At 34.3% G+C, this 62237-nt stretch overlaps 8 protein-coding genes across 18 annotated transcripts in view; 4 read left to right on the top strand and 4 right to left on the bottom strand.

The window, feature by feature from the left end:
• LOC101215970 (BEACH domain-containing protein C2) overlaps positions 1-23243 on the top strand; it is a 24725-nt gene extending 1482 nt beyond the window's left edge. Inside the window, exons 2-32 of the mRNA XM_011652478.2 lie at positions 1-1824; positions 2651-3438; positions 4275-4991; positions 5715-5849; positions 7453-7557; positions 7740-7853; positions 8000-8076; positions 10503-10584; positions 10964-11293; positions 11834-12396; positions 12800-12884; positions 13086-13280; positions 13942-14487; positions 14571-14714; positions 14856-15332; positions 16030-16166; positions 16714-16783; positions 16908-16991; positions 17401-17457; positions 17588-17656; positions 17729-17815; positions 17903-18019; positions 18584-18733; positions 18884-18968; positions 19056-19176; positions 19375-19471; positions 19555-19668; positions 20218-20587; positions 20718-21499; positions 21870-21992; positions 22494-23243. The exon at positions 1-1824 is cut by the window's left edge and continues 258 nt beyond it. Coding sequence (XP_011650780.1) covers positions 1-1824; positions 2651-3438; positions 4275-4991; positions 5715-5849; positions 7453-7557; positions 7740-7853; positions 8000-8076; positions 10503-10584; positions 10964-11293; positions 11834-12396; positions 12800-12884; positions 13086-13280; positions 13942-14487; positions 14571-14714; positions 14856-15332; positions 16030-16166; positions 16714-16783; positions 16908-16991; positions 17401-17457; positions 17588-17656; positions 17729-17815; positions 17903-18019; positions 18584-18733; positions 18884-18968; positions 19056-19176; positions 19375-19471; positions 19555-19668; positions 20218-20587; positions 20718-21499; positions 21870-21992; positions 22494-22571 — 8723 coding nt within the window. The 3' untranslated portion in view covers positions 22572-23243. The remainder of the gene's footprint in view (positions 1825-2650; positions 3439-4274; positions 4992-5714; positions 5850-7452; positions 7558-7739; positions 7854-7999; positions 8077-10502; positions 10585-10963; positions 11294-11833; positions 12397-12799; positions 12885-13085; positions 13281-13941; positions 14488-14570; positions 14715-14855; positions 15333-16029; positions 16167-16713; positions 16784-16907; positions 16992-17400; positions 17458-17587; positions 17657-17728; positions 17816-17902; positions 18020-18583; positions 18734-18883; positions 18969-19055; positions 19177-19374; positions 19472-19554; positions 19669-20217; positions 20588-20717; positions 21500-21869; positions 21993-22493) is intronic.
• A 783-nt stretch (positions 23244-24026) lies between these two features.
• Positions 24027-40735, bottom strand: LOC101210237 (cytochrome P450 704C1). Of its 5 annotated transcripts, XM_031881789.1 has the most exons (9): positions 40489-40735; positions 39497-39627; positions 39212-39381; positions 26902-27120; positions 26188-26403; positions 25800-26102; positions 25407-25727; positions 24670-24873; positions 24027-24541 (listed from the first exon to the last, which is right to left on the bottom strand). In XM_031881789.1, exons 4-9 carry the CDS (start codon positions 27025-27027, stop codon positions 24350-24352), a joined length of 1362 nt encoding a protein of 453 aa, XP_031737649.1. In that variant the 5' UTR covers positions 27028-27120; positions 39212-39381; positions 39497-39627; positions 40489-40735; the 3' UTR covers positions 24027-24349. The 5 variants fall into 5 exon arrangements, with proteins under 5 accessions (XP_031737649.1, XP_031737650.1, XP_031737651.1 ...); XM_031881790.1 differs by lacking the exon at positions 40489-40735 and having other exon boundaries at positions 39497-39638; XM_031881791.1 differs by lacking the exons at positions 39212-39381; positions 39497-39627; positions 40489-40735 and adding an exon at positions 27250-27334.
• Positions 33059-34982, top strand: LOC101215727 (glyoxylate/hydroxypyruvate reductase HPR3). Its single transcript, XM_004134293.3, has 2 exons — positions 33059-33658; positions 33972-34982. Exons 1-2 carry the CDS (start codon positions 33197-33199, stop codon positions 34491-34493), a joined length of 984 nt encoding a protein of 327 aa, XP_004134341.2. The 5' UTR covers positions 33059-33196; the 3' UTR covers positions 34494-34982.
• Positions 36669-38926, top strand: LOC101209989 (glyoxylate/hydroxypyruvate reductase HPR3). 2 transcript variants are annotated; one of them, XR_968890.2, is made up of 3 exons: positions 36669-37266; positions 37882-38489; positions 38636-38926. XR_968890.2 is itself a non-coding variant. In XM_004133849.3 (2 exons), exons 1-2 carry the CDS (start codon positions 36805-36807, stop codon positions 38401-38403), a joined length of 984 nt encoding a protein of 327 aa, XP_004133897.3. In that variant the 5' UTR covers positions 36669-36804; the 3' UTR covers positions 38404-38926. The 2 variants fall into 2 exon arrangements, 1 of the variants encoding a protein (XP_004133897.3); XM_004133849.3 differs by having other exon boundaries at positions 37882-38926.
• Positions 40736-41790: 1055 nt separating the features above from the next.
• LOC101215497 (glyoxylate/hydroxypyruvate reductase HPR3) lies at positions 41791-43812 on the top strand. The gene is made up of 2 exons (XM_004134292.3): positions 41791-42427; positions 43124-43812. The coding sequence occupies exons 1-2, from the start codon at positions 41972-41974 to the stop codon at positions 43643-43645; spliced, it is 978 nt and encodes a 325-aa protein (XP_004134340.1). The 5' UTR covers positions 41791-41971; the 3' UTR covers positions 43646-43812.
• LOC101215256 (polygalacturonate 4-alpha-galacturonosyltransferase) lies at positions 42259-49218 on the bottom strand. Of its 4 annotated transcripts, none has more exons than XM_031883474.1 (9): positions 48925-49218; positions 47635-47669; positions 47289-47417; positions 47010-47213; positions 46507-46847; positions 45983-46340; positions 45250-45837; positions 44832-45133; positions 42259-42395 (listed from the first exon to the last, which is right to left on the bottom strand). In XM_031883474.1, the coding sequence occupies exons 1-8, from the start codon at positions 49085-49087 to the stop codon at positions 44858-44860; spliced, it is 2094 nt and encodes a 697-aa protein (XP_031739334.1). In that variant the 5' UTR covers positions 49088-49218; the 3' UTR covers positions 42259-42395; positions 44832-44857. The 4 variants fall into 4 exon arrangements, with proteins under 4 accessions (XP_031739334.1, XP_031739335.1, XP_031739337.1 ...); XM_031883475.1 differs by lacking the exon at positions 42259-42395 and having other exon boundaries at positions 44503-45133; positions 47010-47020; positions 47147-47213; XM_031883477.1 differs by lacking the exon at positions 42259-42395 and having other exon boundaries at positions 44503-45133; positions 47010-47017; positions 47147-47213.
• A 1635-nt stretch (positions 49219-50853) lies between these two features.
• LOC101209745 (histone deacetylase complex subunit SAP18) lies at positions 50854-53303 on the bottom strand. 2 transcript variants are annotated; one of them, XM_031881855.1, is made up of 6 exons: positions 53146-53303; positions 52827-52859; positions 52367-52477; positions 52089-52184; positions 51307-51399; positions 50854-51227 (listed from the first exon to the last, which is right to left on the bottom strand). In XM_031881855.1, the coding sequence occupies exons 1-6, from the start codon at positions 53245-53247 to the stop codon at positions 51195-51197; spliced, it is 468 nt and encodes a 155-aa protein (XP_031737715.1). In that variant the 5' UTR covers positions 53248-53303; the 3' UTR covers positions 50854-51194. The 2 variants fall into 2 exon arrangements, with proteins under 2 accessions (XP_031737715.1, XP_004133896.1); XM_004133848.3 differs by having other exon boundaries at positions 51307-51378.
• A 1279-nt stretch (positions 53304-54582) lies between these two features.
• LOC101209501 (MADS-box protein SOC1) lies at positions 54583-59478 on the bottom strand. Of its 2 annotated transcripts, XM_004133847.3 has the most exons (7): positions 58845-59477; positions 57063-57165; positions 56544-56596; positions 56294-56393; positions 55795-55836; positions 55581-55622; positions 54583-54814 (listed from the first exon to the last, which is right to left on the bottom strand). In XM_004133847.3, the coding sequence occupies exons 1-7, from the start codon at positions 59024-59026 to the stop codon at positions 54674-54676; spliced, it is 663 nt and encodes a 220-aa protein (XP_004133895.1). In that variant the 5' UTR covers positions 59027-59477; the 3' UTR covers positions 54583-54673. The 2 variants fall into 2 exon arrangements, with proteins under 2 accessions (XP_004133895.1, XP_031737728.1); XM_031881868.1 differs by lacking the exon at positions 55581-55622 and having other exon boundaries at positions 58845-59478.
• Between the last annotated feature and the right edge of the window lie 2759 nt (positions 59479-62237).

Below are 62237 nucleotides of genomic sequence, written 5' to 3'. Positions count from 1 at the left end.
AGTTTGAGCAGGTATGTTTGAAAGACCAGGGGAAGACTGTCGATGAATTATCTGGGGGTCTTTTAGATTCAGAGCGATCTTCAAATTCTGAAGATGCAAGGCTTTCTTCTGGTGCATTCCAAGAATCTTCCCAATATACCACTAGAACATCTGGTGCGGAATCTGACGACTCTACAGTTGGTCAACTACAATATGACAGCCATTCTCTTAGTCCAGGGGCTGATAAGAGGCTGGGCCATTCTATTAAACCGTCAACCTCATCAGCTAGTTTCGACTCTGGATATTCTCCTCTTGGTTCACCACAAAAATTTAAACCAAAATCTGTAATGCCGAATGTGTCTCCGGAGTTGTTGCATTTGGTAGATTCTGCAATCATGGGGAAGCCTGAGAGTTTAGATAAATTGAAGAATGTTGTGAGTGGTAAGGAAACTTTTGGCAGCAGTGAGGAAATGGAGGGTGTTGCCTTTTCGGTAGTCGACTCTCTTCTTGCGACAATGGGTGGTGTTGAAAGCTTTGAAGAAGATGAAGAGAACAATCCTCCTAGCGTAATGCTAAATTCTCGTGCTGCCATAGTTGCTGGGGAGCTTATTCCTTGGCTTCCTTGTCTGGGTGATAATGAGATGATCATGTCCCCAAGGACTAGAATGGTCAGGGGACTGCTTGCTATTTTGCAGGCTTGTACCAGAAACAGAGCAATGTGTTCTATGGCTGGTCTGTTGGGAGTACTTTTGAGGTCAGCTGAAACAGTTTTTGTGCAGGATGTAGGTTCCTCGGACAAATTGAGTTGGGATGGAGCTCCTTTATGCTATTGCATTCAGTATTTGTCAGGGCATTCACTAAATGTTTCAGACTTGCGTGCATGGTTTCAAGTTATTACAAGTACACTGACCACCAAATGGGCAGCTAAGTTATTGCTTGCATTGGAGAAGGCATTGTGTGGAAAAGAGTCAAAGGGACCTGCAAGTACATTTGAGTTTGATGGTGAAAGCTCTGGTTTGCTAGGTCCAGGGGAAAGTCGTTGGCCCTTTTCAAATGGTTATGCATTTGCCACATGGATTTATATTGAGTCATTTGCAGACACATTAAATACAGCTACTGCTGCCGCAGCAATTGCTGCTGCAGCAGCAGCCAAGTCTGGAAAATCATCTGCCATGTCGGCTGCAGCAGCTGCAAGTGCACTTGCTGGTGAAGGAACAGCACACATGCCCCGTCTTTTTAGTTTTTTATCTGCTGATAATCAAGGAATTGAGGCATATTTTCATGCACAGTTTTTGGTTGTTGAATGTGGCAGTGGAAAAGGAAGGAAGGCCTCATTACATTTTACTCATGCATTCAAGCCACAATGCTGGTACTTTATTGGCCTGGAGCATACTTGCAAGCAAGGGCTTATTGGAAAAATTGAGAGTGAGTTAAGGTTGTATATTGATGGGGTATTGTATGAAAGTCGGCCTTTTGAGTTCCCTCGAATCTCCAAACCACTTGCATTTTGCTGCATTGGAACAAACCCACCTCCTACAATGGCTGGTTTACAGCGCCGTCGTCGCCAGTGCCCTTTGTTTGCTGAGATGGGGCCCATTTATATCTTCAAAGAATCAGTTGGTGCAGAAAGGATGACGCGCCTAGCATCTAGAGGAGGAGATGCACTACCTTCTTTTGGTAATGGGGCTGGACTACCATGGCTTGCAACGAATGATTATGTGCATCACATGGCAGGAGAGAGTTCTCTTTTAGATGCAGATATTGCAGGATGCCTTCACCTTCTTTATCACCCTAGTTTGCTTAATGGTCGTTTTTGTCCAGATGCTTCACCCTTAGGTGCTGCAGGTTAGTGAATTTTAATGCCTTTGAGTGTTTTATTTAAGAAATGACAGGCTACATATGGATCAGGAGGGCTATGAAATGTAGTTATCTTGGTTACTTAATGATTGTTTGGAGCATGGGTTAGGCTTAGGGTGAGTTTGACTTCCTAAGTATAACCATGTTTGGGATGGGGTTTTCTAAGTCAAAATTTGACTTGGCAAATCCACAGGCTTGAATTGCAAGTCAAAATGTCCTACTTTATAGTTTCTTAAACCGACACCCGAAGTTCAGTTTCCTAAATCCTCTAGGTTTAAGATGTTGAATCCATGTCCCAAACAGCCAGTTGGTACCTAAATGTATTGATGTGTACATGCATGTTTTCCCAAATTCCATCTTTGATCTTTTGACTACTCTGCTTGTCGGTCATCCTTTTGGTGGCTCCAAATGTATTATTTGGTTGGCTTTGATGCATGCTTTTTCTGAGCTCTTTGGGGCAAATGAAACGGTCAGTCTTTTTAGGAATTCTGCCTCTACTTTTATGTGTTGTCTGGGTACAGTTCTTACTTCTGTCTATAACTGGTGTAAATTTGAGTCTTCTTTTACTTCTTATTCTTTATCTTTTTTGCTTTCCAACTGGAAAGATTTCTTGTACTCACCTTTAGGTATTGGGTTTTCCCTTTTCAATGATGTGTTTCTTTCTCCAAGAAAATGTGTACATGCATGTTAGTCAGATTTGATAGTTCTTCACTCAGCTGGCTTTCTTGAAACCAGGGACTTCTAAACTTCTTTATGGAATGTTACACGATATCCCTTTTCATGCTGTTTAACTTACATTTCTTTCATGATTCAGGTACACTAAGAAGACCTGCTGAGGTTCTTGGGCAAGTCCATGTTGCTACAAGAATGCGACCGGTGGAGGCTCTGTGGGCCTTGGCTTATGGAGGTTCTATGTCTTTACTTCCTCTGGTAGTAAGCAATGTGGATGAAGCTAGCCTGCAACCCCAAGAAGGGAGCAATCCTCTTTCTTTTGCCACGGCTAATCTTGCTGCCTCAATATTTCGAATAATCTCCATGGCTGTTCAACACCCAAAGAATAATGAAGAATTCTCTCGTGTTAGAGGACCTGAGATTCTTTCAAGAATTTTAAACTATCTTCTGCGGACTTTGTCCTCGCTTGATCCTGGAAAGCACGATGGAGTTGAAGATGAGGAACTCGTTGCTGCCATTGTCTCTCTGTGTCAGTCCCAAAAGAGCAATCACATACTTAAAGTGCAGCTCTTTAGCACCTTGTTATTGGATTTGAAAATATGGTGTTTATGCAACTATGGACTACAAAAAAAGCTTTTGTCATCACTTGCTGACATGGTTTTCACAGAGTCATCTGTAATGAGGGAGGCCAATGCTATTCAAATGCTTCTTGATGGCTGTAGAAGATGTTACTGGACAATTTATGAAAAGGACTCTGTCAATACCTTTTCTTTAAATGAAGATCAACGTCCAGTAGGGGAAGTGAATGCGTTAGTTGATGAACTGTTAGTGGTAATTGAACTTCTAATAGTAGCAGCTCCTCCCTCATTGGCTTCGGATGATGTTCGCTGTTTGCTTGGTTTCATGGTTGATTGTCCACAACCAAATCAGGTATACATACCTTATGAATTCACAATTGGCACTTGAGAATGGGACAGATAACTTTTTTCATTCTGAATTTTCTCCTTAGGGATTGGTATAGAATCCTCAAGCTTTAACCTGTTATCAATCTTAAACACTGCAATATCAGCAATTTGTTGCCTATATATATATATAGATAGATAGAAACAACTTTCATTGAGAAAATCATGAAAGAATACACAAGCATACAAAAAAAAAAAGCGTACAAAATGAGAGCTCCTTTACAAGAAGGGACTCCTGCTATGCAAAATAATCGGTCACATTTGACCATTAAAAAAACTCTGACTACAAAATTCCTGGTCACATTTGCAGCCCACAATTTATATCGACTTTCATCTAACTCACCTTTGGCATCTGGTAGTTGTATGCTTGAAATGCATCATTCCATTCCTCAGGGATGTGCTTCTTATTGGGTGGCTTGTAAAGACGTAGACACTGGACACAACTGTTTATATTCTTGGCAAATTTGGGGAAAATTATTTGACACGTTCATAAATCAGGAGGTGGTTTTTGGCATAAATTTTAAGTAAAACAAATCTAAAATCTAGGATTAGGGATGGGTGTTGATTTTTAACTTTAGTTGTTTGTTACCATCGATAACTTTCATTGTTATTGATATTAGCCAATATGAAGAGCTCTTTTGATATCTTTTGTTCTCTGGATGAGGGAGGAGATCTTATTCATCTTTTATCGCAGACCTATTGTTTGTTGTTGAAAGAAGTGCCCTCCATTTCTTGTGCTTGGTTCTTATACAATGAAAAATGATTTGAAAATTTCTAACTTCTTTCTAACTTGGCTCTTGCTAGGTTGCGAGAGTATTACATTTAGTGTACAGGTTGGTGGTGCAGCCGAATACTTCTAGAGCTCAGACTTTTGCGGAGGCTTTCATAGCATGTGGTGGAATAGAAACACTTCTTGTTCTCTTACAGCGGGAAGTCAAAGCTGGTGATGTCAGTGATCCGGAAGTTATCACAACTCCTGAAACTTCATTTTTCCACGAGTCTGGTGTAGACAGTGGGGATGGAGTCCCCGAGAGAATCCTTGATGGTGATATTGGAGCTGTGGAAGAAGAGAAACTGAATGTACCTGAGAAAGATTGGCAATTTGAATCAACTGAAATTGGTGGTGTGAGACACTTTGGTGCTGCCTCTCCTGGTGTGAGAATTGAGAGGATGCTATCTATTTCTGAGAGTTCTTTTGTCAAGAATTTAGGTGGTATAAGTCTTTCAATTACTGCTGACAATGCGAGAAATAACGTTTACAATGTGGACAAAAGGGATGGAATTGTTGTTGGGATCATTGGACTTGTAGGAGCTCTAGTAGCATCTGGGCATTTGAAATTTGATTCTTTTTCTCCTTCAGATGCAACAACTAACATTTTGGGTAGTGGGCTTCCTGATGGAGGTAGTAGTATGTTTGATGATAAAGTTTCACTGCTACTGTATGCTCTTCAAAAGGCTTTCCAAGCAGCACCTAATAAGCTTATGACGAACAATGTGTACACAGCTTTGATGGGGGCATCGGTATATCATCTTGTTCTGTGTCTAAATAATTCATACCTTCCTAATAAGCTCCAAAAAGAGTACTCAACGAATGTGTGCTTACTTTTTTAGAAATAGATACAAAACTTTTCATTAAGGGAATGAAACGAGACTAAGGCTCTGAGATACAAAATCAATGAATGTGTGCTTTCATGTGCAAGTCTGAGAAAACGATTCAACTGGATTGGGGGAGTTTAATCTTTCCTGTTTCTTTTAGGATAGGTTTGTTTAGATCACCTATTTGTTTTAGTATATACTTTTTCTATGTCATGCATATATTTGTACATATTATCTCTTGCCCGCTCATGGAGATTAATTCAATGTCTATTGAGGGTTGGAATTCTTGTCCTAAAATTGTATTTTTTCATGTGTTTCACTTTTACCTTTGATGAAAGCGTTTTTTCAATCTCTAGGAAAGAAAAAGTCATTTAGAAATGAATTATAAAACATCTGCATTTTCTGGTGGGTAGAATTACCGGGAAATCATATAAAGATAACTTATAGATATTTTGTGAAACAAGATACCAAGTAGACGCAAAGAAATAAAAGACATATGTTCTCATGCCTCTTTGCCTTTTGCAGTACTTGTGTCCATGAGTTTTCCTTCTCGAATGTGCATCTTCAAATATTTTATGATTTTTTTGTTTAATGATGTAACTTCTGAAAATGACATTCATAATTGCGTTATTCCTTTTCTTTTTCCAGATTAATGCTTCTTCGACTGAAGATGGGCTAAACTTTTATGATTCTGGTCATCGCTTTGAACACCTACAACTACTGCTGGTTCTTTTACGCTCACTTCCCTATGCATCAAGGGCTTTCCAATCCCGAGCACTGCAGGTATGCCCAATGATAACTAGGCATTGTTTCTTGTTACATGCTGCAATCTCTGTTTTTTAGGAACTGTAATGAATATGGTTTATTATCTTTCTATTTTTCATCCTTCTAGAACTGGAAACACATTTTGTAATTGGATTTGGTCCTTCGGTGGACCATAGCCTTTTCCATCAGTTTGTTCTCTGCCGTTATTCATCAATCATCATACTACTTAGTCTCTCATCCACAAAAAGGAAAAGGTATCATGTAAGGAAATTTATGAGTTGCATGGAAATTTCCTTGCATAGGTTTGGTACTGCACTGGAATCTATCCATGCATATTTTTTCTTGAAAAGGAAACATAACTTTTCATTGTTAAAATGCTAAGGAACTAATGCTCAAAGAGGCTAATCTATCCATGCATGTTAAAAGCTTTTTTTTTTTCCTTCTTGGTTGTCTACAATGATTATATTGTCGTTAATGTCATGAAAAGTATCATAAATTGTGTTATTTTGAATGAAATAGATACAACTATACCAGCTGTTTGTTCACAATTAGTTAGGTTGAAAAACAATTGGCCGATTATTTAGTTACAGCAGTCAGTCGATTAACAAAACTAACAACCAACCCAACCTCTTGATAACCAAGTAACTTACCATTTTCAGAAGATGGGAACTTAAGTTTACAACTAAGAGGGGACCACGTCAGTCATTGTGCACCTTACTCAGTAGTTGTGGACTGTGGTAGTTGTTGTTTTCTTCTTTAAATTATTTTTTATGTTTAAAAAAAGGGATTAGCACAAAATTTATGGAGGGAAAAATCAAAGAATACACGAGAACAAAGAAAATGGATGCAGCAACCCAGGCCAACAAAAAGGATGGGTTACACAAGGTGACAAGGGAAACCCAAAAAGGAGCCAAACTAAGCTAAATAGACAAAAAAACTATTTGTTGCTTCTTGAGAGATGTGTGATAGAATGCATACGACTTTAAATAGTTTCAGGCATGTTCAACTTGATGAGAATTTCAAGAGTTTCCTATCACTCCGTATTCTAGACCTTCTATTACAGCCAAGAAAATTCCCATCTACTCAAGATCTTCCTATTGACTCTGATACATCTCTCCCCCCCACCCCACCCATCAGTCATTGACTAGTGACTAGCCCCAGTGACCCACTGAATGCATGTGATTTAAAAGAGTTTCATGTGTGTACAGCTTGATGAAAATTTCAAGAGTTTCCTACTACTCCTTAAAATCTCCTTATTCTAGACCTTCTAATACATCCAAAAAAACTTCCATTTACTCAATTTACTCTCATAATACATCTTGGATACGTCTCCCCCCATCAGCCACTGATTAGCCCACGGCCTTCACTCAATGCATCAAATTATCTATAAAGCAAGTTATTCCCTGACCCATCCACCCACACACGTTTCGTACCGTACACATCAATAATGAGATCCATCGATGTGCTTATGTGGAATCAGTTAAACACTGTTAGATTTCTGATTTTCATTCACTGTTGCTGTTGTTTTTAGTCATTCATCTCTCCATATTTAATTGATTATTGTTACTGTTTTTATTGATTACCTGTTTTAGTTTCTAAACTTTTTGGTATATGATTCCAGGATCTTCTGTTTTTGGCTTGCAGTCATCCAGAAAACAGGAACAGTTTAACCAAAATGGAAGAATGGCCTGAGTGGATTCTTGAGATTTTGATTTCCAACCATGAGGTATGTTATCTGGTGTAAGTTTAGAATTTATGAACTTGACTGTGGTAGATGAATGGCCGAGTAGTACACATATCCAATTATAAATTGTATTTATGGGAATCTTGTACTACCGGTTCGTTGGGAAGGCTTTGAACATTCCTTTTACCATATTTCATTTTCCATTTCTGGCTCATTCTTTGCAGTTGGGAGAGAGCAAAAATTCTCAGACTACAAGTGTCGGAGATGTGGAAGATCTTATACATAATTTTCTGATCATCATGTTAGAGCATTCAATGCGCCAGAAGGATGGATGGAAGGTGAAATTTTATTTTCCTGTTCTTTCGCATAAAACTGGTTAAATCTTATTTTATTTTGTGACTATCATGTTGATCGTATTACCTCCTTATATCTAGTTTCAATCAGTCATATTTATTTTTGTTCTGTCACCACTTCCATTTTTCAGGATATTGAAGCTACAATTCATTGTGCAGAATGGCTCTCTATTGTGGGTGGTTCAAGTACAGGGGATCAACGAGTGAGGTACCACATTTATCACAAACCCTTTTTCTTTTCTAACATTGAAAAAACCATTTCTATTTCATTGTAGTCACTGAATCCACTTCATTCAAAAACCTCTTTCCTAAAGAAAAGTGAGGGGTTCAGAATTCAGATTGACTGTTTTCTAGATTTGTTTTTCAGTATTTCATTCAGTTATTGATAGTCACATCTTAAATGCTCTTTTGCGTCTGCGATTAGTAATTGACGATGCATTATAGACAGTAGGAAGATCACTCGATATACTCTTCTACTTAGAGTTGATGCAAAAGCTGAGCCCTAATTATTAATTATACCACTGAAAATCTGTGAACCACTTCAACATGGTACTATCTCACTTTGATATCTCTTTAGAGCTGCAAATTGAAGTGCGATCACCTCTTGTCCTCGTTCTCACCCAGCATATTAAAGAACTTGGTTGTCTTTTAAAAGGAGACAACCTCATTTATTAATAAACAATTAGACAAAAGCTCATGGTACAAGAGAATTATACACTGAGCAAACAAAACAAAACCAAAAAGGATCAGGAGGTGCACCTAGGAATCTCAACTAGGATGACACCCCCTTAGTACCCATATCATAACCAAACAAAGAAGGGGACTAAACAATAAGTACTGTCCAAGTGAATGCTAACACAACTAACACATCTCAAAAGGAAACATAGAAACAAATTCTAATATGAAGGTGGAAAGACGAAGGCCTGCCAATTAGTAGGATATCTGTAAATGGAAGAAGGATAAGAGGACGTGGTCGAAACTGAATCAATAATCAAGGTGGAAAGCTGAAGCCCTGCCAATTAGTAGGATATCTTGCAAAGAGAAGTCTTTAGACTGTCTACATAGAGAGCACCACAAAGAGGCATTCAGCAAAGCGATCTCGTATCTATCGGACCGAAAAGAGACTTTATTGTAAAGGCCCAATGCTTTCTCTCAAACTATAGTTCTGCCATAAGGGCCTCGACTGCAATGCAACATTGAAGGTCTGAAAGAGTTTATTTCGACATTTGATAGCTTAAACTCATTCGATCAAAATGTGCTGAAGAACCTCGTGAAATTTGTCGAGTTGGTCGTGTGTTTGCAAAAGCCTTGTCCTAGTCAAAAGAAACGAAAAAATCTGTCAAGCAATGATCTTGAAACTACTCTTCCTTCTTTTGACCATGTAAACTTCCCATTTAAGAAAGGAACTTGAATGAGTTTTGGTTCTTCAATGAAACTATTGAATTTCCTCATGCAGTGTGACATTCTACCTTTTGGGAAGCGCTCTCCTCCTGATTTGGTCATATTAAAAACTCCTCCCAAACACCAAACTTCTGCACTAAATCAAATGAGGGAAAGAAACTTCAGCCAAATGACTTTCTTCTCTCTGTAGTCGGTTGGACCGTAAATAATGGTTACCCAACACAATGATCTGCATTTGACTGATATCAAGTAGCCCTTTTTCAAAACTTCAATAGCAGAAAGTTAACTTTCATCCCACATGGTCAACATTCCTCCTCATTTTCCATGAGCTTCAAAGGAGATCCAGCCAATTCCTTTCGAGCTCCACAGTGCTTTGAAAAGATTAAGTCAACCTCCACTTGTTTGGTTTCCTTGCTTCACTGATTCTCTGACGTTCAAATCAAGCTAATCAAATTAAAACACAGGCTTCAATAGACTGAAACAAAGTTCCTTATTTTCTACTTCTCTGACATCTCAATTCAATTTAATATCACTTGCTTCAATGAACGGAACCATATGGAGGGAGTGCTGTTAGCCTCTGCCTTGCTGGACTCCTTTTTTTTTCTAGTGAAAGAAATAAATTAGCAAACTCAGTTCCAAAGGAATCTATGTCCTCTGCCTCTCCACTTTGCACCCCTGCTTCCTCTATACAAAACTCATCTTCTGGTATTAGTTCTTCATGACTGACTTTGGACACTCGGTCTTTATCCTCGGACCCTTCCTCTACCGCCCTTGAATTTGTTGAGGATGGACATGGAACACCTCTCACAAAATCACAATTTGAGCCTGGGATTTTGAAGGGAGAATGATGAAATTGAGTGTTTGAAGAGGAAGGGGATGGACTAGTTGAGCTTTATAAGTTATAAGCTTTCTTTTAGATGTCATTGTATTAGATTGATGACAGAGTGCTAGAAACCAAGGAGGTTTTATTCAATTAGGATCATGTTGTTTTTTCTACTTCACGTGTTTGCTTTACACAAGTACTTTAATTTTCAGTGATGAAATTCCAGTTGTGTGAAAATTTTCCCTTCCCCCACTTCGATTTAATATTATTGTTGCTTTGACATTAGACGATTCTGCTTGCTGTTTGGTTTTTAGTACATTTAATGTCTAGTAATAATCTTGGATTATTTCTGGAAAATTATTTATTGAAACTTTCATTTTCTTTTGTACAAATTTTGTTCTTGTTTAAAGACGTGAAGAATCATTGCCGATATTTAAAAGAAGACTATTGGGTGGTTTGCTGGACTTTTCTGGGAGGGAATTGCAGGCTCAGGTAGCTCTCTTTCTTGGAGATTTCCTCAGTTTGAAACATGCAATAATAATTCTGTTGTGGTATCAAGACATTCATTCTTGTTCCTGTTTCTTTTTGAGTATGATATGTATCTTCTGTGTCTTCATTATGGTATTAACTGAAGTTCTGTGAAGCTGCATTATTTGAATTATTTTAAATCAGAAGGAAAATGTAATACTTCTGTTTATGCTTCATTTTATCTTCACTTAGAGTTATTCCTTTGCATATTAGCATCCTTCTAATCTCTCACATCTGCTGAATGTCTCAACTTGTTCAATAAGAGTATGGATAATTTAGGCTGTCTCTTGCTTTTCTCTGTTCTTTTATACAATGGAACTTAATATTTGTTCATTATTGGCAGACTCAAGTCATTGCTGCAGCAGCTGCTGGTGTGGCAGCTGAGGGGTTATCACCAACAGATGCCAAGGCTGAAGCAGAGAATGCTGCACAGCTTTCAGTATCTTTGGTTGAGAATGCAATTGTGATATTGATGCTTGTTGAGGATCATTTGCGGTTACAGAGCAAGTTATCATGTGCATCAAGTGTTGCAGATGGTTATACATCTCCTCTTTCGCTTGTGTCTCCACTGAATAACCGCTCAAATTCTTTGAGCAGTATTGGCGGTCGAGAGCCACAAGAAATTACAAGTGTCCGTGGATCAATATCTGAGCCCAGTGGACTACCTCTTGATGTATGTCTAAATTTCTTTATTAACTTTAAAGACAGAAGTCAGCATTGTATTTACTGTCCTATTGTTTTGCCACTTGAGCCCTTTTTTTTTCTTTTTCTTTTTTCCTTACTTTTCCTCCTCCTCTTTCCTTGTGGTCGGTAAACTGCATGCACACACAACACTAGAAAATTTTTAATTCTAGAGTTGGATTTAAGGGTTAAGACAGTTTTCAACTTCAATGCCAATGGTTAAAAATGACCTTACTGGAATAGGATTAGTTCTATAGGTTGTACAAAATGTGTCTTTGAGTTCTAAGCTCAATGGTTCAAAAACTCTGTGGAACCATCTCTCACATTATTATTTAACAAGTTTTTTTCACCAAAGTAGTGAACTGCAGAAAGAGGGATCTCTCGGTACAAAAGTGTATTTTCTTGTGCACTATTGACATATCTTTGGATAAGCTGGCTAATTTATGAAATAAATGATCAAATTTCTTTTTTTCACTGTTTCTTCCTTGTAGACTATGATTTTTTGAACTGACGTTGATATTGTTTGAGTCAGGTTCTTGCTTCAATGGCTGATGCAAATGGGCAAATTTCTTCTGTGGTAATGGAGCGCCTCACTGCAGCAGCAGCAGCTGAGCCTTATGAATCTGTTTCATGTGCTTTTGTATCTTATGGTAGCTATGCGACAGACTTAGCAGACGGTTGGAAGTATAGGAGTCGATTATGGTATGGTGTTGGTCTCCCTTCAAATAAAGCCCTCTTTGGTGGTGGAGGCAGTGGATGGGAATCTTGGAGGTTTTTGGAAAAAGATAATAGTGGGAATTGGATCGAACTTCCTCTGGTAAAGAAATCTGTGGCCATGCTTCAAGCTTTACTCTTAGATGAATCAGGACTCGGTGGTGGTCTTGGAATAGGTGGAGGATCAGGTACTGGAATGGGTGGAATGTCTGCGCTCTACCAGTTGTTAGATAGTGACCAACCATTCTTATGCATGCTTCGAATGGTGCTTCTGTCAATGAGGGAGGATGATAATGGTGAAGATGGTATACTCATGAGAAATATAAGTATAGATGATGGAATTCCAGAAGGAAGAAAACCACGGTCAGCTTTACTTTGGAGGTATAAATACTGAATATTTTCTTAGGATGATGTAGCTATATTTCAGCATATGCAATTTAAATGTGAAACTTGAGATAGATTTTAGAAGTTAGTTTTGGATCAATATTTGGCATAAATAACTCAACGTTAGTTCTTTTACAATTCTCAACCCACTATTGTATGTCATTTAAAGCAAGGGCAATCGTTCTCTCTTCTCTGATTGTTTTCAATTAGTTGTGATTTCTGTAGAGTAAAATGGTTGGTATGAAGTTCTTACGTTTCCTGTATTCTAAATATTTTCTCTTATCCAGAAACACATGTCAGCATTACACTTACCTCATCATTGCAATTCAATTTTATTTTATTTTTATCTAGTTCTTTTTCCTTCAGAATAATGGATCTAATAGTCATTATTTGTTGCCAGTGTGCTTTCCCCTGTTCTTAACATGCCAATATCTGATTCCAAGAGGCAGAGAGTGTTGGTTGCTTCTTGTGTTCTCTATTCGGAGGTTAGTGATTAGAATAACTATTCCATGAGGTTCAGTTCCTACTTGCTTTATCTGTAACTTTTGCAATATGCGGTTATCATTGTTTGAGCTTGACCAAGTATCTGTCACAGCAATATTTGATTGCTTGGTTCTGTATTATTCTTCTTTGCAAATAGGTGTTCATGTTCTATTACATTGCCTTGTTCAAACTTTTTCATACAGGTTTGGCATTCAGTTGGCAAGGATAGAAACCCTCTTCGAAAGCAGTACCTTGAGTCTATTTTACCACCGTTTGTTGCCATTTTGAGGAGGTGGCGGCCTTTATTGGCTGGAATTCATGAACTTGCCACTGCAGATGGTTTGAATCCTCTAACTGTTGATGACCGGGCATTAGCTGCTGATACCCTGCCAATAGAGGTATTCAGAACATTATTAGCAATAACAATCTTAAAATGTGCTTAAATCTTATTTTCCTTGTTTCTTTCAGACCAAAGAGAAATTATTTCAAGGCAATGCTTACCAATTTCCTATCAAATGTAAAAACAGGGGAAAGAATAGAGGACACAAGAAGCAATGCTTCCAATTTTGAGTGTGAAATACATTAAACTTATTTTGTTAATAAATCTTCCAAGCAAATGGGAAATACATTAAACTGATATTCCAAAAGAGAATGACATTTATGACAATGATAATAAATCTTGAGTGTGAAGTATGTAAGCTAATTTTGTTAGCATATAAAATGCATCAACCCATTTACTTCGGAATTTCTTCTGGTATAAAAATGATATATATGTTTTAATACGTATATTTTTATAAACATGTCCTTGCTGTGTTTGTGTTCTAGATTTTTAAAAATGACGTGTCACTTTGTCATGTCGTAATCATATTTGTGTTTCTCAGGTTGTTTGTCTTTAATCTTTTATCATTCTTTTGAGTGACATCATTATTTGCTATCCTTGACTCGCGTAAGAGAGTATCTTCCCCTTTTCATATATCAACATGTTCCATTATTTTCATTCTTATCACTACTTTTCTTTTCCCACTTAGGGTTTACTAAATGAGATTTTGTCTTTGTCAGGCTGCTCTTGGCATGATAGCTCCAGCATGGGCTGCTGCATTTGCATCGCCACCAGCGGCCATGGCATTAGCAATGATTGCTGCTGGTGCCTCTGGTGGGGAAACTACAGCTCCTGCCACAACATCACAACTAAGGCGAGACAGTTCCTTGCTTGAGAGGAAAACAACTAGGCTCCACACATTTTCCAGCTTTCAAAAACCTTTGGAGGTGCCTAACAGACCACCATCTTTACCAAAGGACAAGGCTGCTGCAAAAGCAGCTGCCTTGGCAGCTGCACGTGATTTGGAGCGTAATGCAAAGATTGGTTCAGGAAGGGGTCTTAGTGCAGTGGCCATGGCCACATCAGCACAGAGGAGAAATACTGGTGACACGGAACGTGTAAAGCGATGGAATAATTCAGAAGCTATGGCAGTTGCCTGGATGGAATGTTTGCAACCATTTGACACAAAATCAGTCTATGGGAAGGATTTTAATGCTTTATCTTATAAATTCATTGCTGTTCTTGTTGCAAGTTTTGCCTTAGCAAGGAACATCCAGCGATCTGAGGTCAATATCATCTTCTTCTTCTCTCTTCCTCTCTCTGGTTTTGCCTGTGTGTAATGGCTTTGTTTATGTTTCTGACTCTTCAGGTTGATAGGCGAACCCAAGTTGATGTTATTGATCATCATCGCATGTGCAAAGGAATTCGTGCGTGGAGAAAATTAGTGCATTACTTGATAGAAATGAAATGTCTCTTTGGTCCGATTGGGGAACATTTTTCCAAACCTTCACGTGTATGTTATGAAATGTTGTCCCAAGTGAAGATTAATATTTTACATTTTGCTGCATTCATACTGATTTAAGGGACTGGAGCTTTTTTTAGCTACATTTGTCTGGGCTGCATTTGTCACTGATGCATGAATATCAATTTTTAGGTTTTCTGGAAGCTAGATTTGATGGAAAGTTCTTCCAGGATGAGACGATGCTTGAGGAGGAATTACAGAGGATCTGATCATTGCGGTGCTGCTGCAAATTATGAGGATCAAGTTGACTTGAAGAATGGGGAAGAGGCATTGAGCTCATCAAATGCCTCTATATTAGCAGCAGATGCAATAGCTATAGAGGCAGTGAACGATGATGATGAACAAATGGAAATTGATAGTTTAGATGGCAGGACTGATGATGTAGAACAAAGTGCTGTGGATAGCTCAAAGTTGACTGAAACATCTGAACAGAACCTCCAGGCATCTGCAGAGTCTAGTAGTACACAAATTGTGAATGACCAAGAGTTAATTCAAGGTTCATCACCAGTGGCACCAGGTTATGTTCCTAGCGAGCTTGATGAGAGGATTATTCTTGAGCTTCCTTCAACAATGGTCAGGCCACTAAGGGTTATACAAGGAACTTTTCAAGTGAGTTCTTGTTTCAAACTTGAATTCTTATGGCCTCATTTCTTTCGTAGTTTATGGGAAGTTGTTACCATTATCTTGGGCATCTAAACACTGTGTTTGAGCTTGGGTAATACTTATCTATGATTAGAAAAATAGTGCTTTAATTTTTCTACTAGGGAGTGAGTTTTTAGTTAGGAGATGATTAGTAGTAGTAAACAGGAGAGGGAGGGGGGATTTAATTTTAATTATTACTTCATATTAATTTTTATTAGTTAGCTACATTATTTACTAGCAATTAACTTAAGATGAATAAAATTTCACCAAGAACTTTAAAGCTGCAGTTCAGCTCATAATCAGAAATTCTCATACGAGGTTGAAGGTTTGTTTACTCGATAGAGCATGAGATCCTATCCTGGGATTTAAATAGGCCACTAAAAATTGTTATTAGTTTCGGTGGTTGCACCAATGAGTCAAATTGACATCCCTATCCGACACATTCCTAACCTAATTTCTTGAAACTTTCTACAAAATGATCTCTCTTTCAGTTTGTTCTACTTGCACATCCTTTTTCTTATTTGATGAGAAACATCAATTCTTCATTTCATAACTTGTATGGATAGTGAACTTAAAAGTGATCGTTGTATAAGTTATCATTATTCTATATTGTAACTTACAAGTTCTCCATTCCTGTTTAAGCATAACGTTTTATGTTTCCCAGGTCACAACAAGGAGAATCAATTTTATAGTTGATAGCAGTGATCTCAATGCAACAACGGATTCCAGCTGTAAACCAAAAGACCAGGAAAAGGACAGGACCTGGATGATGTCTTCTCTCCATCAGATTCACAGTCGAAGGTGATGTCAGGACAGTCTTATCATACTGTATATTTAATTTCCCTCTCGTTTGATATGAATTTAATTAGGCAATTCTTTGTTATAGAACTCTTGAGTTCTAGGTAAAAATTACAAGTTTTGTCCTTCAATTCTTAATTTGATCAATTTGTCATATAATCTGTACATTAAATTTCAATCTTTATTCCCAAACCATTAAACAATTACACCGATGGCCATATCTCATCTCTATATTACAAAATGCCCTTGGTAATTGTTATTGGTGGTTAAAACTAACTACCTGAACTATGGCTTCAAAAGTAATAAACTAGTAGCCGTAGGAATGACAGTTAACTGATAGCTATCATACCAAAGAACCAATTATTATTTCACAGCAAGGACTGAGCTTGTAAGAACGAGCTCTAAGAAAGAATCTTTAGATTACATAGGGTGTACCGGTACTTCATATGTTCCTTGTACCATTATAACAAATAGAGGATCGAGAGGAAACTACTCTCTAACCAATGTGGGACTTTTTTTGTACTAACGGTATTCTACTTTCCCATTGCAGGTATCTCCTAAGAAGGAGTGCTCTTGAACTGTTTATGGTTGATAGATCAAACTACTTTTTTGATTTCGGGGTAGACTTTACATGCCTCTAGTTACTTTTTTCCTCCTTTTTTTATGTTTGCTCCTCCATCCCCATAATTTTTCAGTAGAACCTGACTGACCATTTTTTCCCGTATGTCCTTTTCTGCTATTAAGAGTACCGAGGGACGGAAAAATGCGTATAGAGCAATTGTTCAAGTTCGACCTCCTCATTTGAATGATGTATATCTAGCAACTCAGGTTAATAGCTTGTTCCTTATGACTCTGGTTAAGTTGCTGCATCTGTGTGTTACATTGACTATTGTACAATTAATCATCCTCTCCTTTTAATTATTATTCAATATCTGTTGCTTGCAGCTTATGCCAAATTCATCTGATATTTGATTTTTTTTTCACATTTTTCCTGAATACAACATTCTAAGCATTATCATGTCTGGAGACCTGATTTCTAATAAAAGAACTGGTTCATGATATCAATCATTGTGATCTCAGTGAGCTTAACTGACATGTGAAGAATCTGATCAGATGATTGGTAGTTGGCCTTGTAGCATGCTTTATATGTGTGTTTGCCGATAAAATAAAGATAAAGAACTTTTTTTCTGCTTTACTTTCTGTATTACAGTAGTAATGATTCATTTAAATTTTATAGAGGCCTGAACAACTTCTTAAGAGGACTCAGCTTATGGAGCGCTGGGCTAGGTGGGAGGTATGTCCTAAGTTGGAATGACCTTCATTATATCATGGATTTTTTGTGTACTTTTTAAAGTTACAGCTTTAATTCTTGGATCCGAGTATGCATGTTAATAATGGCTAACATGATCAAGAATCTTTTGCAGATTAGTAATTTTGAGTATCTAATGCATCTCAATACCCTGGCTGGGCGTAGTTATAATGACATTACTCAGGTAGGTCATTTCGACAATTTTCATGTTTTGATGAGAAATATATATTTTGCACTAAAAATTGCTTTCTTTCAGTACCCAGTTTTCCCATGGATTCTTTCTGATTATACTTCAGAGAGTTTGGATCTTTCTGATCCTTCCTCATTCAGAGATCTTTCCAAGGTTTTCCCTTCAAGCTCTTCTGTTCATTCTTTTTAAACTTTTAGGAAGGCTGTCAATTTAACCATGAAACCTGAAATTCTTTTGCAGCCTGTTGGTGCACTGAATGCTGATCGTCTTAAAAAGTTCCAAGAGAGGTATTCAAGCTTTGAGGATCCAGTCATCCCCAAATTTCATTATGGTTCTCATTACTCAAGTGCTGGAACTGTACGTTCTCCATTTCTTCACCATTGGGTGCTTTATTTTACTTGTTGCTTCTAAGGAGTTTAATTGGCCAGACAAACCATTACTTATCTTTTCCTTTTTGAACTCAAAAAGGAGTTTTAAAAACATGTAAGACGAAAACCTTTGGCACGAAGAATAACATCTAGAAAGTCCCAATCAGCAGTTTCAAAAGCAATTTCAATATCTAATGTAATCACCTCACCTAGTTTCTTAGATTGAGTTGGAGTTGTGTGGGATCCAGAAAAAATTACCGCTGGAAATTTTGAACATGTAATTCAATTATGGCTTTATCTTTCCGTTCCTTTTGTAGTTGTAATTTATATTTTATGCCTAACCTTGTTTATGTCGAGAACCCAACCTATTGTATGGTATTCTGCTCTGTTCTTATTTTGTTATTCTGTATGGTAATGCACAAGTCTTTCACCTCAGCTTTGCTATACTCCGAAGCCAATCACTTTGTCCTTTCTGAATTTGAAATTTGTACATCTCTATCAATTCAAGTGGATCATACTATATATCTCTGAAATTTTCTTATTACTTCTGCAGGTGCTGTATTATCTTTTTAGAGTTGAACCATTTACAACTCTCTCAATTCAGTTGCAAGGTGGTAAATTTGATCACGCTGATCGGATGTTTTTGGATATTTCTGGTACTTGGAATGGGGTTCTGGAAGATATGAGTGATGTGAAGGAATTAGTGAGTTCGTTGATTATGAGCGTTTTATCTTATTGTATATTACGTTGTTATTAATTTGTTTTAAGAACTCATCTACTTTCATCATTTACAAGGACGACTTGATGTAATGATGTCATTATCCAATAAAATGGTACCCTTTATTTCTTGCAGGTTCCAGAGCTTTTTTACCTTCCTGAGATCTTAACGAATGAAAACTCGATTGATTTTGGCACCACCCAATTAGGGCAGAACCTTGGTAATCCTAAAGGAATATACTTACCAATTACCATTGATTATTCGTATGCCAGTAAGTTTCTCATTTAGATGTTTTTTAACATTCCAGATTTCGTCAAACTTCCTCCGTGGGCTAAAAATCCAATTGACTTTATTCACAAACATCGGATGGCTCTTGAGAGCGAGCATGTATCAGCACATCTGCATGAGTGGATTGATCTCATATTTGGGTAGGCTGTTTACTTCATTGAGGGTTTTCCTTAATCTCGTTTACTGGACTTTCAGTGTTTATAAGTTGGTATTATTGGATTTTCAGTGTTTGTAAGTTAGTATAATTTCTTAATCTTTTTTTTTTTCGATCTCTCTTCTCTCTTCAACTTTGAGCTGTTTCTGTTTGATCTGACATCTATGGGGATTTAATGAATCAGGTATAAACAACGAGGCAAAGAGGCAATATCGGCTAATAATGTCTTCTTTTACATTACTTATGAGGGCACTGTTGATATTGACAAAATATCTGACCCAGTATGTTCAACTTCGTTACAATTGGTTCCTTCAAATTTCAGGGTCTCTGTTTAACTGTTTTTTCCCCTAATTTCTGGAAACAGGCACAACAACGTGCCACACAAGATCAAATTGCCTACTTTGGTCAAACTCCATCTCAACTCCTGACTGTGCCTCATTTGAAGAAGAAGCCATTAGCTGATGTCCTCCATCTGCAGGTATATGGGAATGTCATGTTTGTACTTCTGAAAATGTACATGCAACATATACTCAATAACGATTAGGTTGTGTCTTTCTCACTTGATGTAATCCTTGTTTGTATTCAGAAAAAGGTATTCTATTCCAATGTTTGGTTGACTAAGAAACTCAGTTTGGTTGAAACCTATGCTGTTGCTAGGGAATTTACAATAAAAGAAGAAAGAGATGTCCAGAAAACCAAGAACACCCTAGAAATCCACATGTGAAACTTTAATATGGCCAAAAGAGCAACATCATTTTCCTTAGAATAGCTAGACCACCCATGGTTAGATCAAAATGTGAATATGTTGCCATATGTGTCAAGTGGAGGTTTCTTTTCCTTAAATCTTTATTTGGATATGTTGTGGCATATAGACATCTAACTTGTGAAAATTGGATTAGCAATACCCTTACTAGGGAGTCAGCTTTTTAAAGTTGAATAAAGTTTGTTATAGCTCAAATTGCAGAATAGTAGTTTAATTTTTCTTGTGTTGTGTACTGATTAGTTTGCCATTATATTTTCATATTAGACAATCTTTCGGAACCCGAAGAGTGTCAGATCGTACCCGGTTCCCACCCCAGAACGCTGCAACCTACCTGCAGCTGCGATTCATGCAACTTCAGATACTGTTGTTATTGTTGACATAAATGCACCTGCGGCACATGTAGCTCAGCACAAATGGCAACCCAACACACCTGATGGCCAGGGTGCACCATTCCTCTTTCAACATGGAAAGTCCTCATTAAACTCCACTAGTGGAACATTCATGCGCATGTTCAAGGGGCAGGCTGGTTCCACGGCTGATGAGTGGCAATTTCCCCAGGCACCGGCATTTGCTGCATCTGGAATCAGGAGCTCGTCTATTGTTTCCATTACTTGGGACAAAGACATAATCACTGGTAATTAGTTTTCATATGATGATTCAAGAATTCAAGAGGCATACGTATAAAATTATTTGCAGTTTTATGCTCATCTACGTATTCTCTAAAATAATATTTATCTAGCTCCTATTTTTTGCTTTGGAAATAGGTGGACACGTTGACAATAGTATCAAGCTAATATCCTCGGATGGAGGAAGAACACTGGAAACTGCCTATGGGCACTGTGCTCCGGTAACTTGTCTCAGTGTTTCTCATGATAGCAATTATCTAGTTACTGGATCCCGTGACACCACTTTGCTAGTTTGGAGAATACATAGGTTGTCAACCCCTCGTTCAAGTAGCGTGTCGGAAACTTCCATGGGGACGGGCATGTCCACATCAGGCAGTGGTAGTAATTTATCCTCTATATTAGCAGACAAAAGTCGGAAGCATCGAATTGAGGGTCCAATACATGTTCTTCGAGGTCACCACCGGGAAATTGTTTGCTGCTGTGTGAATTCAGATCTTGGTATTGTTGTTTCATGCTCTCAATCGTCAGATATTTTGATACATTCCATTAGGAGAGGTCGCTTGATCAGAAGGTTGGCTGGTATAGAAGCCCATGCTGTATGTCTTTCTTCTGAGGGAGTTATATTGACTTGGAACGAATCACAATGTACTCTTTCAACCTTTACACTCAATGGAAATCTAATTGCTAGAGCACCGTTTCCGTTCTCTTCCAGCATCAGTTGTATGGAAATATCTGTTGATGGGGAGAGTGCCTTAATTGGGATAAATTCATCAAGGCAAACCAATAAAACCCGCAGTAATAGCTGGGATTTTAAGTTGAAGAAGCCTGAACTTGATCTCACACCCGATGAAACCCTGGAAGACGACAGATTGGATGTTCCGGTTCCTTCTGTTTGCTTTTTGGATCTGCATACTTTGAAGGTATTAAATTGAATCAATGATTAGATAAAGCCCACTATCTCCATCCTTTTTGTTCTTTGAACGGGAATGTAAACGACAAAACTAATGACTGCTAATATGATAACTTGGATAATCTTGAGTGATACACATTCCGTGTATTTAGATAAGAAAACAATGTTGAGATTTGTCTATATCCATATCCTTGAGTGTTAAAGATACAAAAGCAACTTTCAGGTATAAGAGCGACTCTACCACGTCCTTGCCAAAAATAAAAAAAAGCCATGGAACTCGTATATGCTTATATCATTGTTATTTAGCTTTTGGACTTTATATGAATGCCATTACACTTTTCCAACACGATTGATACACATTATGTTTCTTTATCCTACAGGTTTTCCATACGCTGCGACTCAAAGAAGGGCAGGATATCACTGCGCTGGCATTAAATAAAGACAACACAAATCTTCTGGTGTCAACTGCAGATAGGCAGTTAATTGTTTTCACTGATCCCGCTGTAAGTATATAACCTTTCCATACTTCCATGGATATTTTTAGTAGTTCTAAATGATTCTGTTTCTTAATTGATTTCATGGGCCCATTTCTTTTTTTGTCTGAAATTTAGGCTTGAAAACCCATGAGTTTCTCGGTTTGTCTCAAGTTTTGTAAACTAAAAAAAATAAATTAAAAAATTTATTCTTATTTTTGGAATTTGGTTCATAATTCAAATGTTTTTAAAGGGTTGAAAATTACAGTAAAGAAATTCGAAGAAAACTAAATAGAAAAACAATATTGTTATTAATGGGATTAACTGACCTGCCTAATTTAAAACAATGTCTCGTTTTGCCTTGAAATTGTTATCCAAACAAACCCTTCACGCATAAAGAGGAAAAATCTTTGCTTTAACAATGTTAAAAACCTGTAAAAGTGAAAACAAGGTCAGGAGCTGAATTGTGTAGAATTACTATCTTTCGAAATTGTCTTGTTTTGATACTTCCTATATCATTATTCTGTTCAGTTGAGCTTGAAAGTCGTCGATCAAATGCTGAAGATTGGCTGGGAAGGTGAAGGGCTGAGCCCCCTTATAAAGTCGTAGTAGCCTTAGAGGCAACAAAGAATTCAGTACTTGTATAGTTGGACAAATTGTGCATCCTATATATTTGGCTACCACTGATACATCAATGGAAATATCTGGTTGTGGTTATTCTTTTCTCTCAAGCTCAAAGTGGAACGAGATCCAAGCCGAGGCCAGCCCTACGTTTGCTAGGTTCGCCTCTTAATTTGATGCTATATTGCACTCCTTCACGTCGTCATCACTATTGAGATGTAACTCCAGTCCTCCCTCACACTTGCTGTGCAAAATCTGGACCGTTTTGGGTCACACGTTGTAAAATATGTAATAGAAGAGAAGACTAGCCCCAAATCATATATATATATATACACGCACATATATATATATATATATATTAGCTTTTTAGATATTAGAATATTACTTACTTACTTGAGGGGTCATTCTTTATGGGATTCAGTTGTATGTATGTCATGTCACGTCACGTCACTATTAGTTGAAATTGTGAGGCTTTAGGCACTGTGCTTGAGGTTGAGCTTTCAAGTTTTGTCCATTTTTCATTTGAGAATCATACAGCAAAGAACAAAATTACCTCAAGTGCTCTTCCATTGTTGTGTATATTATATATTGATGATGTTATGTTATTAATTCTTACAGGCCACGCATATTATTAAAGACCCAAATCATGGGTATGGTAAAGACACGATGATACTTCTTCTAAACCTATATGCAATATTATATATGTGTGTGTGTGTATGTGCATGTATGTATATATTCTTTGAATTGTCGATATTGCTTTATGGCTATATCGAGAATGGATTATGCATGTGTTTTGATATGCGGTATTCAATTTATTAATTTTGTATAGAAAAACTAAAATTAAATAATTACTTAATTGAATGTTAGAGACACTTCACATTATTTAATTTATTGTTATATTTAATTAATTAATAAGAAATAAAATTAATGTAAAAATTGATAATTAATAGTAATAATTTATATTGAATAGCTTTGTTTTTTGAAACCTTATATTAAATAGGCTACATAATGCAAAATACTAATTGAAGTCTTAATAATACATTTATATTTAACAATTAATAATTGATAATACTTGATTAATTAATTATGGTATCGAAGCATAAAAACCTACTACTATGCGGGGAGTTGAACATTCATGTCCAATTGGCTTTAAATTTCTCTAGGTAGATTTTAAGAAGTGAACTTATATAAAACAATTAAATGATTATCTGATATGGAATAGGAAAATATGTAAAACAAATAAAATTTAGAAATCAACAAAATTGAGAGAGAATAATAGAGATCTAAATAATAATAATAAAAAGCTCTATATTGAAAATAAAGGAAGAAATAAAAGGAATTACAAAACAGATGATAAGGAGAGAAAAATGAAAAGAAAAAGAAGACAAGAAAGTAGTTGAAGAAAAAAAAAAAGTTCGGGAACAAAGAAGTCGAAATCTCTTATACCTTTAAACAGAGATGCATTTCGATTTCAATTAAATATGAGCATTAACCTCTAATATTCATCGAAGATTAAGATATTATTGAAAAAAAAACCTATTACACATTAATAAACTTCTATTAATATATATCAATTATAGATATTAATAGATATATGCATCTATTCTATATGAAAGTTAGAAAATTTTGCTATAACGAATAAATAGTTTGTTCTTTTTTTTAATATCTAAAAAGTCCTTTTGAACTTTAACGATATATCAATCTATTCATCCTTGTTGATATTAGTGAGAAAACACGAGTTATTATTTTGGAGTGAATTGAGGCAGTTAAGTAAGAGGACGCCTAGGAATGGCACAAACTTGAAGGCCTCCTTTGATGAGAAGATTGATCATTGGTTGATACTCCACAATTTTCTTCTCATCACTCATTTTGAACTTAAAAAACATCAATAATAGAGCTGAGAAGATTTTTATCTGCCTGTAAGCAAACTCTTTTCCTAAACAAATGCGAGGCCCCGCCTGTAAAATCACGACACCTCTCAATTTAGAACTCGATAATCAAATTTGAAGGCACATACGAGAGTGATTTTGAAAGGGTTTAACGTTTTCATTTAAAAAAGGATGTGCTTTTCATGGATCTAACATACCTGAAAGGCTGTAAATTTGAAAGGGCTCTGAGGCTGGAACTTTCCATCTCCATCAAGCCATCTCTCTGGTAGGAATTCCTCGGCATCGTCACCCCATATGAATTTCATCCTACCCATTGCATATGGCTGGTACGACACCATATCTCCTTTCCTCACACTGAATCCATCCGGCAGTGTATCGTCCGAAAAGCAAATCTTTGCATCCTGCATTTCAGTCTCGATTAGTTCAACAGAGAACTTATGGAACCTGACCAAAGCTTAGGAGCTACATGAGCATGTTTAGCATGTTTAAATTTACCTCAAACCATCAAATTAAACTTAATGATGATTTAATATAATATTAGAGCAAAAGAGCTTGTGTTTGAACTCTTTGTCATGCAGTTTTTCTCCCCTAAGTAAATATTGGTTTTGTGCCAATTTCCATGCTAACAAGTGAAAATTTTAGGAAGCCATCAAATTTTGAGTTCAATAGTGATCCAACAGTCTTTTCTATTAAATGTGGGTTTACAACCTTTCCTAGCATTTTAACAAACAAGTAAAAAGGACTGTGAGAATTAGTTAAAAAAATTAGGTGCTTCTGCAACTCTCACAAGTTATTATCAGCGTAGTTGAGAAAATAATTGCTACGACCTAGACCTAATTTGAAAAAGTAAGCTGTTACGTCGACGCAACTACTTTTGAGTTATTTGAAGCATTAAGCAATGACTATATTCAAATTTGAAGAGAAAATGACATACCACTGGGACGGCAGGATAGAGTCTAAGAGTTTCATTAATAGTTGCAATGAGAAATTGCATCTTCTCTAGTGCTTCTTCGGTCAATCTTGCAGCAAATTCGGAAAAATCGGTTACATCTCCAACATTTGTCACTTCTTCGATCTCTCTAGCAACCCTTTCCTGCACTGAAGGATGCTTGCAAAGCATGCAAATGAACCAAGCAAGAGTAACTGCTGTTGTGTCCTTTCCAGCTATAACAAAATTAAGAATAATATCTCTTAGATACTTTGGATCGGTCGTTTCCGCTTGCAGAAACCTCGACACTATGTTTTCTCTTCTCATCTAAATTCACATAAACAATAGAATCAATGTCAGGCTCTAAATATAATGATTTTAAAGACAAAATAAACATACAAATTCATCTACCAAAGCGTTGTCGCCTAACTTTTGTCTCTGTTCAAGTGCACTATGAATGAGCTTATAAATGTACTCATCAACAATTTTCATGTTTTCTTTTAAGACAGCTTCTGAGCCAATATTGAGAGCCTTCTTGATTGGCCAGGATACATCGACGTATCGCCAGAGTGTATTTGTACTTGATGCTTCAAAAGCAGAGCAAAACTTGCTAATTTCTTCATTTGATCCATGCAAGCTCTCTAGATCAATTCCAAATGAAACATGAAATATTGAATCTAGAGTTGATTTCATAAATAGATCCTGCAAACAAGTATAGAATCAGTTTGTTTTGTGTCTGTTCTAAAGCTGACCCTTGCTCGACATTGTTAGCGGATTGTTAACCTACTTGAATATCAATTACTCGATTCGAAATAGCAGCTTCGGACACGATGTTAGCGAGTTTAACTGCAGTTTTCCGGAAGATGACAGTGCTGTAATCCCTCAGAACTTTTGTAGAGAACTCATAGCTTGAAATCTTTCTCTGCTCACGCCACTTCTCTCCATCAACTGTGAAAATTCCATCGCCAAGAAGATCTCTGAGAATTCTGTAGTTATGTGATCCCTAAAGAACATTGTACAGAACTCAATCAAAACCATGGTCCAAAAACATCATGTTTGAAGCATCAATCAATAAAATAAAATGCCATAAAAACTCTAATTAATCAAGTGTTAAATCAAACTTAAAGGAACCCTCAACATGTAGAAATCAATTATATTGGAGAGAAAATGATTCAAATACAAAATCTCCCGGCTCTAATACTATGTTAAATCATCACCAAATTCTTAAAATGATATCACAAGGTTCAACACATAGGACCTTCGCTCTCTGGCTTATGACAACATTGAATCCGAAAGTTTAAGCTCATCAATTACGATAAAATTAATTAATCAATATTTTTAACAACAAACTCAATTTCATGGTGAATACACCCTCCATTATTTGCAATTTTACCTTTCTAGCAAGGAAGAATAGTTTAATTTCTAGGTAAACGCAATGACCAATCAGAGATTTCAACTCACAACCCAAAAAGGAAGGGGAAAAAGGAAAAAGACAAGATACCTTGCCAAAATTCTCGAAGTTGGTTCTGAGCATATACTCAACATTTGGTGGGTCAGAAGTATAAACCTCATCCCTGAAGGGCCCAAGAAGCTTGTATGTTTTATGCTTTCGAGCAAGGTCAGTCATGTAGTCATGTAATCGGTGAAAATTGAGGAGCTGGTGAAATACAGTGCCTGCAATTGGATGATACTTCTTCTTTCTCAGTTTTCGAGTTAGAATCTGCATTACAACAATGGAAATCAGTAGCAATACAGCTGCAACTAAAATGGGGTTTGACAGAAATTCCATTGTAGCCAGTGAACAAAGAATTGAGAGGTGGAAATGGATGTAGTCGAATTTAAATATTACAATTTTATCGATTTCGGTCTACTTCACCTACACCAAAATTTCAAATATTACAATTTTATTGATGTTTATTCGGTCAAAATTAACTTAGATCTTATATAACTTTTTCTTTCTAATTTTGTTTGTTGCAAAACAAGGAGATTAGTTTGACTTGTCCTTTCGTCCCACGTTGATGTGATTCGATAAGTTTTTCTTTATTTCGGCAAATAAGTTTTTCTTTAATAAAAATATTCTTGCCCTCATTCTTAATGAGTTTCTTAGGGTGTAATTGGCTTTTTGTTGCTCTTAACTTATTGTCTACAAATAAAAATAAAATAGTAATATGTCTATATGTGTCTAACATCCATAAACTTTAAAATTTAACTATTTATAAAAAAATTCATGATAAAGCAATTTCTAAAAAATAAACTAACTTTATATACGGAAAAAAATTCAAACTAAAAACAATTCTAGGGAGAAGAAGGCTTATTGTTGCATTAACAAACTTATAAATAAATGAACTTGACTTTAAGAACTAAAAACACTACTTTGTTCTAACTCACACCAAAATGTTTATAAGTATGTATTAAAGCAATTTGGCCAACAATATATTAACAAATTTGAGCATCCAAATAGTCATACGGATCTGCCTCAACAATAAATAGTAAAAAGTAAAGTAGGTGGCATTAAAGCAATAAACCAACGAACCGGCATGGTAACAAACTGCCTAGGGCAGACCACCATTAACGAGAAGTTGATAAATGAATTTTGGTAATGGTTATAAACTTTAAAAACTAAAAATATCTTTAAGTAGGATAATGTTATTGTCTATTAATCATATCCATTAGTGAATAGAATGTATCACACTATTACAATTATCTATTATTAACAAAAGATAACATTTTGCTATATTTATCCAGTTTATTTTTCTATATTCGAAAGCAATCCAATAATTTTTTAGTTAAAATATTGGTTTACATATTTTAACTTTTTTTAAAATAAAAATCTCATTCTATCTTAATTTGAAATGTTTTTAAATATTTAACTTTTTGTAATGTAGTTTAGGGATGATTTTTTTCATATTTTTTATGAGAAATTTACCTAAATACAAGAAAATGAAAAATATTTACATTCTATAGCAAAAAAAGATGGATAGTTTGGGCTTAAGTTAAAATTTTAGTTATTCAATTTGGACTTAGATTAAAATTTTGCTATGAAATGTAAATAATCTCCCTATTAATCTTTGGATTGTAAATTTTTTTAAAGTTATATCATCTAAAATAATTTCTCTTCAATTTATGATGTAAAAATGAATATGTTTTTATAAATAGATGGACATTATAATTAAAAATGAGTATATTGTAGTGTATATATCAAAACCCGTCTCAAACAAGCTTTAAATTTTTAAAGGAGATAGTTGCAAATATAACTACTAGATTCAAAATATTAGTATAAATATTAATACTTTAAAAACTATTAGTACTCTAAAAAAAATTTAGAGGCCGTAAATATTAGTTTATCTTTACTGTTTTGTAATTTTTTTAAAAAAAATGTTATTATACATTTCCAGCCCACAAGCTATTGACTAATCTTTTTAATCAGAATTTATTGATATCACTTATTCTAGAAGATTACGGAACTCAAATCAAATAAATGACCAACTAATCCAAATAATTTGTCCTCATGCATGCCAACTCTATAACCTGCTTCTGATTTATTGTTGAAATCAAATCCATTCAATTGTTGACCAAATTTTGGATATGATATCTATATCAGATATTTTAAGTTTTAAAATAACACTACTCCTCAAGTATGGAAAATAATTAGAGATATTTAGATGGTAGTTGACTTAACTAATTGGATGGTTGGGGCGTCATCCTCTTAATTATATTTTACTCTCTAGCATAACTTATTAGCGGATGATATGAGAAAATGGGTGTAAGAAAAAATTGTTCAAAAGGATGTTTATCAAAAGTATTTGGATAAAAAAGGGTGGATTTTTTGGTTTATTAAAATGAGTCTTTGGAACACTCATTCTAAGTTATTTTTTTTAAAAAAATCTCTCTCTAGTCAGCCAAAAGAAGAAAAAGAAAGGGTCAGTCGACTCCATCTGATTTAATTATTATTATCATCATCATCATTATTATTAAAAAAATAATTTATAGAAATCAGGCCCACCACACAAAATGACAAAAGATCTACCCTTTTACCCAAATAATTTTGAGAACACCTATTTTTTCTAATTTCTTTTTTAAAAAACACCCTCTTTTTCCAAATCACCCATTAGCCATCACCACTCATTGTTGTCATCCTACGTTACCATTGTCTTCAAGTTAGTTTGTGAAGCGTTAGAACATCCATCTCTGCTGTCTAATTAGGTAGATTTGATTTGACACATCACCTTTAAAGTTTTAAATCAATTTAAGGAGTATTAGTTTGGAATTAGAAAATTTGAATTGCCATCAAGAGAGCATTAGAAATGGAATTAAGGAGTATTAGTTTGGAATTAGAAAATTAAAATTGGAATTGGAAAGTTTTAAATAATTTACATGGTGGGTTGTGTTCTTAGTTTGGAATTAGAAAATTTGTTTTTGAATGTAAAATTGTTTAGTTGAAGTTAGAGAGGTAAAATTGTTTAGTTGAAGTTAGAGAGGAAGGAAGAGCAGAAGAAGATGAAGTTTATCAACAATATGCACTATTGAAGTTTGTGGACGTACCATCAAAAGCTTAGTTGTATGTAACGACTAAAAAGTCTGAGTTGAAATCATATGGCTTTGTTTGTAATTAAAAAACATTTTTTGTCAAAAAAAAAGTTTGTGGAATTAGTTATTTAACACCCTGCTTTTGAAGCTAGTAAACCAAACGCCCAACTTTTGAAGCTAGTAAACCAAACACCCATTTAAGAGACTACTTAAATCATTTTTCAAAATTATTAGGGATAAACATGGTAAGTAGGTGTGTTGATGATTTGGTTCAATAGTCAAACCGAACCCAATTCTGTTTGGTTTTTTTTTTACTTTATACATATTTTTTAGTTTTCAGACCCAAATTTACAAAGAACGCAAAAGTTCAATTTCAACTTTAAACCGAACCTAACCAAATCCTTAAGTAAAACTCAAATTATCGGTTTGGTTTGGGTTTGTCTTCGTTTGGATTTGGTCAATTTATTTTTGGTCGGTTTAGTGAACCTCATGATTCTATGTTCTAAAAGGGGTTGGGGGAATCTATTAAGAAAGTACGGAGACGTTCATGGTTCTTCCCAGTGTTTCCACTGTGTCAAACGGCCACAAAACCGAAACGGTGGTGCAAGCTACTGTTTTATAATGGCATGACACTCAACACTAATTCTCAGCCCACCACCAAAACCATTCACTTTCTTCTCCGTCTCCAATGACGGAATCCCTCTTTGCAACTTCAACAACCTCCATTATTGATCCTTTCGAGTGTCTCAACATCAAGCTAAACTCAGATGGTTGAATCACCAGACCCAACCTATTTTCCACGGTACCTCCAACAGAAATATCCATATTCCCAACACCAATAATATCCCTACAATTTCAAAGGACATTCCCCTAAACCCTTCCAACAAAATCTTCATTCGCCTCGACAAATATTCCTCAAAATCCCACCAACAAACTTCCTATTTTGATCTATGCCCATGGTGGGGGCTTCATTTTCTTCAGCGCAGCCACACAGCAATTTCATATTTTCGTGTTGCAGCAACTGCGCTCATCTTCCAGCCCGAATCATATCTTTGGAGTACCGCCTCGCCCCCGAACACCGTCTCCCTGCGGCCTACGATGACGCCCTTGAAGCCCTAGAATGGCTCCGCCGCCAGGCCGATTTAATCGACGGTGGGTTTCATGACGGGGAGATAATTTGATTCGTCAAAACTCCAAACTCAGAGGGTTTCATCGATGCTTCCAAGTAGGGATTTCCATTTTTTTGGAGTAATGCTTAACTGGTAGCTACACAGAAGCAAGCTGTCCAAAACGTATACCGATAAAATATGGACACGTTCTTGTTCGTAAAAAGAAAAGCTTCCCTTTCTGAGTCCCAAGAGTTTTAGAATATTCTATGAATTAGAGTTTGTGATTCGTTTGTTTGGTTATAAAATTAACAAAAACAAAAAAAAAGACAAACTACCAAATAAATGATATCATTAATTACATTCAAAAGAACTAAAACTCAATTAGGAAAAGACATGTTGACCAAAAAGAACTTTCAAAGCCAGCGGCACAAAAGCTACAGTTAACAATATGGTTCCAAATACAAGTACAGAAAAGGGTAATAAATAATTTTGAAATGCCTGCTAGAATATTGATCTCATCGACTATATTATTTGCTCGGAGTAAGATTCCACAAACAGTGGTTACCCAGATTGACCACATCTCAAGAATGAGATTCGTCCAAAAAAGAAAATGAGAAAGAAGTAGAACGACAATGACAATTTGAGCTTCTAACATGATAGACCACTCTAAAAAGTGAACTTTTGGATGGAAGATATTGAAGTAATTAGGTCTATCCAGATATGTAAGTCTTTGTTAACCCGCGGTTGACTCTGACTATATTCAAAGGATGGTAAATTTTCAACTAAGAGTGCATAGTTGTTTTTCTTAATTGGAGGCAACTGGCTCGTCTAATAATGTTATGAAAAAAGGGTGGAAATCACTGTGGGGTTTGAATATTCCTAATAAGATTAAAAGGTTATCATGTGAAATTTTTTTCTTCAGATTTTACAAACTAATTTAAGATTTGTGGCAAAGCAGAGGAGCAGAAAATTATAGCTTCTTTATTGGAAAAGGATTAAAGAAAAAAATAAGAATTTCGATATTACCCGAGATACAGAACTTGGTCGATTTGACGTTTCCCATAAAGATTTACTTGTGATATTTTTTTAGGTCTTCTCCAAAATATCAAGATGGTTGCATCTTGTCACTCAAATAGGGAGGGTATTGGGTTGGGGGCTGTGGTGAGAAATGGGATGGTCGGATGAAAAAGATGATGCAAGCATTGTTGGTTTATAACTATTTTGTTATTGAAACCGCTGAAGCTTTGACACTTCGATCTAGATTGAAAATGACTGAGAATTTAGGCTATGGTACTTTTCTGGTTGAATCTAATGCACAATCTGTTTTTAGAAGAATTCTTAATTCATGAGTTGTAGGGAGGAACTTACGTCACCACAAACAGAGACTAAGCTTTGAATTTTGAAAATTCATATTGGTGTTTTGCTGGGAAGAAACATATAATTTTTCTTTTGATACAATTATGTGGTAAAACATTGAACCTCCAATTTCTAGGTAAGAAATTCATGTCAATACCGTTAAACCAAACCTGCTTTGACACGTATAAATTAATGTTAAAGATGTAGGCAAACTCACTAATCACTCGTCTTTATCCTGAAGAGACCTATGTTTGAGTCACTAACTTTAAGAGATGAAGTAGACTTACAGTTTGCTCAATGACACCAATTTAATAATTGATTTTTTCAACTAACATAACCTACCTGTAGCTAAGGTATTACTATTTCAAATTCTTACATGTAGCCAAGGTATTGCTATTTCAAATTCTTATTTGTTACAAAATTTACTGTTTATTAATTATAATTACCAATTCAACACCTAACTTTGAGAACTTAATATCTTCACTCTTTTCTTTCATCATCCTTTCATTCAAGTCACCTATAATAGTTCAAGAAAAACAATAATCAAAGAGTTTGGTTGGGTTTAGCTGGAATCTTAGTTATTTTTGGTAGACTTGGACCATGAGTCTTGTCCTTTTTTCAACCTCTGTTTGAATTATATACAAAGGGGTCCAAAAAGAGCATAATCATTCAAGTACACCCATATTAATCCTAAAACCCATTGTCCTTCCACGTTATCCAAGAAAAGTTCATCTTTCAAGAAGAAACTTGTGCAGTTCTAGTCCCTCCCTCTCAGCTTATTTTTACACGCAAATAGAAATAAGAATGGCAGTCAAAATCCAATCCGACGAGCTTCATCAAGTTTTGGTTCTAAGTCCCCCGTCGGTATTCACGTCTCTGGAATCACAATTCCAAAATCGATTCCAGTTTCTCAAACCGTGGGATTCCAATCTCCCACTACTTCAATTCCTCATCTCCAATGCACAATCCGTCCGAGCTTGTCTTGTCACTCCAGGTGACGGACTCGCAGTGTCCTCTGCCATTCTCGACTGCCTCCCCTCCCTCAAGTTTGTCGTCACTGCCAGCGCCGGTGTCGACCACCTGAACGTGGCGGAGCTGCGGCGGCGTGGTGTAGCAATTGCCTATGCAGGGAACTTATTCTCTCAAGATGTTGCTGACATGGCCGTGGGATTACTAATCGACGTCCTTAGGAATGTTTCAGCGGGAGATCGGTTCGTGAGGCAAGGACTTTGGGCTACGCAAATGGATTTTTCTCTCGGATTAAAGGTCCACCTCTGGTTTTGATCTAATGCAAATATTTCGTCAAGGTTTCTAACCAGTTAGGGCAAGTTTGGAGAGTGATCAAATCTCTTGTTCAAAATCATATCAAAACACGGATTTATTCACTAACAATCAATTTTGATGGTAGATTAGTATCTCTTTTAATCATTTTGAGTGGTTAAATTCATCTTTTGAAGTGATTTTGAATATCAGCTGAGCACATCCTCGAACATGCCCTTAATCTATCTTGGAAGAGGCGTAGTTGAATTAGGATTTTTTTTCATCTTTTCTGAATTTCAATGTTGAAAAATTTTCACAGTTGACCGGCAAGCGGATTGGGATTGTTGGATTGGGGAAAATAGGCTCTGAAGTTGCCAAAAGACTGGAGGGTTTTGGGTGCAGAATCTCATATAACTCAAGGACCAAAAAGCCATTAGTTCCATATTCCCACTATTCCAATGTACATGAACTTGCAACCAACTGTGATGTCCTTATCATCTGTTCTAGCTTAACAGAAGAAACTCGCCATTTGATCAACAGAGAGGTGATGGTTGCATTGGGAAAAGATGGAGTAATAATCAATGTCGGTCGAGGGGCAATCATTGATGAGAAGGCGATGATTGAATATTTGATTCAAGGGGAGATTAAGGGGGCTGGGCTGGATGTTTTTGAGGATGAACCTGAAATTCCCAAACAGTTGTTTAATCTTGATAATGTTGTGTTGTCGCCGCATGTTGCTGTCACAACAACTGAATCTATAGCGGGATTGATTGAATTGGCATTGGAGAATTTGGAGGCATTCTTCTCAAACAAACCTTTGGTGTCTCCCTTTCTGGATTAGTTGAGGTGCAGCTGTTTAATGGGGAGGGAGAGAATTTTATGAAAGAGCTCAGAATTTTTGGGTAATTTTAGCTCATTATTATTCAAGGGTGGTGATGTATTTACCACAGTAGTACAATTAAATGGTAAAACGAAAAAAGTAGACAGGCTCTCAACTGATCTAGAAACAGAAAAGCTCCCCAAAGAAGAGCTGCTATTAGTGACAGGAAAGCTATTCCAAAGCAGGTTTCTAGCTTCTAAAATCAATCCTTTCCAGCAAGAGCTTTTCTTCCAAAGCACTTTGCAGGATTTAATGGGATTGATTAAAGGTCCTTTGGAAATTGAATAAGACCCACTTATAGATTATGCATGCATGTAGGTAAAGTCACCAATCACTTGTCTTGAACGGACCTATGTTTGGATAAGTGACCAACTTTCTCTTAAATGGATTATTATAGCTTGCTCCATAATTTGACATCAATTTAATAGTTGATTTTTTTAACTGATATAATTTACAAGTAGCTAAGGTATTACTCTTTAAAATTCTTATTTGTTATTATATTTTTTGTCTATTAATTATAACCAACTCAACTCTGTCGATGGGAACACCCTGGTCTTCGTCATCCTTTCATTCAAGTCACCAGTAATAGTTCAAGAAAAACAATTATTAATTGCATCTGCACCTAATCTCTGTATATCAAAAAGGAAAAAAATAACAAAAACAATCATTGTTTTTAAAAAAGTACTGACTCCGCAGATTAGGCAGATTTTTACCAAGTGCAAATTGGGCTGCCTGCATTAAATAGGAGTAGCAGTCTTTTTCATCGAAGAAAACTATTGCCAATCCGACGGGTTTTCTAAAGTTTTGGTTTCAAGTCCTCCCACAGTATTCACGTCTCTGGAATCCCAATTCCGAAACAGATTTCATTTCTTCAAACTCCCACGACTCCCACTACTCCAATTCCCCATCTTTTAATGCACGGTCCGAGCGTCATTTGTACCCAGTTCCTCAAAAGCCCAAATATAGGTTTTTGTAGCCCACCAATTTTCCTATACCCCAAATTAGAATACCAATTTAACTTTCAGTGTGTACTAAGGGCTCTTTTAAAAAATATAACAAATCTCCAAAAATATTAAACAATTTTAAAAATGGAAAAAACTCATCCACACTAGAAAAATACCACGTAATATATCTGAAAAAGAATCGTTTACTTATTTGCTATGCAATCATTCAGATTTCTAAATCATTTTTATCAAGTTTTGGTACACGTTTAGATTTAATCGTTTAAAGTTGGTATTAGATTTGATTGTATTTTATTTTTTCAACATTATTTATATTGGTAGACGAACTTAAACAATCAACCATTTGAAAAAATCGAGGACAAACGATGAAAAAGAACAAATCTAAAATATTTTAATAGAATAACCCACTAGACATTTTTACACACTTAAAATATTTTGACTATCTATACAAATTAACCTTGTAATAATTTTCTGATATATTTTAGAAAAATAACCAACTTAATAGACTTTTTTACATGAGCCGAGCCCTAAAATATTTGGACTATATTTATAAAAATCAACCTTGTAATAGTTTAGTATACATAATTTTCAGTTACATAATAATTTAGTTTTTGCATTTGAGGTAAGCTCCCATTATTGACTTTATTTTATGTATTTTAGTATATAACAATTTAATTCTTGCACACTCAAATTTTGTACGATTAATTTTTTTAACAATTTAGCCTTTAAAATAAAATTAATTCATATAAATTAGAGTTCTCTAATAATTTCTTAGTTTATTTATGCAAGAAAATTCATTAAAAATTGTATTTTTTTTTATTATTCTTGGAAAAAAGAACCCTTCATTAAATCCCAAAACTAATTTCTTTCCAAATGAATAAAATGTTATAAATCTTCATAAGAACTAAATTGTAATATTGTAAAGAAGTTTAATACAAATGTTATTTAGGACCAAATTATTAATTTTATAAAAGCTTATGAAAAAGTAATAATAAAACTTTTTCAAAAAAAATCCCAACTTCTTTTTGTCGTTGATAATTGGGTACACAAAATAGGGAGCTACACCCAAATTATTTATTTTTGAGTACACCCCCGAATATTTTTCTTTCATGAGAAAGGAAAAAGTATAAATACTATGAACATTTTCTTCAGTAACAAAAATGTCACGTCAATTTTTTCATTCCAAAAAAATTCTCAAGTCAACTTCATCAAATATTTTGGACTGAGACAAAAATCGGTAAGGGTAAGGGCGTCTTTCACTTTCTTTTTTCCCATCCAGGGTAAGGGCAGCACTCTGACAAACAAGAAGAATGGCAGCTGAAGAGCAGGCCAAGGAGCTTCCTCAAATACTGATTCTAGGCCCCCCTTCGATATTCCCATATCTGGAATCCCAATTCTCAAATAGATTCCTTTTCCTAAAACCATGGCTTTACAACCTCCCTCTAACCCAATTCCTCACCTCTTATGCCCAATCCACCCAAGCCCTGCTTATCCGAGGCGGTGGCAATACCCAACTCACCTCCACCATTATCGACTGCCTCCCTTCCCTAAAGCTCGTCGTCACTTCCAGCGTCGGCGTCGATCACTTAGACTTTCCGGAATTACGCCGGCGTGGGGTGGCTATTGCCAATGCAGGAAACCTGTTCTCAGAAGATACCGCCGATATGGCGGTTGGCTTACTAATCGACGTTCTTAGGAAAATATCAGCGGGAGATCGATTCGTAAGGCAAGGGCTTTGGTCTAAGAAAGAAGATTTTCCTCCTGGATTAAAGGTCCAGTAGTTTTTTTTTATGATTACGATTCCGTCCTTGTTTTTCATTTCAATCAACATTTTAGTTTGTCAACTAATCCATAATCCATAATCCATAATCCTTAATTCTTAATTCTTAATCCGTAATGTTTGAGTGTTTTCATCGTAAGGTTAAAAAACTTTCCAACAGTTTCAACTATATAACTTCTAAGAAACATTAAAATTAAATTGTGTAGACATTCACGCATCACATTTCATGAATTAAAAATACTTGGTCAGTCATAACCTTACGATTAGAAAATTTTGCCAGAGTTTTTTAAGATTTGAAGACATTAGAAAATTTTCTCACTTAGTTGATCAGATTTATTCTCGACATTTCTTCCAATCTGACTAGAGAAAAAAATAATAATTAACTAAATTTGAACTTTGTAAAAATTTAAATACCAAATAGAGAGAAGAAAAAAAATACTCAAAGATGCGGACTAATATCAGTATGTACTCTCACACACATATAGGAAATCTCTGCACAAAATTTAACAGATTCTGATGTCACTACAGTTTTTTTAATGATTACTCATGGAAAAGGTGTAGTTTGATATGGATATTTTGGTTGGATGAATTTTGAAATACTTCACAGCTGAGCGGCAAGCGAATTGGGATCGTTGGATTGGGGAAAATAGGCTCTGAAGTTGCCAAGAGGCTGGAGGGATTTGGCTGCAAAATCTCATATAACTCTAGGACCAAAAAGTCAATGGCACCATATTCCTACTATCCCAATGTATATGAACTTGCAGCCAACACAGAAGCACTCATAATTTGTTGTGCGTTGACCAAAGAAACCTACCATCTAATTAACAAGGAGGTGATGCTGGCATTAGGAAAAGATGGAGTGATAGTGAACATTGGTCGTGGTTTGATCATCGATGAGAAAGAGATGATACGATGTTTGACTCAGGGGGAGATTGGTGGAGCTGGACTAGATGTGTTTGAGAATGAACCTAATGTTCCTGAAGAGCTCTTTAATCTTGATAATGTTGTCCTGTCACCACATGCTGCTGTTATGACATATGAATCTAAAGTGGAATTGTCTAAGTTGGTGGTGAACAACTTGGAGGCATTCTTCTCAAACAAACCTCTTGTGTCTCCTGTTGTAGATTAGTTGGGGTGGAATTGAGTTGCTGCTGAGGGAGGCTGGTTTGTTGAGAAAAGAGGACTCCAAAAACTTGACAACAGAGCCACCCTAATGTATTAGTGTATTCGACCCTTTTTCTTTTCTTTTCTTTTTTTATTTTTATTTTTGCAGGTTTCAAAATCTTTTTTGGGTCAAGGATTTATATCAGTTTAGCAACGTTTAAGTTGGCATATTCTAACATTTTCCATTTTCTTTGCAGCCATTGAGAGATTGAGGCATATAATTTTAAGTTTCTACAGATCCTATCTCAGATTGGGATGAAAATAAAGCTCTTTGATTTTTGAATCTTGCTTCTGGGGTTATCTTTTCCAGCAAGGAGCATTTCTTCTAGAGCTCTTTGGGGGAACTACTAATGGAGAGAGAGGAGAGGAGAGGTGAAAGTGTGGCAGTAAAATATGTCTTGGATTATATGATTAACCGTTCCTTCATACAAATTTAAATTACTATACCAACGACTGATAATGGAATAAACTGAAATCAATTTGCAGCATAGAATGATAGAAGTAACCAAATGGTCCAGATCTGACAAATTATGGTCAATTCCTAATGTTCAGATTGGCTAAATTGGATCGAAAATTAAAAATTGAATAGGAATAGTATCCTCTAGGCTTGGGGAAGAATATAAATGTGGTATGTAATCCATTACCCAACCTACCAAATAAAAATTTTACTCTAAATAAAACAGGGCTAAGAATTAAATCAGAGAAATCGCTAGCCCCATGCATGTAGTGAACCAAGCGAAGCAATTTCAACGTGGAGAAAGAGACAAACACACCTGAAAGCTGCAATCATCCACAATCAAGCTCTTTTGATGAAGTTGCACAAGCAAAGAAGAGGAGGTCGTGATCCAGATCGTAATAATCAATAGTTAGGCGCAAAGTCAGGTAGCAAACGCCATCTGGGATTCCAATTTAAATGAGAAATGTATTTCACCTCTCCAATTCCCTAACAAAAGAAATAAAAGACAACTTGAAGGATGTAAAGAAAAACGAGAACTGTTCGGTTTCTGTTTCCGGGAACCGCAGGCAGAATCATATCATTAATTGGTGGTCAGGCTTACCCTGGAAGTCACATCAATAACTGAAATCTCTACACCAACCACATTCCATGATACAGTCAAATTATGATTCCCCATTGAGTTAATGTTAGATCGTCCTGAATTGTTTGAGCTGCTTGGATATCATCCATTACCTGCAGTAGAACTGTAATCAATACTTAAAACAGGACACAGCACTCAGATACAAAGTCGCTTAAAGAAACCAGCCCACTAACGTTACTAGAAAGAATTTGAACAATATTTGGGCATATTTTCTTCTCAACCCACACTATACAACACCACTAATTACTAAAAGTATCTTCTGCAGAACATAACATTTAACTCATAATGTCCCTCTATACGAATGATCAAATGAAACAAGCATGCATGCATATGCACATAATACTTGCTCTTTATAAAACAGATCAACACAAAGAAACTTCCCTATATTTGAGTCATCATTTAATTCGATGGAACACTTCTCGAAAGACAGATAAGTAATTGATCAGAATAACCATATCTAATCCCAACTCGTATGCCGTCTGTAAAATTGACACTGATATTGCTCAACGATAAACCAAAACCAAAACCAACAAATGTACAAGAACACACGTAATGTACGTATATTTTGATAAACTAGTCACTAAATTTCTTCTATGAGATCCTCTTCGGAGCTCGTACTTCCAAAACGTCGGGGTAGATGCTGAGTAGCGACTTTACTGTTCATCTACGTCCAAGTTCATCCTAGTTCTCGCGCTAACAAATAGTTAAATCACTTCGAAGATCGTCATGAATTAGGCAGTTCGAAACTCCCAACCCGAATCATCCATGATTATCCGGTAAAGAAAACAGTATAAGGAAGCAAAATCAACCAAGTCTTTCGATCTATGAAGAGGAAAATAATGAAAAAAATTGAATCGAGTTCGCTAATAACTAAAGATCCGAAGTAAAAACTAGAATCCATTCATTTTCATGAACCATAGGAACATTAAAAAAAAGTAAAAGAAGAGACGTACCAGTAGTGATGAAGCCTGGACCGCCGAGATTCATGAAGAGAAAAGCTACAAAAGAACCTCAAATATATATTCTCCGGCATGGTCATTTTCCTACTTCGTCCTTATGCTTAGCCAAAACCGATGATGGATACGACGGAGATAATGAGTAGGAAGAATCACCAGACGAAGAGCATTAAAGTAGAAGAAGAATGGGAGGAGAAATTATTCGCTCAATCGAACGCAAGAGAGCGCGAAGTTAGCAAAAGGATGAATTCCTTTTGAAATTTCGCGAACAAAAAATGAACCTCCGTCCCTTTTATAGTCCCTCTTAAAAACTATATTTAAAATAAAAACACATTTTTGTCATTAGGTTATTGGACTTAAAGTTTTAAAGGAAAATTGCAAATATAAAAACATTTAGAAAAAAAAGTAATCGGTGATATCGCGATAGAGGGTTACTTTTGCAATTTAGAAAATATAGTGACATGAATCTTATTATCATAAATTTTCTTGCTATTTTTGCAAACGCTCCAAGTTTTAAAGTGAATATTTTAATAAAAAAAAAAATACAATTGCAAATATAGCAATTAGATTTAAAATAATTAAGTATATATGAACATATTTAAAAAAAAATACAAATATAATTAAGAAATGATGATGATATAGAGTTAAATATTTTAAATTATTACTCCTAAAATTGGTGTTCATTATAATTATCCTTCCCAAAATGACAAAATGATGGTAGAGTAGGGTTAACTTAATAGTTAGTTTATTAACAAAAGAAGAACATGGCACGTTGAGACATCATTTTGTAACCTCAAACATGATGAACTAAAAAATTTGTATACTTCATTTTTTACTTCTTACAAACCTTGGTTTGTGTTTTGATTTTATTCCAACAATACTCAAACTTTTAGGATTATTTTTAAATATGAAAAAATAAATTAAATTATTTACAAAATCATTACATCTATCCGAATAACAAATTAAGTCGTAATATTTTGCTATATTTATAAATATTTTTTAAAAAATTATCATATAAAATAATTTTTTTATCATTTATCAATAAATGTATGTAAAGAAAAAAAAGTGAAGAAGTAATTAATGGAATAGGAATTTTGAAATTCCAAGATAATTATTTCTTGTCAGTTAAGTTGGATGTTGTTGTAACTAACCTATTCTATTCGGATTCTATATTTGCAAATCTAAATTTGACTGTATTTGTAAATGGTTTAAAATTTTGTTATATTTATAATTTTGTTTAAAATGTTCTTATATATGTTGGTCCATTAAATTTAATAGTTAAATTTGTAATTGTCTTTTATTTTTTTATTTTTTTTGTTTTCTTTTGAATAGATTTAAGATAAAAAGTTTAGAATAAGGCATGGTATTAATTTAGAGGGGTTTCCATAGGATAAACGTGGTTGCCAGATTGACAACCCCGTCTTGTCCAAAGAAATGAAATATATAGTTTTCTCCGTTGTGAACAAGACAAGAGAGCAAAATGGCAATGGAAGGGGAAAGCAAAGAGCTTCCTGAAGTTTTGGTTTTAGGCCCTCCATGGGTATTCTCAACTTTGGAATCTCAATTCCCAAACAAATTTCATTACCTAAAGCCATGGCTTTCCCAACTCCCATTGCACCAATTCCTCACTTCTTATGCCCAATCCACACAGGCCTTGCTCATTCCTGTCTCTCCCCCACTCAACTCTCCCATTCTCGACTGTCTCCCATCGCTGAAGCTCGTCGTTACAGTCAGCGCCGGTGTCGAACACTTGAACTTTGCCGAGTTACGTGGTCGTGGGATAGCCGTTGCCTATGCAGGAAACGTTTTCTCTGAAGATGTCGCTGATATGGCAGTTGGATTACTAATTGATGTCCTAAGAAAAGTTTCGGCGGGAGACCGGTTCGTTAAACAACGTCTTCAACCTATTAAACCGGATTTTCCTCTCAGATCAAAGGTGAATTTTTTTTTTTTAAATAGTAACAATGACAACAATTAAATTCAAAATAACAAAAAAAATTAAAATTTACAAATATAACAAAATCTGTGTGAGTTTATGTATGATAGAAAATTATCACTTATAAGTATATTGCAAATATTGATCTATCATTAATAGAACATAAGAGTCTATCATATCAACTAGGTTTTGCTATATTTATAATTTTTTAAAAATATTATTATATTATTGATTATTATTCTTTAAATTGCTATTCATTATAACTACATTTTTTAAATCTTATATCCACTCGTTAGCATGTGCATTTAGATCTCAATAATAGAAATCTACATTAATGGATACTAATTAGAATTTAATTGGTATTTTAGACTTTTTAGATGAATTGCATTGAGATTTTGCTATACATCGTCTTACGCTTTGCTATTTTTCTATTAAATTATTTTGTTTTGTCGTAGACAGCAAAACAAAAAAGTTTTAAGACTTTGTTTTTAACTTAGATCTAACTTAATAACATCAAATAAGATATTATGACAATGTTTTATAAGTGTCGTTGACAGTCACTTCTTCCTAGGAGATTTGGGAAGTTAACTAAGTGTCACGAAAACTATTAAAAGATGTAAAAACTATTTGTTACATTAGATCTCAATTTGGATGTTGGTTTTTTTCAATGGAACTGAAGGTTAAGAATTTTCACAGTTGAGCGGCAAGCAAATTGGGATAGTTGGATTGGGGAAAATAGGCTCCGAAGTTGCCAAAAGGCTGGAAGGTTTTGGTTGCAGAATCTCATATAACTCAAGGACCAAAAAGCCATTAGTTTCATACTCCTACTATTCCAATGTACATGAGCTTGCAACCAACTGTGAAGTCCTCATCATTTGTTGTGGGTTAACCGAAGAAACTCACCATATGATTAACAGGGAAGTGATGCTAGAACTAGGAAAAGACGGAGTGATAATCAACATTGGTCGTGGGGCGGTCATCGACGAGAAGGAGATGATTCGATGTCTGATTGAAGGGGAGATTGGGGGTGCTGGATTGGATGTGTTTGAGTTTGAACCTGAAATTCCGAAACAGCTCTTTACACTCGATAATGTTGTGTTGTCACCACATACTGCTGTCACAACACACGAATCTTTTGTGGGAATCGCTAAACTGGCTGTGGAAAACTTGGAGGCATTCTTCTCAAACAAACCTTTGCTGTCTCCCTATGTGGCTTAGTTGTGCAACTATGGAAGGGTGAAGAAAGATTGAAAAAGACTTCAAGAACTTGATAACAGTGCTACCTTGATGTATTAAAGTATTAAACCTTTCTCTTCTTAAAAGGATGAATATTCGTAAAAAGCTTAAAAAGTCGGTTAGAAGATATGATATTAAATTTACCTTCACCTTTAAGTTTTTAAATTAATCAAATCAAACAAAATGTCAAGTAAAATAGTTTTAATTGACGATACAATTTGAAAAATTTGAAATTTTAATAAATGTATTAATCAATCACTCTTTATAAACCAACTATAAATCCAATTCTACCCCTAAACTTAAAAGAAGAAAAAAATTAATTCTAACCTTTGAGTTTTAAAATTAACCTATAAAATGAAGTACATAAAAATTGGAAATTACATCATTTACCATTCATTTTCAACTATATAGAAATTTAGGGGAAAAGAAATCAAAATTTTATAAAAGACTCGATTCAAATCATGAAGGCTTTGAAGGATTCCTAGTGGGTAAAAGTTGTAACGAAGTTTCCTTTTTCTTTTATTTTTCCCTCTTTTTTTTGGGAATAAGTTGAAGGAAAAAAAGTTCAAAATTTTATAAAATATTAAATTCAAATCAAACGCGATTTGAGGGTTTTCCTAGTGGATAAAGGGGCAGAATATTTTTTTTATCAGTAGTAAGCCTAAAAGCTTCCAAATTATCAATTCTGGAATCTGAATTCCCAAACGAATTCCAATTCTTAAAGCCATGGAATTGTGAGCTCCCACTACATGAATTCCTAAATTCTTATGCCCAGTCCACGCAACTCTTCCTCATTGCAGCTGCAATGCCATTTGATGAGAAAGCCATTGGACAAAAAGGAAACGAAATAAAGGAAAGTATTTCTTCTTTCGCCTACGAACATACAGGTTTTCTTATTCATCGGAATCTCGGAAAAAACAGGGTTAATAGGAAGAATACAGTAGGATGTGGCCTTTACTTCCCGATCTACCCAATCTATTTTCTACTCTAACATATGATATAGTTTCTACCTCGTCATAATGCATGAAGGCTCGTGAGAACCAATTGAATGATGTACAAAGGTATGTGACTGTGATGTGAGATAAATCCCCAGCCCCATGTCATGCAGTGAACCAGGTAAAGAAAATTCAACGTGGGGGAGGAGAGAGTATGTGAGAGTTAGAGTGACCTGTAGTTCCGATTATCCAGTCAGTTTCATTTAATAAAGTGGCACTGGCGAAGATAAGGATGATTGAAGTCGATGTACTTTCTCCAGTAAGGGCGATACTTCGTCATCGCCATCTCCATCCAAGGTTTCATGTTGCCATTATAGTGAATAACAGCTGCATTTTCTATCTCCAATGGGTTGATACTTGGATTGTAACCCAATCCAAGCACATGCCAAGATTTATCGAGGGAATATGTCAGCCCATAAAATGTCATCAAACCTGGAGGTAATGTTCCGAGCTTCCAAAGCAACCTATCTTCATTCTGAAACCAACATTGCAAAATCCAAGTAATTGGTGTGTATATATAATAAAATGTATCCTCTACGGCCAAGCGTTTTAAAAAAAAACAACACAAAGGGATATGGGTGCAAGACTCACCAAGTTCTGCCATGTATGATATACGCCAGTGAGATTTCTCTTTTTCCACTCCTTGAGATCAAATATATTCATTCCATATGCCCAACCGCACGCATTTGGATCGAAATCCCTTGCGATATAATGGTTTGAGAAGTTAAGGTACTTGTCAAAACGATGAAAATTCTCAACACAAGTTTCGACGGCACCGTTGACTTTTCCTTCAAGATCTACGAGCCACAATCCAGACAAATCTTTCTGGACAACAACGTCATCATCCAGAAATAGAATTTTGTCTAGCTCGGGATAAATTTGCGGTAGATAGAACCTCAGATGATTTAGCATTGAAAGATATTTTGGGTTTCTGTACTTCAAACTAGAAGCACTAGATGAAGAAGTGGTGGATTGTTCTTCCTTGAAATAATATTCTCTCATTGCTTCAGAATTAAGCTGGCGGAGTACTGGGCAATAGGACGAGTTCAACCACTTGAGTTCATCTAAATTTTCAACGTGGATCGTAGCTTCTTTAGGAGGATTTAAGAGAAACCACATTTTCAATGCTCCAAAATTGAGATTATCAGTTACGAGGTGGAATACATGTTTTGAAGAATCCTGTCGAGCAAACAAGGAAATATGCAGAGTTAAAATACTACATAAACAGACGAATAAATTTTACGGTAACCTGCCATACCAGATACATGTTCAACAGAAAGTCAAATTTCATGAATAAAGCTCTAAATTGATGAGATGAGTTCACCTTAGCATTCATTACGGTTGAGTTCACGACTACTGCAGCAGCCACCACGTTGTCTGTGAAGAGGGCATAATGGTGAAATTTTGGATTCTGCAAATTTTCACTTCTAGGGAAATTTCTCTTCTCCGGAGGAAGAAGGTAGTAATCGACGGTAAGGCGCAAGGAGAGACAACGAATACCACCTGGAATACCCTTAACTCCCAATTGAGTCAGAAATGTATTTTTCATTTTCAACCTTCTAACCTTTTCTTCTTCGGTTAGCAGCATAGCTCTCAGCTTCTTGATCACCAACTTGCAATCAAACAGTTGATCTCTTGCCTTTGAAAGAACACCGGCCATAGCTTTTATTTTTTGGGGCGCACTATAGAACAATAAATGGTGTATAAGAAGAGTTCTTAAGATCACTATAAAAAAAATTACAAGCAGGAAAAAACGAAAATAATGCAATGCAATCCGAAGTTATTTTAATTTTTGATAAAAGTAATGCATTATATCAAGATGGACACTGAACAACCGAGTTCTATTACCTGTTATGCAACTCAGCATCGATATTTGCCTCTCCTAGGACACGACGGCTTCTTTTAATACAATTTTGGAGCTCTTCACTCAAATCAACTTTCTTTTTCTTTTTTGAAATACTCAAATATATTCTTGCCATAATAATCTGATCTCGCATTAGACGTATGATTGGATCTTGGTTCTTGTTGTCGTTTTGTTTCTTCCATGTACTGTATTTTCCAAGAATTGAGGAGTCAACTAATTCGGAGACTTGCATATTTGTATTCTCAAATTTTACAACGGTGTCTTCACCCTGCGGATCCAACTCCTTCTCCAGCAATTGATTTTCCTGTGGCTCTTCTCTTGCCATCTACAAAATAGAAACCACAGAGGAAAAGGGACAATAAGGACGAGAATGTACTAAGTCAAACATTCTTCCCTTCCACCTCCATCTAAGCAAGGGACGTATCAGACCATTATATGTTTAACAATGGAAGCTATGAAATGAAAAAATATAACCAGTCATTATTACCCTTCTGGCTTCTTTAAGGAGAGCGAGCAAAATGGTGGATTGCACGTGAGAACATGTAAAAGACAACAGTGTCAATAAAAGAAAGAGAACAACAAGAACTAGCAATTCAACATAAACATAAGCTGTCCTAGTATTACCACCCAAAGAATTGTCCTCTTCGGCCAGGAAGGCTCCACTTTTTGGTACTACAGTTGTTGGGCTCGGCTACAAGGAGAATCACGACTCAATAACAACGAAATTGGTAACGCCAGATAAAGAGTTTGAGGTTCTCAGGCGTACCATTGAAATTGTATCAACTGAGGCGTCCCCTCCAACCAAACTCAAAGATAAGGTAAAACTACCATTCCCCGAAGAAATAATATTCGTAGTAGTTGTGTCGTTACCGCTGGCTGCAAGATCATCATTTGCCTGCAGTGGAATCGTAATCATATGTCACACAGAAAACAGCTACTAAATCCCAAAGTTCTCAGGGCTCAAGGATAATAGTTACAGATATGATGAAGTTGAGTAAGGAAACTCACACACGTTTGCACGTTAACCAGGAGTCTCGACATTGGAAAATAATTTTTCCAGTCCATGATTAAACACAAACCAAATAGGAATACAGAACGTTTTAATCACTTACCCCTTTGCTTGGATTACTTGAAATAGCCCCTTCAGCTGCAGATATTGTAACAACAAATTAAACAAATAGTAAAAGAACAAACGGAATCACATCATCACCAAGTAGTATAGACATGCAGGTGTCTTTTAATTTGTTCTTAAGAAAAAGGATAATCACATTAAACTTTTGCATGATATTACCGAAGTCATCATTTGAACGCATGGAATATTTATTGAAAGGCAATTTGTACAAAAACAGAAATTGATCAGAATTACCTAGTAACCTACCCGCCATGCAATTTTAAAAAATAGACGAAGATCTTGTTCAATGATAAAACTAAAAACAGATGCAACGCATACACATGAACACCAATAAGAATAGCACAGAAGAATACGCATATTGTATGGATGTTGTGATAAAAAGACAGTCTCCTCGTTTGGGCTTGAACTGTATACTACCTGCACCCTCTTTCGTCTCCCTCCTCGGTCTCTCATGGTTTGGCACTACTTCATTTGCAAGAAGAATTGAGGATCATATATTCATGATCCTCTCCACTTATTGATTATCCCCAAGTAAACTATTACTAAGTCATTCACATTTTATCAAACACAGAAGAGTCACTCTTGCGGTAAACAATAATGTTCTAGCAGTCTCTAAAGGAAAAAAGACAAACTCAGAGTGATAATCCGCTGTCAGTAAAGATTTCTTGCCTAAAAAAGTTCGGTGACTATAATTAGATCGCTCTAGGAAATTCAATTATTTGTTCTTTAATCTTCGTTCATCGTACTTTTTCACCTTTCACATAAACCGGAACCACTCTATATTATGCAGAGACAAAATAAAGTGAGAACATCAAACCCAAGAAGTGATCGGTGCTATTCAATATCAATTTTAACAGATTCTGAATCAATTCCTACAATGCAATTAAGGATTCCACGCAGGATAAGATGTTAACAAACTCGAAACGTAGAGTTACACACTAATACCTACACTAAAATTTTCCTTTCCTAATCCCTACTACTTCTGTTCTGTCCTTTATTTGGTTCTCAAAGAAACAATCAAAATAAAAAGCTCTCGTGAAAAAAGTCAGTCATAAATCAGAGTCTGAAGAGACCGTAGTTCTTTCATTCCATAGAGAAAACATTATAACACAGTACATTAACTAAATCTTTCAACTAGTAATGAGGAAAATAAAGAGAAAATTAACTGATCAAATGTTCTAATAAGTAATGATCTAGAGTAAGAACTGCGCTGCATGGTTCATTTTCTTGAATCACATACGATGATCAGAAAATTAGTAAAGAAACGCACCAGTAGTGGCGCCGCGGAGGAGGAAAAAGAGCAAGAGCGCGAAAGCGGAGACAAAGAAGAAAACAGCGAAAACGATCAGTACATATCCTCCGATACCGTCATCACCATCTCCTTCATCGCCAAGTTTAGCGGCGCCAGACGCCGGTTCTTCATTCAGCGCCATTGTCTAGGAACAGGAGAAGGGAGAGAAATGGAGATTGAGAGGATAGTTTGGTAAAGAGAGAGCGAAGGTTAGTGAAGAAGAGAAGCTTTCAGTTGAGTCATCGTTGCTATCAATTCTGTGAAATGTAGACGGAAACTGAACGCCAGTGGGTTTTATAGTCGTGATATTCTCTATTTTTTCTTTTCCTTTTTTACCCTTAGGTTCCCGCTCTTTCTCACAAGTGAAAACAGTTTTTTTTAAAAGCTTAATTATTTGTGCATCCAATACGAAAATTGAAAGTTCACGTTTCTTTTGCTACCTATTCTCATGATGCTTACTTGAATGGGACCTGTCCTTTACATCCGAAAAGAAAATAATTTGAAAAATAAACTAGCACCGTGATTGTAACTCAATTCAAAGTAACCACAACTTGGAGGACTGTTTTTAGTTCGATTGAAAAAGATCAAGAATCCCAAGCAGGTAACTTTTACAAGATAAACATATCCTTACAAAGGTAACGAGGTGTTCAACACCACACACCACTTGGTACTTCCTAAAACATTTTTTCAATTATGTTTTCACCTACTTCTGTCGTAAATAAATATACCACATGGCCTACAAAACTCACAAGCTGTTATTTTAGGTCAATACCACAAAAACAACCAAAGCCAAACTTTTTGTATTTATTCGAAAAAATATGTAGTAACAACAAAAACGAGCTGTTTATCTTTATTAATAAATATTAACCCAACTCTTTATCTTTAAAATAAATATTAATAAAATAAATATTAACAAAAATTGATGTTTCAATTTTACCTTAACAAAAATTAATGTTTCAATTTTACCTTTAATAAAATAAGTCAATATGTATCTCGTCCATACTAAAAAGTTTGAAGTGATTACAAACTTGGAAGGCTTTTCAAGGTATCATTGTCTTTGAGTGGCATGCACTCATAAAGCCCTTTAATGGCATCATTTCATGGAACAAAGCTCAATATAAAAACATTTTAGAATCACAAAAGAAGGCAATTACAACACTTTGTCATAATTTATGTTGAATTTGTGTGTTTAATTTGAACTTGCATACTTGTAGTATATCACAATTTATTCTCAATTTAAAAAGAACAAATATAAGAAAAGGTTATTAATTCTATATATAGTGATGAGTCCATGATGATTAAATCATTTTTATATATTTATTAAACTAATTGCAGAGTGTAAGATGATAATTAGTAGCTTTATTGGTTATAGAAAAAAGAATATATTTTTTAAAAAAAAAGAAATTGAGAAGAATAAAATTTGAATCAAAATCGATAAAATAAATATTGTTTACAAACTTACCATTTTAGTATCTAATAAATTTTGATTATTAAAAACAATAAGTTATCAATTCTAAAAATGTGTTCAACATTAACTTTCAATAATTTCTAATCTAATCTAATAGGTCCATCATACTTCAAAGTTTGGAACAAAATACAATACTAATTATCTAAAAACTTCCTCATAGCCTTAAATATTCACATTCGTCAATTTTTATATGCAACAATATCAACATGATAAGAAGAGACCTATATAAGCTAATTAAGACTGACTACCCATAACAAGTTAAAATAAAGAATCACGATGACTTTAGTCAATTAAAACTAAAACTATACTCAAATTCGTTAAAATTACACCACCTATGAAAGTATATGGACTCATTTTTATTTGTCTTACTTCCTTTTTTTTCTTCTGTTAAAACACTGTGCTAGAATATGTATTTATAATAGTAAAAGAAACACTAAAAGTAACACATGCAACAAACGCTTTAATTTTTATAAAGAGAAACTCATGTTAATGTAATCGTAGGCCTAAAATAGTTCCACCATTATCGTCCTAACGAAACGCTATCATAAGGCCTGGTTCATTTCATCCACCAATGCAATACATCAAGAAGGTAACTCAAATAAACGTGACAATGACTAATCACGATCTACCTCCTATGGCACAGGGGAAGAAGACATACAAGGTAAAGGATTGTCAACCAATTCTTAAATGGAATATACATTACAAGATTGAAGAAGCTAATATCCTCATTCGTTTTGTTCTTCACCATAGGCATTATTAGTATATAAACGCACCACATACCCTATATGATTGCCACATCCAAGTAATCTCCAATCTGCGTGGAAAATATTGCCCCAAGTTTGATAAGGAATACAGAATTGACAAGGCAAAAAAGAAAGCCATGCTTGTTTTACCTGAAAACCAAGTTCTCCCAAAGCCAAGCTATCGTCTAATCGTCTATTTCCAAACGAGAATGTCTTCCCTACCTTCACAAAAGGAAACAAAATCTGTATGACTTAAGCTAGTTTTTTTTTTTATTTTAGTTCAATACATTACATAAGCATATATTTCTATCCTCAAATCATCTGGTAAGATGATGAGATTTCTTCGTTTATCCCACCACATGGGATGAGATCCTCACATGCCCCTCAATGATTTGGACCAAATATTAATTTAGGCTTCCTAAGAGAAGATAAAAATAAGATTCTATCGCAAAATTAATTAAGAATGAGAATAGTAATCCATGTGTTTGATGTCGGATCTGCAACACAGTAATTAGATGAATGAAGATCAAACCATCAACCTTCGAAATGGTAACTAGTCATATCTACTATAGGACTCGAATTCACTTTCTTCATATATTTCTAAACATAAATTACAGGTGAGGTCAATTAATTTCTAGGAAATTTATCATGAATTTGAGTATATCACATACTTAAGCTCTTTGCACAGAAAAATCTTTGTGGCTAAAGAAACTGCCAGTTACAGCAGAACATGATGACAGTATGGTTCAGAACAAAAGATTTCAGTTCAGCTTTACTTTATTTTACCACTTGTTCAACTTGGGTGTTCAATTTGACAAACTTAACTAAGTAACAAGCAAAGTGTCAAGAATGTTTTCCTAGTTCATACTAAAAACATTGCATTATATGTGTATATGCATGACATACGTGGGAGAAGAGGAGAAAATAGATACCTCTCTCAATACAAACCGACCATGTCTATCGGGATAAACCAAAGCAAAGGAAAGTTTAGCATTTCTTCTCCTGGCTTCTGGAGCTACCTCTTTGACCTGTAAACTCCCTCACCCAAAGTGGAAAGAAAAGTAGACACATGAGATCAAGGAGCAACAAAATGGAAAATAGTTTCCACGAATGCATCGTGGATATACATTCAAAAAGATACCGATCGGTCGCACTTATGTCATGCAAAGCGTAGAGGGAGAAGAGGTTGAAAAGGAAAGAGAAATACAACCAGATCAGTTAGTTCGCGAAGCGTAGCATCTTTCCAGGTATAAATTTGAACCTCGTCCCTCGGCTCCTTGCCCCTCACAGCAAAGTCTTCATTGAAATGATGACTCCCAGTCTACCAAAAATATGAAGAAGAAAAAAACAGCAATATCACCCTTCCTTATCCAAGTGTAACATTAATTAGAACCAGACTCCTCATAACCTAAATGTAGCAACCCGAAACCACGGAAATTTGCTTAAATTATCCTCTAATCAGATTCCTAAACCTCATCTATCAAAACAATGGCACAAATTCGAACATTTAACACAAATTCAACACCCAACGCACTTCATTTCATCCCTAATACAACGGTTGGATTAAACTACGGTTCCCAAGCCGATGAAACACACTTGTTTTTGGGTACTTTGCATAGATACAAAACAAAATCTACAAAAACAAAAGCCAGCATAAATGAACAACGTACCTTCGTGAAAACACGAAGCAGCAAAGGACAAGTCTGCAGCAATAGAAACAAAATTACTCAACATAGAGAATGAAAGTTGCTATCTATATTTACACAGCCAGCTCCGAACACAACGAGGCAGCGAAAATGCAATAATCGGAGATTCAAGTAACAAGCACCAAAATAAAGAGATTCCAACGACATTCTAGAACAAAGAAATAAGAAAATGATTGATCTGAATGTGGATTCAATAGCAAGCTAATGAACACTAATATTGAAAATCAGAGACAACCCCGGAAGGGACAGAAACCCTAAAAATAGAGAAGAGAAGGAGAGAAACCTTTTCCCGATCAACGGGCTCCAAACGAGGACGAGGAGGAGCATGAGTTGCTCTTGGAGGACCGCCATAAGCCCTCCTTGGTGCTTCGGCTTCTCCCGCCATTTCTCTCAAAGTATTCTTCAAGTTTCAACTTCTGCCGTTCATTCTGGAAGCTTCGGCAGTTTATAGTAAGAAGGCCGAATGTTTGGGCCTTTCAAGTGTTGGACCGCTGCTCTAATGAGCCCACATCAAATATAAGAGTTCTTTGGGGCTTTGGTAAAAATATAAAAGAAAATTATAACGATAATCATGTCACTATATTTTTTAAATTGCAATGTACCAAATTTAAAAGTCGATAACTTTATGATTATCGTTTGATAGTTTTTTATCGTGATTTGATATCACTATTTTTTTCCATATTTACAATATGCAAAAATATATATCATAAGCTTTGTGTTTTCTAAATGCTTTTGTCATTTGATGTAATCTTTTCGAGTTATTTTTTAGTCATTTTAGAAATAATAATAAGATGTATAACAACGTTTTCAAATGTAGTAAAATCTATCTGTTACACTCTTATGTTCTATTCATGTTAGACTAATATTTGCAACATGGTGTGAAATAACGTGTCATAGAGATTAATTAAAAAAAAACTTTTGAAGTAAAAGCCGAAGAGAACCATGAAATTTGACGATAACATCTTCAAACTCACGATAAATCATGCGGTTTGAATATCCTATCCCTAGTTTCCTTATATATATATATATAATAACACGACCGAACAAGCTATGAGAAAGCACCCCTTCCCAAATAAAGTCATATTGAGGAATATAAACTCCATAAATGAGTCTATAGTATTACTCAACATTAACACAAATTAACTATTAAAGACATATTTTTAGTCAAAATGTTTGAAGGACTCGATTTAAGAAAGAAAGAAAACATGTACGTAGAGTTTAGTGGATAAAACTTATATTGATCTTCAATCTTTCCAACGAAATTTTATCATATTACAAAATAAAGCTCGTTATAAGTTTATGTGTTTGGCATTACGTGACATATAGGCAATGCAACTTTAGTCACATTTTATTATGTATCAATAACATCAAACTATTTTCGAGATTTGTAACACACTAATATTTTAATCTAACGAGAAAAAGCTAGTAAAAGAAGGCAAGTGAGAAAAGAAGAAAAAATGAATAAAATGCATATAAAATAGCAAGCAAAAATATTATACAAATCTTCCATATTTTATTAACTATACATTTTTTTTATTATACAATATTTCTTCAATCTCATTTTATTTTAACTTCTAGGTTATAATAAAATTTGTTAATATACATTTTGAGTGTGTGATCTTCGTCTTATTAACGTCATTATTTATTAATTGAAACTGCCAAATAAAAAGAAAAAAAAATAGAAAAATCAGTTTGGAAATTTATATAATTAAGATAATTATTATGATACAATTTAATATAATTAATTAATTTAAAAGAAAAAGAAGGTTAATTAAGTCGTTGATTACTATAAAACGAAGATGAAAATAAAGTCACTTGGATCTGGACTTGGGAGGTCCAATGAACAAATCCGTTTCAACGTCTGAAATGGAACTACTTTCTCCATAGTTAGGTGAAACTTCTGCTAACTGTATTTGAGTTGGAGATTGTTGACGCTCCTCTTCAACGTCGTACTGCAAAATATCACAAATTTATAACAACGTTTTGTTACACAAACTGATCCAACTTCCATGTCTAATCAAACCCTAAACTCCTAATTATACATCCAACACATGTTTATATAAAAAAAAGAAAACAAAAACACTTCTAAACCCTAAAATCACCCATTCACCCAAACAAAAATTAAGCTTATGGGGTGAGTAAATTTAATGTAATGGCAATCATTTTAGTATTTAAGTGAAGGACTTGGTTCTTTAAAAACGGTAAAAATAATTGATAACAAGGAATAAATTTAAGGATACAACGAGTGTAAAGCTGCATATGTATTGAAAATTTGTAATATAGTTCGACAACATGTAAGGTTAGAGAGTAATATTCTATTTTAGCTGAGTTTTACTCTTAATATCATACTTTTCTATACCCTATAAGCTATTGATTTTAGAGAAGTGTAAAACAATTACAAAATAATCAAATAGATACCGTAGTAAACTTCATCGACTAACCTTGTAATTTAACCTATTAATTAGATTTTTTTTTTTTTTTGGTTCTTGAGAAAACCGTGATTAAGGAAATGTGAGGAAAATTTATTTTATATGAAAAGATTTATAAATACATTAAATTTCATAATCGGTCCATAAGTATAAATTAACTAACATGGATTATTATTGTGGTCTATTATACATAAACTAAATGATATTTTACTATCTTTTATAAATATTTTGATTCACATTGCTATATTTGAAAATAGTCGAAAAGCGATCGTATATCGATTATCCTCACCTTCTTAGCTAGCTTTGCATTTTCAGCTGTCAAATGCTTCTCCTGTTTAGTTTTTTTTTTTTGTTTTTTTTTTCCAAATGAAGAACAGAAGAAAAAGAAATTATAGGGGCAAGAAAAAAGAGCATTCATGGCTAGAAAATATTCATAAAATCACATAGGAAATTAAATATAAAGTTTTTGAAGCTTTTATTTATTTTGAAAAGAAATTTCTAACCTTTTCTTTTAGTTGTTCTATCTGTTCCCTGTAAACCTCATGCTGAAAATCAGAAACATGAAAACACATCAGTTCATGTCATCTTCTTCTTCCTCGATTCAAAATATCAAAACAAAACTTGTTGGATTTTTAATATAATATTAACATCATCAATCTTGAATAAATATATTTTTTTATAATATAGTTGACATTAAACAACATGGGCTAATGCAGTATCCTAAGTTCACAGAATATAACTCATGAGCCAAAGATTTTATGAAATATTATTTTGATAAAATGAGATATTTGGAAAGGATGAAATTCATATTAAAGTGACGTTATTACTCCTCAACTTCCATAAACATTTCAAAACTACAGTTTAGAGATACATTAGAATTTAAAGTTAAAATCAGTATAATATCCAAAATTATATGACAATGGCAAAGTTGAACTATGAATGTGTGATTATCATATATGTGTGTGTGTAAAAGAGTTGTAGTTGATGAGTCTTTTTCATTACCTTTCTAGCTCTAATATGGGATAAGCTTCTTTCTAGTTGTTGTTCTAATTGTTGGAGTTCTTCATATGAGCTTGTTCCTAGACTTTCACCCAGCAATTTCCTGCTTTATACAACAAAATCCAAAATTTCACATCATATCAGAACAAACAAATATTCTAAACTTTCAACACAACGGTTTAAAAATAAGTACTTTTTAAGTGTTTAATTAAAAACCAAAACAATTAGGGATATATATATCTTATAATTCTACCTCTTTGAAACTTCAACTGACTCTATCTCCTTCAACAAACTTGCAGCTTCATTCTTCATTTACTCACAATCAAAGCATAGACAAAGGCGTGTACATATATGTATACAAGACCAAACCAATTAGTTATTGAAAGAAAAACAAATAATAATAATAGTACGTATGAATGTGATACAAATTAGGTTAAAATATCATTTTTCATAAATAAATTTGTTTCATTTTATTTGGTTCCTTTCGAATAAATCTTAAAACTAGATTTCGGTATTCATAAACTTTAAAAACATATAAAACTTAGTCTGAAAATCATTCGAAACGTAAAGATATATAAAGATCAAAATGATACTTTAACCAATCGATATCCATCATAGTCTTAATCATAATTATCACTAAACTTATATATATCTTTATGCAGTTTGTAACTAAAACAATCCGCAGTTTTTTTTTCTATGAGATCTATGGATATCTTTGTAAGCATTTTTATAAAATTGAGGTATCGATATTTCGTTCTAACACCGAACAAACCTGAACAGCTTGTAAATCGTGTTGATGAGGTAAAGGTTGATCAAGATGATGGGATTGATCTGATCTTGTATGCCTTAGATATCTCCCCACCGTGGCCTGCATACTGAAGTAACACACTTTAATTCAAGATCAAGAAATTATCAACATTTTTCTTCTTAATTCTGTCTTGGTAAATTTATTAAATCCATCAGCAATTTACTTGAATTTAATTTAAGAGTTCAAATAACACAAATTATGAATTTTACTCGATGTTTTTGAAACAAATTTGGAAGGGATATAGATTGGACAAAAATTCAAATTTTAAATTGATACCTTTAATCAATACACAATTCTAAGTTTATAATGGATAGTTTTTTAAGGGAAAAAATGAGTATGACACACATTAATATATTGATTTTAGTAACATATAGATTATAATAGTAATGATTAATCAAAATAAGGATAAACCCATGACATAAACTAGCACAAATTATAAAATAAAAACAAAACTTTTAATCAAATATTATCAGCAAATTTCCAATTAGTGTGTGAGAGCTGAAAGGTGACTTGACACCAACTGACATAATAATTAATTATATGTGTTTAATTAGATTTTTTAAACCTAATATATTAATCATAAAAGAGAATGTTAACTAAATTAGTATTAGATCATATGAATAACTAACAATAAATTGTACAAATCACAAAAGATATTGGTTCACCAAAAAACAAAAAACAAAAAAAATAAACCCCACTCCTCCACATGGTTCGTATTATTTGCAAATTATTCTATTACTTTACTTTCCATTTTACTCCAAATGCTTTGTACCAATAGAAACAGTGATTATGTTTCAAATCTTCCTATCTAATCAATGTGAAATTTTGAGTTAATTTTTAATAATAAGGATAGGAACAAACTTTATTAAACTAATCAAGTAATTAGTACATGATTGAGAGTATTATAATCTTAAGATTATAGTTGATATTTAAAGTGGATTCCAGTTAACTATGCAGAAACTTATCTCTATTTTTGTTTCTTTTCTCTCTCTCTTTGTCACAAAAGAAACTGTATCAATTGATAGGTTATTAAACAGAAAGAGTGTAGAAAATTGAAGACTTTTTGATCTTCAGTACATTGGCATAATATTGTACCAATTTGGCTAAAAAAATTTGGACCAAATTTCAATTTTCTGAACCACTGTCCTTTAAAGCACTTACCAAAACCAGACCAAACATTATCATTGGATTTTGGATATATTGCTTGCTTTTGTGTATAATTTTATATGTATTCTTCTAGACATTATTACCCAAATAAAAGAAAACCCTAATGTTAAAAAATAAACATCATCATATCATAACGTTAATTTATTGGATTTTGAACTAATTCCAAAATTCTAATGATGATGATCAGTTTAGTGACAGTTCATTACAAGGTAGCAGAAATTTGTAGCTTATTTAAACTGATTCTTCTTCCTAATTAACAAAAGAAAATCTGAAAACTAAAACAAAATTTGTGAAAAGAAAATACTCAAATATGGATACTTAATAAGTGTAGTTTAACCCTTAAATATGGAACCAAATTCCTTGTGGCTTTCTTCATAAAAGTGCCTACACAGTAAACGTTTGTACTGATCTCCATACTCTTAATCGATTATACTCAACAAAAAAAAAAAAAAAACCCACATCATAATTTGGTCGTATGAGTAAAATGAGATGAAAGTGGTTATCTTAGAAAAAATATACACACACAGATATATATATATATATATATATATAGAGAGAGAGAGAGAGAGAGAGACATACCTTGAGCTTGAAAATTCATAAAGTTTGCCTCTGGAAGAGAAAATAATGAGAGCAAGTTCAGCATCACAGAGAACTGAGAGCTCAAAGGCTTTCTTAAGAAGCCCATTCCGACGCTTCGAGAATGTCACTTGCCGACTTGTCGCATTTTCTATTCTTCTCATCTGAGTTTTTCCTCTCACCATTTTCCTTTTCCTTTTAAGAAAAACCCCTCCAGGGAAGAACAACAAGAACAAGAACAGGTTTTTGAATGCAACAAAAGGGTTTCAATGAAGGAAGAGAATGGAACAAAAATGGAAGGGAAGGCCAAAAATGGAAACAAAATGTATGATAAACTTAATGAAAGAAACTGCTAAACTCAACTCCTGAAATGGGAAGGGATTGATTTCAAAGAAGAAGAAAACAGCAACAACAAAAATGGCAAATTTGGAAATTTGTTTCGTTTTGTTATTTTAAAATGTTTTTTTTTTTTTTTTTTTTTGTATCCTTACAAACCCTAAGAAGGGAAAAGTGTTTGAGAGAGCAAAAAAGGAAACAAATTTGGGGAAGAATCTGAAAACCCAGAGGAAGAAAAAGGTAAATAAATAAAAGAAGAGATGTGTTTTGATTCCCACCACCAAAAATGGATGGGAGGAAACAACAGACCACACCCACGTTTTGTATTATTATTTTCATTAATTATTTCTTCTTTTAAGCCAATCACATTTCACTCTCATTTTTCAATAAAATGAGAAATGTGAAAATACCTCATTTATATTCTTTATTTGGGAAAAAGGAAAAGTCAAGTCAAGCAAGCGAGAAATAAACAAATAATAATAATAATAATAAGTGACATTTTAAAACAAAAATAGTAAAGTAAATAACTATATCAAAATTCTGAATTATATTTACGACAGCAAGTGATATTCTTCTATGTCACTTATAAAAAGATATCACTCACTATCAAATGTTTGTTATTGATAAAATTTTAAATTTTATTACAACTTATAAATATTTTATCAAATTTATTACTTTTGATAATTTTTATTTTTAAAATGATAAATTAATTTAAAATATTTACAAACTATAGCAAAATTTTTACATTCTATCTAAGTGATATCCTTTTATGCCACTAATAGAAGCATATCACTAAATGTTTGTTATCGGTAGAATCTTAAATTTTGAAATTTGTTGTTTTTGACAACTTTTCTTTTAAAATTAAAAAAAATAATTTAAAATATTTAATTGTTATAGGAAATGTTTGAGTTCTCTATTAATAAAATCTTAAATTTTGCTATAAATGTATTTAGTCGATTTTGCTATTTTTGTTAGAATTTATCTAATAATAATAATAAAGAAAAAGAAATAAATGAACGAAGTGGTGAGGATGGTCCGTACAGATAGTACGATGGAGAGCCAATGAAAATGGAAAGAGGAAAAAAGAGGTTGGCGTCGCTGTTAACGTCAGAGAACCCTATTCGCTCGCCTGCTTTACCACGTGATAAACAGGCGCCAAGGAGTGTGAAATAGATTCTTAGCGCGTCATCTCACCTTCCTCAATGGGCGACTGGGTGTGTGCTTTCTTTCTACCAATTCTTTATATTTAGAGATTTTCTTAAACAAAACCTCTTTCTTTTTTTGGGAATCGTACATTGCAAATTGCAGCACAAATATATCACTTCATACTTAATAATTATATATATATATATATATAAATCATTTTTAAAACAACAAAATAAGTTAAAATAACTACAAATTATAACAAAATTTTGTTTTATAAATATTTTAATTTATTTTACTATTTTGGGAACTGAAGTAAATTTGTTTCTTAATCTACTAGAAATTAATCCCAAATTGAGGTATTATTCCTTTGATGATGTCTTTTCAATACATAATCATGGATAACATATTAAACTTACGATTGTTAATATCAAAAAGAAAAGAAAAAATTATATCATATGTATATATATGGGTAGATTGAGTTTAATTTGACTATTCTCTTGATATTGTGTTTAGTGTGCATGTGCTATGTATGATTCGGGACAATGACTCGTCGTTTTGTTTACTCAACTTTTAGAATAATATTCTTGTATTTGTAACTTTAAATTATAAATTTACTTTGTCTTCAAGATTTTATAATTTTACTTCATGATCTTTGAGGTTTACGTAGGTTTAATCAACAAATTTTCAAAATTAATTTACGAGTAATTTTTAATTAATATTGTAAATTTGAAAATTCGATGTTATATCAAACTCAAATCCAAATTTGACGTCTAGTAGCTCAGTTGATTTTAATCGTTTTAGACTTTTCAAGAAGCTAATAACATGCACAATTGAAAGCTTGACATTTTCGGTAATTCTTAAGTATTATATGAATTTACATAAATAGAAAAAGAATGAAAAGTATTTACATCCTATAACAAAAAAAGAAAAGAAAAAACGTTAGGCTTGTGTTAAAATTTTGGTTATCAACTTTGGGCTTGTAGTTTATCGATTCTTCACTTTTTAATAGTCCCCATGTTTGATATATTTTTAAAATAATAAAAAAATAACATGACGATCACAAAGTTTTAATTTAAAAAAAAATGATTTGGTTTAAATGATTGTATTTAAGAAAAGTAATCAAAAATAGAAAAACTGACATGAATTTTCAATATTTTTTAGTATTTAGGTTCAAATTGGATTGATAAATTTTAAATTAAAATAATAATTATTAATTATGATCTTAATTTTTAAAATTTTACTTAATAAGTAATTTAAATTGATTAATAAGCACTATCGTTGTAAATACAAACGTCAGTATTTGATACAAAGAAAACGAGGCTAACCGTGTAGATTTTGAAAGACCACATTGAAACACGATTAAATTAAAATAAAACTCACAACATAATAATTAGTTATATAACATTTTAAAATCTAAGAATGAGAGACAACTTTATTCAAGTTTGGATTTCTCGTAGAAAATTGTTCTAAAAATTATCATATTAAAATGAAGTTTTTTATAAATTAGAAAAAACCGACAAACTATTTATACTCCATAGAACAAAACGTAAAACTTATTACACATGATTTTTCTATGAACGGTATATATTTTATCAAAAATTTTAAAATGTTACTATACATCTTATTATTTTGAATATAATTATTATACTTGCAACTATTTATTTTTCAAGACTAGAAAATTCATTACACTTCACAAAACAAAACCAATAAAATACAAAACTCATTACACTTGATTTTTCTATGAAGAGTAATTTTTTTTTATCAAATATTATATTCCTCTACAAATTATCCGTTAAAAAACTAAATTCAATTATTATACTCTTAACTTCGCACTAGAAAGAGGAGAAAAAGGAAAAAAAAAGGATATATTTAATTTAAAAGGACAAAAAATGTAGAATAAGAAGTGAAGATATG

This window comes from Cucumis sativus, chromosome 3 (genome assembly GCF_000004075.3).
Source record: "Cucumis sativus cultivar 9930 chromosome 3, Cucumber_9930_V3, whole genome shotgun sequence".
In the NCBI taxonomy this organism is placed as follows: domain Eukaryota; kingdom Viridiplantae; phylum Streptophyta; class Magnoliopsida; order Cucurbitales; family Cucurbitaceae; genus Cucumis; species Cucumis sativus.
This window is presented reverse-complemented; position numbering and strand designations above follow the sequence as displayed.

Excerpts from the sequence above, each read along its gene's own strand:
- LOC101215727 (XM_004134293.3), top strand. The coding sequence starts at position 33,197 with ATGGCAGTCAAAATCCAATCCGACGAGCTTCATCAAGTTTTGGTTCTA. Across the intron at positions 33,659-33,971 it reads ATTTTTCTCTCGGATTAAAG|TTGACCGGCAAGCGGATTGG; the intron begins GTCCACCTCTGG and ends AAATTTTCACAG.
- LOC101215497 (XM_004134292.3), top strand. The coding sequence starts at position 41,972 with ATGGCAATGGAAGGGGAAAGCAAAGAGCTTCCTGAAGTTTTGGTTTTA. Across the intron at positions 42,428-43,123 it reads ATTTTCCTCTCAGATCAAAG|TTGAGCGGCAAGCAAATTGG; the intron begins GTGAATTTTTTT and ends GAATTTTCACAG.
- LOC101209501 (XM_004133847.3), bottom strand. The coding sequence starts at position 59,026 with ATGGTGAGAGGAAAAACTCAGATGAGAAGAATAGAAAATGCGACAAGT. Across the intron at positions 56,394-56,543 it reads TCAGTTGAAGTTTCAAAGAG|GAAATTGCTGGGTGAAAGTC; the intron begins GTAGAATTATAA and ends TGTATAAAGCAG. Across the intron at positions 55,623-55,794 it reads TAGAACAACTAAAAGAAAAG|GAGAAGCATTTGACAGCTGA; the intron begins GTTAGAAATTTC and ends AAAACTAAACAG.
- LOC101209745 (XM_031881855.1), bottom strand. The coding sequence starts at position 53,247 with ATGGCGGGAGAAGCCGAAGCACCAAGGAGGGCTTATGGCGGTCCTCCA. Across the intron at positions 52,860-53,145 it reads AGCCCGTTGATCGGGAAAAG|ACTTGTCCTTTGCTGCTTCG; the intron begins GTTTCTCTCCTT and ends CTATTGCTGCAG. Across the intron at positions 52,185-52,366 it reads TTCGCGAACTAACTGATCTG|GTCAAAGAGGTAGCTCCAGA; the intron begins GTTGTATTTCTC and ends GGGAGTTTACAG.
- LOC101210237 (XM_031881788.1), bottom strand. The coding sequence starts at position 27,189 with ATGGAATTTCTGTCAAACCCCATTTTAGTTGCAGCTGTATTGCTACTG. Across the intron at positions 26,404-26,901 it reads ACTTCGAGAATTTTGGCAAG|GGATCACATAACTACAGAAT; the intron begins GTATCTTGTCTT and ends AATGTTCTTTAG. Across the intron at positions 26,103-26,187 it reads ATCGAGTAATTGATATTCAA|GATCTATTTATGAAATCAAC; the intron begins GTAGGTTAACAA and ends ACTTGTTTGCAG.
- LOC101215256 (XM_031883474.1), bottom strand. The coding sequence starts at position 49,087 with ATGGCGCTGAATGAAGAACCGGCGTCTGGCGCCGCTAAACTTGGCGAT. Across the intron at positions 47,670-48,924 it reads CCTCCGCGGCGCCACTACTG|CTGAAGGGGCTATTTCAAGT; the intron begins GTGCGTTTCTTT and ends CAATATCTGCAG. Across the intron at positions 47,418-47,634 it reads CAAGTAATCCAAGCAAAGGG|GCAAATGATGATCTTGCAGC; the intron begins GTAAGTGATTAA and ends ATTCCACTGCAG.
- LOC101209989 (XM_004133849.3), top strand. The coding sequence starts at position 36,805 with ATGGCAGCTGAAGAGCAGGCCAAGGAGCTTCCTCAAATACTGATTCTA. Across the intron at positions 37,267-37,881 it reads ATTTTCCTCCTGGATTAAAG|CTGAGCGGCAAGCGAATTGG; the intron begins GTCCAGTAGTTT and ends AATACTTCACAG.